Source organism: Mya arenaria, chromosome 12 (genome assembly GCF_026914265.1).
Source record: "Mya arenaria isolate MELC-2E11 chromosome 12, ASM2691426v1".
Lineage (NCBI taxonomy): Eukaryota > Metazoa > Mollusca > Bivalvia > Myida > Myidae > Mya > Mya arenaria.
The window spans coordinates 48,767,414-48,839,502 of NC_069133.1; the positions used below are offsets into that span (position 1 = coordinate 48,767,414).

General features: G+C 37.2%; 2 protein-coding genes and 1 long non-coding RNA gene across 5 annotated transcripts; 2 read left to right on the top strand and 1 right to left on the bottom strand.

Annotated features, from left to right (window-relative positions):
• Nucleotides 1-15,755: 15,755 nt before the first annotated feature.
• LOC128211300 (GDP-fucose protein O-fucosyltransferase 1-like) lies at nucleotides 15,756-34,186 on the bottom strand. 3 transcript variants are annotated; one of them, XR_008257260.1, is made up of 10 exons: nucleotides 34,052-34,186; nucleotides 28,226-28,365; nucleotides 27,157-27,272; nucleotides 26,395-26,518; nucleotides 24,564-24,741; nucleotides 24,111-24,306; nucleotides 23,155-23,311; nucleotides 19,472-19,542; nucleotides 16,656-19,109; nucleotides 15,756-16,142 (listed from the first exon to the last, which is right to left on the bottom strand). XR_008257260.1 is itself a non-coding variant. In XM_052915956.1 (9 exons), the coding sequence occupies exons 2-9, from the start codon at nucleotides 28,329-28,331 to the stop codon at nucleotides 18,927-18,929; spliced, it is 1,131 nt and encodes a 376-aa protein (XP_052771916.1). In that variant the 5' UTR covers nucleotides 28,332-28,365; nucleotides 34,052-34,186; the 3' UTR covers nucleotides 16,498-18,926. The 3 variants fall into 3 exon arrangements, 2 of the variants coding, with proteins under 2 accessions (XP_052771916.1, XP_052771918.1); XM_052915956.1 differs by lacking the exon at nucleotides 15,756-16,142 and having other exon boundaries at nucleotides 16,498-19,109; XM_052915958.1 differs by lacking the exons at nucleotides 15,756-16,142; nucleotides 34,052-34,186 and adding an exon at nucleotides 30,347-30,476 and having other exon boundaries at nucleotides 16,498-19,109.
• Nucleotides 33,738-50,048, top strand: LOC128211301 (uncharacterized). The gene is made up of 5 exons (XM_052915959.1): nucleotides 33,738-33,784; nucleotides 35,031-35,093; nucleotides 38,945-39,094; nucleotides 43,009-43,131; nucleotides 46,573-50,048. Exons 3-5 carry the CDS (start codon nucleotides 38,966-38,968, stop codon nucleotides 47,371-47,373), a joined length of 1,053 nt encoding a protein of 350 aa, XP_052771919.1. The 5' UTR covers nucleotides 33,738-33,784; nucleotides 35,031-35,093; nucleotides 38,945-38,965; the 3' UTR covers nucleotides 47,374-50,048.
• LOC128211302 (uncharacterized) lies at nucleotides 39,475-41,028 on the top strand. The gene is made up of 4 exons (XR_008257261.1): nucleotides 39,475-39,831; nucleotides 40,117-40,263; nucleotides 40,430-40,494; nucleotides 40,716-41,028. It is a non-coding gene; the product is annotated as an uncharacterized LOC128211302 (long non-coding RNA).
• Nucleotides 50,049-72,089: the final 22,041 nt, after the last annotated feature.

A 72,089-nucleotide genomic window follows, 5' to 3' on the forward strand; every position in this document is an offset into this window, starting at 1 on the left:
CATATTACAGGGAAAATTGGGCGCTGGAACATGGTTGATGTTAGAAAATTTAATTGTTTAATTATGGAGAGAAAATAAACAAAAATACATACCGTCTCACTGGACGCAGCATTTTTTAAGTGCTTGGTATCAAAACAATGTACCACGTGATTACCGCCTCTGTAGTTTTTAAAAAAGTTTTTTTTTCAAAATACCCTATGCATGGCTAAGTTAAAGCCTGGACACAAGCGCGAATGGCCACAGCCACCTGCCTGCCCAATGGCATATCCAAATTTATTAACTAGGTTTTCCACTTTTCCTTAGGAAAATTTAGTTAAAAATAATTCTCTATTAAAATACATTGTCATATCTCATGCCATGGAAATGGCTAGACAAGGTGACTTGAAAAATAACTCACAAAATGAATATAGGCATTTGCAATCAAATATAAACTACAGATATCACTCTTGCTTTGACTACACGATTGGCCTTGGTAGCCATCTAAGTTCTGGAAGATAATTTACAAAAAACCTACACCGTATTGTAAACCATTTCAGACGAAAAATGTCACAGAAAATTTCAGCCAGCGCCAGATTGATTTTAGGCTTTACAGTAAAGTGATTAACGCTTGTTGTCAGTATTTTATGTATTTATGTAAATGAAAGTCTTGCAAATGAAAATGGTTAGTTATTCAATTACGCTGTCTAGACAAAGTGGAACTAAATCCAATCTACAAACCAAATTTAAAGATAATGGGATTAACTAATCACATGCAAATAAATTGTATTATAAGTGCTTATAATGTATCAAACATCTTCCTATATAGCACCTACCATCAAGTTTTGGAAGTTAAAAAATGTAAAAAAAGTTACACCCTCAATAAACACGCAATAATGTCAAATCCTTGATCCTCTCTTATATGATACAGTTACGTTATCTTATTTATTCTTTATGTTGATTTGAATAGCTCTACTATGGTATGTGTTATTCATAATGGCTACACAGTATTTAAAACTCTTTTAAACTCACCACTCAAATACTGGACGCTTTCCGAATAGAAGTGTTAAAACATCCGATAGAAAAGTGATAATTTCTACCAGAAATATTCAGTTTATTAACAATGTTTTATATGATTTCAGAATATTAACCGGCAGCGTACCAGATCATTCCAATAACCAGTATGCACGTGTTAAACAATAATTAACAGATGCATTCTAGGTGCAGTACTGCCTTCAGGCTATTGATTATGTTGTTATAAAAGGCTAGTATGATTACTGATTAAATATTACCAATGCGTAGGGTATGGTGCCTCAATTTTACATGCAATCAAAACTTTTATAATGAAGATAAATTATTATGTTTGGAATGATATCAACTACACAGATTGAACTTTAGTATCAGCTACATAATAAAAAATGCAGGAACAAGAATTTAATCTTAATGTTCAAAATAACAATGGTATAAGTATACTGTTTTTAATATTTTTATCATTTCATGGCTTTAATCTCAATACCCACATAGATATACAGACTTACTTTGACCTCTAACTGTGTCTCAGATTTTGATGCTCTCGAGTAAAATAATTCAATCTGCTAAAAGTGTTTTTGAAATTCCAGGTCTCTTGTGTCAAATGTAAAAGATAATTATTGGGTAAGCAATTTGTCAGCATTTCATGAATAAATGAATACATCTCAATTTTATTATATTTAACAGATGAACAGACAATGAACTCTTCAACGGTGTCTCAAGTATTATTTTTTTAAATACTCTGGAGCAAAAGTATTCAATTTTCTAAGTGTTCTACTATTCAGGCTTTTAAAACTTCTTGTTCCCAATGTAAATAATTCAATTCTGCGTGGACAGGAACACTAAAAAGCTTCCTTGTCAAATTTTAATTCATTTGATCGATAACTGAATGACTTAAATCACACTTATTTTTTTACAAAACTGAATGGTAAAAAATGAGGGATGTTTTTCAAAATCTTTCAGAGAATTTGTTTCTTGAAGCCTTTATTCTTTATTATATTATATATTGGATTGGGTGTAGATTTAGAGCCTAATTTTGTCTTTTGGCTGACAAGAAGCGCATGAACTATTCTTTCCCTAAACCACGGATCTATAACCTATGGATTGGACATTTCCTATTGAGCGTTTTACCTAACACGTATTAATCTATATAGAGCGCAAGATACTTTGAGACCATATCCGTTGTTTATTTTGGAGTCGTCCGCCATCTTTTTTCAGATTATTGAATTGTGCAACAATCATCAGCTGCAATCTTCGTATCTACTGCTGTAACCTACAAGTTGATTTGTATTGTATTATACGTTTAGTTGTAAGTACTTGTAAGTAGTATCTGTTTATTCTCGTATATCTGTTTCTTCGAGTTTTCCCTGACAATTACTGGCGATCTGAAAAGAAAAAGATGTGAACAAAAGTCGATGTTTTTTTCCGGAAAGCCTGCGTCTGACTGCATTTTAAGTTTTTGACATCAATACAATGATTTGTTATGATATAAAAATGTATTAACCATAAACTTACGTTGTGATTTTAGACATATGGTAAAAAGAAAAGCTGCATGAGTGATTTTCAAAATAAGTTAACTTAGACATTTTACTAGATTTTAGACGAAGCAAAAATATAAATAATTTCCCAACGTTTACTTGATTTCCTTAAACGATTATAGGTCCGTGCCTAAACAAAACCGCCATCAACCTAAAACAAATAAATTCGTTTGCAAAAGCAGAATAGTTGCATGAGGTTGAGAATATTTTTCAGGTAAAATGCAGAAAAAAAACACTTTTATTAAGGTCCTTCTGAGGACCATCCAGACCCTATACCTGCCGAATATTCGCCGCAACAGGTATTAAATTGAATGTAATAGCCAGACAAAATTCATCAAAATTAAAATATTTTGTGCTGTGTGCTATTGAAACTTAATAATCAAAGAAATATTCGTATTGAATACTTATGTTGTAATTATTTACAATTTTACTTGAAAGTCGATTTTAGTATTTGTATAATTTTACTGCAGGATGACAACTATTTATTGGCTGTCATGTAGGTTTTATTCTAAATTTTAAATATAACAAGTGGAGTGTTACATTTTGTGGTGCAATGCGGCCTTGCGTCTTCTGTTTGCTTGAGTTGGGTGTTATGCACTACTTCCTGGACTAGTTTCTAAGCTAGAAGGTTATATATCATATATACTGACATTGATATGTTTTTATATTGTAATTCCTCTGCTCATCAGTTTATATGTCTTCTTTTGTCGGATTAATTGAAATAAATAGGGTTTAAAACAATAACAATCCACGAAACCCATATTAAAACCCATATAAAAGACAGATGCAAATGCAAAAAAGAAATTTCAATTTCGTTTTAAAAGTCTGGTTTGAATTTCGCTTCCGTTAAAATCCATTAAAAACTGTCATGAATTGTTTATTCCTGACGTACAACTCCATTCACTTATTTCATTGACCTCATGACCTTGACACACACACCTTAAGACTTATGACTGACCACTATATTTTTGGTGGATACTAGTTTTTTCTAACAAAAAACGAACAAAGTTTTGAGAAATACAAATACTGTATTTGAATAAGCATCTGGACAGTCAACTGAATTAAAAGAACGGGCACTGAAAAAATAATAATCTGATGGACCTTATAAACTCTATACGTATGGTTAAAACAAACATTCATAAGTTTACAACAAACAACAATCGTTACAGTCCCAAACTCAAAGACACTGATAACCGTTCATGTATATCATCTTTGATATAACCATCCTTTGCACTTTCACTAACCCACCGACCATGTCTTTTAAAGAGTCTGTCTTTAATAGCATTGTTTGCAGCAACAGTAGCACCACCCGATCTTAAAGAATGAAGGCAGTATTTACTCACATCGTTTACATGCGGCTTTAAAGCCTCTAGAAAAACTTCTCTAAGATTGGTGTAAGACATTTTCTTATTTGCACTTCTAGTTTTGTAACCGTCTTTCGTTAAACATATATTGCAAAACAAATAACCGTTATCTGACAATTTGCTCCAAAATATTAACTTTCTAACATTCTCGACTGGACACAACTTTGTATTTGTTTTGGCAATCATTACCCAAGCACCATCACGATATCTATCAGTCTTGCTCCCCTTCATAAATATAGCCATATATGAACATTGAAATACAATATCACACACATGAATGCTTAATAACTCAGAACTTCTCAAAAAACCTGCGAAAGCTACCAAAAAAGCGCAGATAATACGCTGGCTTTTAATGTTTTCTTGTGTATACAATCTGTCGTATATACCATTTAAAATATTAATAGCTATCGGTTCTTTCTTCTTTTTAGGCTTAGATAATATGCGTTTTGCAGACTCCAAAATGTTTACTACTAATTTAGAATTTGTAGGAGATTCTAAACCCATTATGTCCTGAAACCATTTTATTGCGTAAAAAGCAGCAATCACAGGACTAGGTGTGTTTGCGGTTTGAATTAAAGATGCTAAATCAATAGCAACTGCAAGACTCCTAGCAAGTAAAATGTCCCTACCCCCCAACCCGTTACACAACGCCCATTTATGAAAACTCATGAAAGCACCATGGTATTTTGTGTCCGTACTGTGTGCGCGTGAATGGCGTAGCAGGTCCGGGAGCAGGTTCACTCTATCCGCCAGGACATCAGGTAGGCTATTAATATCTTCCTCATGAACCTGGAAAAATAAATGTATAAAACAAAAATCAAAATAAGCATTTGTCTTGTTTCTTTAAATGGAACTTGCCTAGTTACAACGTAACATGAACAAAGACAATCGTACTCTTCTTATAAGCATTGTAATAATCTCACAAACAATCATCGGCATGCGCCTTATTTTTATGCATTGTGGCAATTTCTTAGTCATACAATCGACCAAGCAATAAAAAGCAATTCTGCTAAGTCATCCATGCGATACCGCAATGACAAATGTTATTGTTTCGGCGATACCGCCTCTCAGCAAAGCTGCTGTATTACAAAACTCGTTTATTTACCCAACCAGGGGAGGTTATTCACTGTTATACTACATATTTACAAAATCACAGTTAATTCCCCTTCCTGAAATCAAACTGTAGTGCCAGCATTCTAAATTTCAAATCAGTATTTCCGAACATCCCCTTTCCATTTTTGCATTTTACATAATAATGCTTCTCGATCGGTAAATTAAACCAATCGACAACTTCATCGATAAATACACCGTTTTTACACAAAAATGTCCAAAACAAAGACGATTTCCAACGCGGACACACTAAAATACCTCTCGCTTTATCGTTAGCCATTTTCATGATGACTCTGTGAATGACAGCAATTGGAGGCACAAACAATCCTATATGACCATTCCAGTTTTCTGCGAATGCATCTATACCTGAACAATTTGGATTCCAAAATCGGGAATAAAATTTCGGTAACTTTGCATTATTATATGATGCAAACCAATCTACCTGTAATTGACCAAATCTCTCAAAAATCATTTGCAAAACGACATCAGATATTCCCCAATCATCAAACTCTGATAACCTCAACAAATAATCAGCTTTTTCATTTTCCGACCTTGGAACCCACTCCAATTCAAGTGAAATAGAGTTAATCATACAACACTGGAAAATACTACACGCAACATCTTGCAATTCCCTTTTCATAGAACCATTGACAGCAATTGATCTGACACCTTGATTATCTGTATACCATTTAACCTTTTGGTGTCTTACGAAATGTACCAAAGACAACAGTACTCTGTACACTGCGACTAACTCTCTCCACGTAGACGATTTTATGCTCTCTTCCTGTGACCAAACACCTTGAGAAACACCATTTACAGTATTTACTTCATACCCTCCGTAACCAATGTCACTAGCATCTGAATATACCACCTTTGTACATGTTTTTGCCTGCTCAAACATTTTGTTATTTACTAAAACTAAATTTTGTTGCCAAAACAACAACTGTTGTTGGCTTTCATCACTCAGAAAAATGTACGAATTCCAATGACTAGCCTTCAAAATATCTGCACTCAAATACCTAGTCATAATTTGAGAAATATTACCAATAACTACTGTCATTGAAATCAACTGTCCTGTACTGGCAACTTTCCTCACAGAAACACGAAACTTTTTTGTTTGCAGAAACAATTAGCTCTTTGATAGCTGAATTTGCTTTGCTCAATCTACGTTTTGGTACAGAAATGGTACCTTCTAAAGTATCAAGATCACAGCCCAAAAATTCCATATTTTGAACTGGGGTCCAAATACATTTTTTCGCGTTAGGAATAAAACCAGATCTCAATAAATCAGACTTAATATGACTACTCAATCTCAACACACTTTCATATGTGCTCGAACAACCTAGGCCATCATCTAGAAACATGGTAACAAGCAAACCTTCACCACGCCATTTCTTAATCAATGGGCGGCATAACTTGGTCCATAAATAACAAGCTGACGATAATCCAAATGGCATTACTACGAATCTATAATATACAGGATGACCTCCCTTGTCATTCCATGAAAACCCTAAAAACTTTGTATGAGGCTCGTAAATCTCTACAAAATGATAAGCACTAGTAAGATCAAATTTTATCATGAAACATCCTTTCTGAATTAAAGCCAATGCAGTTTTAATATCTTCATATTTAACAGATTGCTTCCATAAATGTTTGTTAACCTCTCTTAGATCTAATATCAAACGTTTTTTACCAGAACTCTGAACTGAAACAGTTAAAGGATTAACCACATATGGGGGGTTACTACATTTCTCTATTAAGCATCTATCTAATAAATCTTCTATGGCCTCAGTAACAAATTCTGGCTCTAAAATAGCAGACTTATTGTTTTTACAGAAAATTTGTTCTGGCTCCGAATACAAAGGTATCATGTAACCGTTTTTAATAATGTCTAATATATAATCATTAGTACCTATGCTTTGCCAAAATTCTAAGTGATCTTTTAATCTGCACTTAACAATCATATGTTTCTGACCCTGTTCATACTCGTAAAAATCATGAGTAAAGCGTCTATAATCATACCCATCTTTTAATATCACATCAGAATTCTCGTTTTCTGGAACCGGAAGGCTGGTCGCCTTGGGCACCTGCCCGAACGTGGGGGCAGTTCCGCTGGAAGTGGGTGGTCTCTCCACAAGCGAAGCATGGGCCGGGCGCGGGTGGTCTGCCAAAGCCTGGGACTGCGTTGTAGCCGAAAACGGAAGTGGATCCTGGACCGTAACCGGAAGCGTTGCTGAAGGACCCGTATGGACGAAAACGACCTCGCCCACCTCCCGTAAGAAAGGGCGACTGCACAGGCTGACGAGTGTTAGCAAAATCACACCCCTTACCCCTTGAAGAGCGTTTCTTCTTAAGAGCTCTGCTCTCAGCTCGGTGAATCTTGGTCTCATCTTCACTGCCACTCGCTACCGGATTCGACTCGTACTGTCGTACCGTCTCCCATCCGCCCTCGGAACTATCAGCAATCCTAATTAATAACTTATTCCTCTTTTGCAATTTGTCCGAAAACTCGCTTAATTGTTCAATACAATATTCCCTCTTCCCATGTTCTAACGCCCAAGTTGCTTGTTTTACAGCATCCAACAATTCATTGTTAAAGTTAAACTGAACTTTGTTTCCTTCAAAACGCCACTTTATGTCTTGCTCAGTTTTTAACTTTTTCACTTCTGATGACACTGAATAACTGTTACCATGTACTTCTTGTTTCAAGCTGCTTAACTCCGCTAAAATAGTACTTAATTGCAACTGGATAGGGTTCGAATCTCCACAACTCGTATCCTCAGTACTTAGAATGGACTCCGAAGTAATAATTTACCACGTGGTCGCCCACAGTGTAATCAAAACCGGTTTTCAAAAATTAACAAAGAAAGTTAAGTCTTGTCCGTTTGACTGTCCGAAACTGAATGACCAATTCACTGACCAATACCTCGTTTTCCTCGTGCTAACTTACAACGCCACCTAGCGTTCAATTCATTTAACTAAGGAAATTAATTTACTTCTAATTCGTAAACTCAAACTAAGTAAATTACATTTCTCAATTAAGTTACGAGTGCAAAGCATGTCATGTATTAGTGGGGTAAGAGCTAAACATATTTTTATATTTGTACAGAGATAAATTTCTAAAACAGCCCATATTTAAACAAATTTTTGATTCAATAGACATAATCACGCATGTAATAGAATGGGGATTATGTTCATAAGATTGTTTTGCGGTATTTAACCTTCAGATCAATTCAAGACATTGTTGCGTCAAGACATCAGCTATGTTGAGATATGGGATTGTTGACCACCAATTCAGCTCGTTTTGACTCTTTAAAATTCCTTTATCCGGCTTAGAACATACCAGACATAGACAGACACTCTGATGTTGTTGTGTTTTATTTCTTTGTTATTTGTATCCTTAAATGAACCAAGCGGGCATTTAGTGTTAAGTCGTAAAGTGAAAAGGTACCTTAGTTGCATATGTCTGTGATCTATGGCCAATATGCAAGTCGAACACGCAGAAGAGAAAACAACACAAAAACGAATAAACTTGCTTGTTGATTGTTGTAATATAAAAACTTAATGATTTCTTAAGTAACGACCAACTTCATCGTTCACCTGTCCTTCTCATTCAACCAAAGACTAATGTCAACCCTAAGGCTTTATGTATTTTAATCCGGTGGTCATAGTTTAAACAGTCTTGGTTGATGACCTTTCGGTGATGGTAGACATTAAAAAACAAGCGAATAATGCATAACATTTATTATTCAGAAATTCTCAAACTCACAACCCAATCCATTAACTAGGCACAACAAACACATATATATAAGGAAGTTATTTTCTGATTTTGTTTACTTTATTCATTACTTGTCCACAACTTGATGATTGGTCCAATGAGGATTACTTATTTATTTTAGGCAGAATTGAGAAATGCTGGAACAAGTGTGAGTACTCCATTCGGAACTCATCGGCCATTTCTATCGAAAACAACCTTGGATGTATATGGACGGGTTACATACTCAGAAATCGGTATAATTAAGTCCGCTGTAAGAAGATCGCGTTGTAATTTAGCAGTTAAAATTAATGACATAACTCTAAGGAATACATGATACACTTTACTGGAAATCAATTCAAACTTAGATCAATAAATACAAGCTAAAACACTACGATTTAATTAATAATATAATAAAAAAAATACGAACTACTTCTACTGATGTACCAGCATACATCCGACTCAGGTTGTTTTCGATCAATATGGCCGATGAGTTCCGAATGGAGTACTCACACTTGTTCCAGCATTTCTCAATTCTACCTAAAATAAATAAGTAATCCTCATTGGAGTTCCGAATGAGTGAACTCGTGTTTCGCCGGCCGTTCCATAAACATTTTTAGTCATGTCTTCCCTTAAAGCTGAACGGTCACAGATGTGCGGTTTTTACAACTTTTTTATTTTTTGTCTTGGAAAAAGCAAATTTTTGCGTAAATATCTGTAAACCAATGAAGGTTGCTGACAAAAAATCAGATCGTAGATTTTCGTATTTCCGTTCGCAAAAATTAATGTGTTATGGCTTAAACCGTTATTAACGGTTTAAGAAAAATGCTTAAAATATTATCTTTTGAGCTTAAATATAAAAATATGCGATCCAATTTGTGTCAGCAGTCTTAAATATAACTGGTTTCAATGGATTTTCGCAAAAAAGGCTGGTTCCAAGACAAAAAATAAAAAAGTTGACAAAATGTTCAATCTGTGAGAGTGCAGCTTTAAGTCATTTTTCTAACCTATGCTTCTCTCTAATCGTAAGATTACATGACTTTATGATGCATAATTTTAGCGGACATTCATATTTTTACGGTCAAAACGCTTAAACTTTTCTTTTGATTTAACTATTAGTCAAGAAATTACTTAAGAAGTTTCATGAAAACCACCCTGGGTTGTACAAAGTAAATTACGTTTTATGTTTCTCGCCAATGTGTATTTTGGGTCCTCTAAACAGGGTCTTATTTTAACCTTGTCGCTGTAGTTTTCATTGGATTACTAAACTGGTTAATTTATACGAACATCGGAATGCATCTGTTTATACTGTATCCAAAGAATTTTAAACATACTTTGTAAAACTTATTTCAAATGTAACCTAGTTTGTATTCAACCGAATCCTTCGTAAGGATCTCAATGACAAAAGTAGAACAGCAAACCACACAAGAAGCTACAGTGTGTGTATACCACGGGATAAATTACGTCATATATGCTACGTCGGAAGGCAGTAGTTTGCTTAGAAATAGTGGATATATCTTTGTTTAAAGTCTTCATTCGGAGCAAAAAGTTGCCTTTCCGACGCATTTATGACGTTATTTTTCACATGGTATACACACACTGGCTAAGGAAGTGTAATTTCTTCAATAGAGATATCAGTTACGAATTTTATTATATGTCTTATACCTTAATTGATTGATACAAGTTATAAATCTATCCTTTTTTCTTATTTTAAACACACACATTTTATTAAAATAGAATTATTTTTTTTTATTGATATACCTAAAATTGAAAGTAGAAAAATAAAACATCTCTAACAATCCATTTTATTGTATGCTTTTAGTGCGCCACTCTTCTCATTGGTATTGGAATCACGGGTGCGAAACAGTTCCGGTAAACAAGCGGTCCTTTTTATTCCCGACAAAATAAAAGCCCTCGATAATACTGGTTTTATCTTAAATGTAAGCTTCTTGAGTGAAATTCAGCTGAAAATTGGTGAAAATGTTCTACTTTCTTTTGTAAACATGCAAGTGTTTGATGGGAGAATCGGTTTTATAACTCCATATACAGTATGTTTACAAAATAACCAAAAGACGTGTGAATATTAAACGTATTTATATGGCACTGCATTCCCCGATGTCTCAAATAAGCCCTCATAATTGTGATATTAGATAAAATAAAGAGTCATACTTACGTTTTATGATGATATCCGTTCTTTTGCTCTAGCTCGGAAGCGTCATTGGCTCTTTTTTATACACAGCTCCTAAAAGAGCTGGAGCCACTGTTTCGCGGCCGTGGGAATGTTGACTGCAAGAGCAAACACTTCACAAAGGCCAGTTAATTTTTTTTTTTAAATATGCACTTTGTACTGCATAATATAGTTAGTATATTATACAGTACAAAATGCATATTTAAAAAAAAATATTTTTTAATATTGTTTTACATATTCGGTATTATAATTTTTAGTGAGGAATTTTAAGATTTTTTTTTATTTTTTTAAAAAATGTTTGAGTTTGAAAACCCGGTGCCAGTGGATCAGACTTAACCAAAAAAAAAAAGATTCGATTTTTTGTAAAGATCAATTACATAAAAACACACACAAGATCGTAATCAATTGTTGTTATGCAAGCTCCGTTTTCGTTATATGCAAGATGCATTCAATATATACAAATGTTTGCTTGATTTTGATAATACTGACAAAAAATACATACTGCATGCATCACGTTAGCTGATTATGTCATATGTTTACGCAATCATCAAAACTATGGAAATCATCTTGGGTTTGACTTGAATACATTCCATACATGTTTGTATTATTATTATATTACTTTTTGCATGAAATGAACTATTTATACTACAAAAACTTATTTATTTATACTCATATTTATGGTATTGACTTGAAATCTCCCTTGCGGAGAATATGAGGATATATTGAAATACATGAAAGGATGCGCAATATGGTGGGTTTCTAGAATGTCTATGCTATCTTATTATTGGTTAAGATGTGATATTGCATAATGGGATTAAGAACAAAACAGTTAACTTAATTGTGTTGTTTAAAATACCTACTGCATACACATACATTTTTGAATGCAAAACTATACATTTAAATATATAAAACACAAATTTTGCTGCTTACTGTAATCAAAATATCAATCTCATTCGACATTTAATAAATTGTAAACTCCATTTCACTTTTTAGCCATTTAAAGTCATTGATTCCTGATCAGTGGTCTGCGTCCTTCATCATGACCCGGTGTGCGTTTGCTGAAATGCATTCGGAACTCCTCGGCCATTTTTTTTCAAAAACAACCTCAGATGTATTTGGACGGTTTACATACTCAAAAAGAGGTACGTTTAAGTCCGCTGCAAGTAGATCGCGTAGTAATTTTACTTAGCAGTTAAACTTTATGTCTTAACTCTTGGGAATCTTAATTATGTTTGCAATAATACACTTCACTGGCTATCAATTTAAACTTAGATCAATAAATACAACTCTAAAACACTAAATTTAATTAACGATATAATTAAAAAAAAATACGAACTACTTCAACTGATGTAACGGCATACATCCGAGGTTGTTTTTGAAAAAAAATGGCCGAGGAGTTCCGAACGGCTGAAATGTTTTCCCGGCTTAGAAAGCTCAAACACGAATCGATTTGCAGAATGTCCTATTTCCTAGTCCAGACAGTCCGGAAACAGCACACAGAGTTCGTTTCGAAGAATCCCAAACAAGATGGTTCACTCAGTGTGTGCCATTAAAACAGTCACTTGCCTTTGTAAAACGACAATTTTATCTGAAAAAAGCCAACTGCGGTAACATGTTGTCTGATCTTTTATAAAAGCATTCAAATGCAGGTCTTAGTTCGCTGTCCAGACAGTCCGGAAACAACACGCGACGTCGATTCGAAGAATGTAAAGCGAGATGGTTCAGTCAGTGTATGTCAGTATAACAGTCGCTGGCCTTTGTAAAACGAAAATTATATCTTTAAAAAAATCATTTGCGGTAACAATTCGACTGATCTAGGTAACCTTTTGTAAATGTGTTCAAATGCATTAAAAGCATGAAAGAAAAATAATCGATATGCTTTTTCCCGTGCTTTATAGAGATTTATTAGTGAACATATCAATTTGATATTTTTTCACTGTTTTGAAATTTTAGCACGTTCTCTCTTTCAAACCAAAAATAAACGCGCAAAGGGCTAGAACAATATCAACGACATCATTTCCCAATAGAAACCAAACTAATTGGTGCGTTTTTCTAATAAAATGTCTTTAAATTCCAATTGTACGCATATAATAAAACGAATAAAAGTTTGTTTCAGTTTGAGAAAGCAATATATTTAACCTCGTGAAATATAACTTTTTGCATGCTCACTCGGTGAAATATATGACACTGGAACAAACAATGCATCTTTTCGTAAGATTTAACGAATTTGGTTTTCTTTCAGGTGGTATCTGTATCTGTACTTTGAGTACTTGACGTAACTATAATTTGTTTCAGTTAATACTTCGTTTTCTTGCAGTTGATACAGGCTCCGATTCGCTATATTTCTAAGTTTGCAATTATAAATAAATGTTAGGCTAACGGTATATCTGTGAGAGGGCAGCTTTAAACCTTTATAGTAACATTCAAAGAGAGGTTTCTTCCGTCGAGCATATCTGCGGTCATCTGTTAAGTACATTTCGTAAAAAGGCTAGTGATTAAGTAGATCCTTAAGCTGAGATTGCATGCTTTAAAAGCTTTGAACTATTACAGAAAGGGACTTATTTCCTACTTGATTGATGAAGTAGTGAATTTGCTGACCCAGAGCAAAGACAGCCAAATTCGCTGTCATAATGATACCCATGATATCAGACAACTATACAATCATCAACACATGGTGTATTTATCTTTTCCTTACCATCTTTGAATCTGTACATTTTACTGTTTATATTAATAATAATATTTACATATAACTGTCAAACTGATGTCTGGAATCCCAATCAATCATGCTTGTAACAAGCCCTTGTGTATTGTTTTATTTATCTGTGTTGCATCAATGTGCCACCTTAACAAATTGAATTAAGTAGAAACATATCAGCGACTTCTAAACTTAAAAGAAGCCCATTATGTATCGAATCATGTCTCGACAGGCCGTATAAGTGATAACATAGACAGAATTGGACAATTAGAGGGAAGGTCGAGCACAATCGACTTATTTACATAGTAATATCGTTTACAAACGCACTTTCTTTATGATGTACATTAAATCATCAAGGGTTCCCCGAAAATGTATGTGGGCGTCCATCGCTTTTCAGGATTGTCTAGCAAAACAACTGGCCCGAATTTTTCGAATCTTCTTAAGCTAAACAGGTTTAAGTCGCATATTTAAATTACCTCAAATACATACTTAAATAGAATTTTGATAAATGAAAAAAATGTTTATTCTGATAATCAGGATGGTAATTCCTATCTCAAGTTTTAAAACTCTTAAAGAAGTTAGCATAACGCAATTTATTGAAAATCAAAAATAGTGAGCTTAGCTTAATCCTGTTATAAGGGACTTAAGTAGTTTCGAGAAGTCGGGGCCTGGTACATAATGCACCAGTCAGTTGTAACCATGGACCCCCAGGTCCGGAAAATAGCGGAGACTTCGACTTTCGGTCCAGCCAAGCCCGGGTAAAATCCCCTTCCTGCGGGGACGAACTACTGTTAAAATCCCCGCCAAATGCCCCTACACCCGGGATAAGACCAATTCCCCACTGTTTTGGCGCAAAAACAAAACCACCGCATTCACTCGGCACTGCGGGGCCACCTGGAAGGTAAAAACACGGCCAATGTTCACGGTATACCACCGGGCCTGGGGGCGCGGTTACAATGGACTGGTGCATAAGTTACTGTTATAGGTAACGAACTATCGATACGTTACGCTGATATTGCGATCTTTTATTGTAAACCGTCATCAAAACAAAGTCCACAGTCATTAGAATGGTTAAAGGTTTTGTATTTTACTCGCAGCTAAAAATATCACAAATCAATACGCAAATTATTTTAACTACGCACAAAATAGTTCCAGCGAAACAAAATATTTAAACTTTATTTTGTTTAACTTTAAGGTAGGGAAAAAGCATCTACCAAAACCGCTCGTGTAAGATAGGTTCATCCCAACCCTCGCGCAGGGTGTTCTGCGGGAACTCGGTAAACCTTGTTTCCGCCAAGCACCCTACGCTCGGGTTGGGATGAGCTTATCTCACATTCTCGGCTATGGAAGACACTTTTAATCTCCTTTCTGCTAAAAATCTCGTTTCAAATAATAATTTCTAATAATTTACTTAGTTTTTTAGTTGAATGCAGGTTCCCATTAAAATTTAAGCAAATAATTGCTTTTATAGGGATATAAACACAATTGTAAGAATGTGTTCATCTAAGAAAACGCATTAGGAGAGTAAATATAATGCTAATACCTTCCACATCAACATTTTTGACACACAATGTTTTGATGTTTGCAAGGCTTCCCTAACCATCTTAACCTCAATCCTGCAGAGTGCTTACAGTGTAAGATTAATATTGCAATGTGGTTTATGAAAGTGTTTGCTTATTGCCCGCCACATGCAGCCAGAACTTAAACCAATCTACGGAGGTCTTTCAAGGAGATCGGCTTAGACGGCCTAAAAGAATCTTGATGAGAAGAAGCTGTGATTTAATCCAGCTAAGGTCACATAAAGTTTGTATTTATGGAACTTGATCGGAAAACATACTAGATATGAACTAAATATTAAATCATGCTAAACCAGGCAAAACTATGCATGACCCATTCGTACTTTTCCACTTGGTCCATGTTACAATGTATATTTATGCTGAAAGAGGTCAGTTAAGTATCTAAAGGAAAATTAAATTTATTTGGAAAACATCTATTTTGAAACGTAAAACATATGGCTTACATCCCTTTAAACTATTCTATATGCAAAGTTTCCCAGTCCTATTATAATAAAGTACATATAAAACAAACAAATAGGTTTCTTACAAATAATTTTATTAATATTGACAGTGGTCCCAACAGTTGCATAATACAGTTGAATTAGTATTACAAGAAAACAGTGAAAAAAACTTACTAGCGAAATAAAGCAAATATACAGGCCAATCATACTGTTTCGGTAAAACCTGAAAAACACCAACTGTTGAATTGATAATTTACTCTGAATATAGGCCCAAGTTTAGTAAGAATATCCTTCTGTATAAACTAGCAATGATATTTGGTAACAACATGACATCATCAAATGTTTTTAGACCATTTTTTAAATAGATTTAATATTATTAACAGTTTCTTTGTTCCGCTAATATGTCAGTCAATTTGTTTATATGCTTCTTAGACCATGCAGAGGAAGATGTTTGAAAGTGCCACACAGCGCCTGTAAACAAAGTAGAAATCCGCGTATTAAATATATGGCCTGCTTCAAGCAGAACGTTTTGGAATGGAAAATGATAAATCAATTATTCAATGATATCCACACAACTCAAATAAAAATAACGAAAAGACTAACGATATAATATTGATATCATGTATATTTCCATTTGATTTTCTTTTACCTTTTCGCTTGTGATTTTTTTTCCAATGTAGTACACGTTTCAACATTACAAAAAAGCTTTTTCACTACCGAAAAAGGTATATTCCAGGTCGAACATAATCTCTATTTTTTTTCAATGAGTACACGAGTATTACATTTAAAAAAGTTTTCACAATCGAAAAACTTATATTCTAGGACCAACATAATCTTTATGTGTAAAACATATAATTTGCATGCAATAAAATGTTTGCAAAAGGAAGGAGATTAAACTCATCAGCAATAACAAGGCAAATAATTAAGTTTATTACGTATCAATTTTCTAATATTATCAATATGTGACAGTAAATATTGAGTTACCTTGCAAGAATGCTCAACAAAAGAGATTCATTTGGCATGGAGACTTCAACAAAGATATGAAATATGAAAGTTCATAAGAGGCTTCAACTGCATTGTTAGTGGCTTTCATTTGAAATACTTTATGTGATGAAATACAATGAACATTATGAGACATGGATTTCGCAATGTTTATATTCTGAACTTAATAAATATATAGCACAGGAGTTAAAAGAGTGACGCAGAGAGAACGCCATACGCTTGTCTGTTGATATTGTTGCTTGCTTTTCGAAAAGTTAGAATACCTGTATTAAGTGTAGGAGGTATGGGCCATGCAATACATGTGTAAATCATTTACATTAAAGCCCTGGCATGGGGTCCAGGGGGCCGGAGGCCCCCGGAAGCTCCCGAGATTTAAGAATTTTAAGGGAATAAAATGCCATTCCAGAGTATAAATTGACTATGAAATGAAATTGAAGCCTGACTTAAATTACTTTAATGTATGGCTAAATAATATTTTCTACACTATTAAAAAGAAAAAAAATTAATATAAGAAAATGATACCATTAATGAATTTTATGCCTAAACTGATTCGTTTGGTAGGAAATGTATCAACAGTCACAAAAATGTATAAGGTAGAATTTCTTCATTTATTTATTATAATTAAGATTTGGACCAAAAAAAACTTATAATATTTCAAACTGATGCTTTTGTTAACACTCTTTTAACAACCATTAATCAACCAAGTTTGATTTTTTTCCATTTATTCTGACTGTTGCTACCATTTTCATTTTTTCATTTCCCTTTAAGCACCGTCTGTTTGGCCAGTCCGTGTAATTTTGCAACCCTTTTTGCTTTTTCAGTTTTGAGAAGCTGCAGGGAAGATTCCCAAATAATTGGTTTTTACACATCATTTCCTCGCAGAGTGATTTCCCCATCTATCACCGTTTTTGTCAACCTCAGACAAACATTCCTACCTCCACTTTTTTACTGCCTTTTCTAAGTCCTTCGTATTATAACCCGCTAGCAAAAACTTAATTTTCAGAACTATTTTGTTTGATGAACAATCGTCTGCATCGAATGACAGTTGCTAATAATAACAATGTCGGCCATCTTTATGTGCAGTCCTTAAGTGATAAAAGACACGCTATTTCATTGGAGGGCAAAATCGAGTAAGCCAATCAAAAGTATCCTTTCACACGAATGACGTATAGGGTTTTCCTCGACCTCGTTTGTCGGAATTACGATTCGGCGATTCCCGATGAAAGAGGATCGCACACGGAGTCTGTTTGGCCGTAATCGAACAAAAAGATCGGCTATCTCCGTAAATGAAATAAAAACGCGCACTTGTTCAAGCGGGCATCTGCTGGATTGCAAAAATGGAGGTTGTGAAATCGGACTTATTGTTGACCTCTGCAAAATATGATCGAAATTCGGAAGAGGAGTTGGGTCATACCCCCTAACCCCCCTCTGAAAATCTCAACGGATTTACACGATTTGGAAAAACGACCCCTCTGGATCAGGAAAAACCGGAAAATCCGGCATATGCCGGAAAACTTTCACCCATGTAAATGGTACTGGCAACATGAGTACCAAGTTTACTTTGGATATCTTGAGCTATTTCTTTTAGTGATTTCAAATTAAGTTCTTTTTGCAGATTTTGGATAAAAAAGGGGGCATAATTCCTGATTAATTTAAGTAAGAGTTATGGGCCTTCCAATACATGTACATTTGTCACTGACAACACTTATACTAAGTTTCATTTGAGTATCTTCCAACAGTTTTTGAGTTATGACTAAGGTTAAAGTTTGTGGACGACGTCCATGACAACACCAAGGCAATCACAATACCTCGATTTTTTTCCTTTGAAGCTGAACTCTTACAGATTACCGTTTTGACAAATTTTTTTTTTTTTTTATCTTAGAATCAGTAAATTTATGTTAGCATTGATGTCTGGAAGCAAGAGATATGACTGCTGAAAAAAGCATTAGATCGCAGGTTGTTATTAACATTCCAAATTGATTTTTTATGCCTAAAAAACTCATCTGATAGTTTTTTAACAGTCTTATAGCACTAAGACTTGAATGTATGATGCAGATCCCAACAGCCGCCCTTAAAAAAGAAATTCACGTAAAAATTGGCTCATTCCAAAACAAAAAAGTTGCCAAAACAGTCAATCTGTGAGAGGCAGCTTTAAAAAACTAAGCTAACAAATGACTTATGGCAAACATTTTTGCATAGTATTAACCATGTGAATAGGAATGCATTTAAAAGGTAAAATTGCTCATTGTAATATCACAATTCGTCATGCTTCATTGGAGGGAAGTCCCAAAAGTTGGAGGGTTTGTTATGAACCCCTCTGGCCCTCGTGACAAATGCTGTAAATGTTGAGATGCAGTTCCCGATAAACTTGTCAGCAGCACACAACATGGCGAGGTCCAAATGTGGATTTGAAGCACTACTTTTAAAAAACTTCACCTGAAATCAAGAAAAGAATATCAGTCGAAACAACTTCAAATATATACTGTATATGATTCATTTTGGAAACATAATAACCTATTTCCTAAGCTGTATATGTATTTATTCATACATATTCAAACACATAAATATTAAACACGGGTTGATTTGCAAACAGCAACATTTTATACAAGTTCGATAAGGGAAAAGTTGCAGTTTCATTTCAGGACATTGACAGTGATGAATTGTTTCTGCATAGTTTGGATCCATTAAAGCAGTTAAGATGTCTGGGATGATCTATGTGTGCTCAGGAATACTGACAAGTTAAATAATGATGTTTAAGATAGAAATTCCATACTACTTCCGTACTGTATCCACATTACCTTTTTAAATTTCTTTGAGAGGTTCTTAATTAAGTCTTTGCTGTCTGTTGCAACATAAACAAACTGTATTCCTGAAACAAATAAAAACATGTCTTAGTTTACAGGTTTCCTTCTTTTGTTGTTAAATATTCACGAAACTCAGATGGTTTCACCATGATTTTATATGTTTCTTAATATTCATTTTTTAGCAATTGTATCATGTTTGGACAGTTTGAGTTTTTTTTCTTTGTCTTCACATTAACTCTCATATCTAAATGGTATACGGTAAAATGGGTTTAACCATTCTGTTGCTTCCTTTGGGATGAAATACATTGCTATTCATTGATACCACATCGCTCTCAACCCTCCTGATTATATACATAACATGCTGGAGTTAAAATAAAACTCATGGAATGTGCTATTTAATCAAATTGATACAGCTGCAATTTCACATGTGCAGAAAAAAGATGCTTAATTTTTACATTTCATGATAAGGAAACCATAATAAAAAGATTAATTGAACTTATTTCCTTGCAAAGATCTAACTAATGCAATAAGACTAATTAACTGACTTGTTTTTTAAGGGCATATAATAAGGGTTTTACATGATGTGAATTTTCATTTAAGTTAATAAGTAAAAACACTTTACTAAGAAATCAATCAAATGGATACAACATTATTACAGTATCATCTCTTTTCCATAGAAAGGTGCATTAAATAGGATATAAAGAAATCCATTAACGTTAATGAATACAACTAATAGACATCTTTATAACATCAAAAAGCGCTGAATATAATGGCATTACACTGGGTTTTAATTAATTTTGTATCTGTGGCGTGCCTTACTAAATACAACTTTTGAGAAACAGATTTGTTAGCAGGTCAGAAATATGGGGTAAAGTAAGGATTATCATACTGCAAGGGGCAGTAATTCTATGAAATCAGGAAAAATTTATGAAACAGATTTTTTTTATTATATATATCATATATACTTATGTTCTATTCTCTATTCATTTAGTCACTATCAGAAATGTATTTTAGTACAATTGTTTGATGTTTATTTTCCAGTTTGCAAAGGCCAAAGGAAAACTCACTGAAACAAAACTCAGCTGAGAGCTATGAAACACAAGTGACAACCATTGAATACCTGACATAAAACATAGACATGTAGACAGTTTAAATGGTTTGATTCGTTGTCTATTTTGCAGACGCAAAAGACTGCAGAAAAACTGTGTGTTTAACATTCATATGGTATACCTGACAGGATCATGTATCCATAATGAAAGCATGAGGATATAAATGGTATCTCAGGACTATTTTAATGTTATGACTGTTTTTATTTTAAGGGGATTTTGATTTTTAATGAAACAAGAGCTGTCACAGTATGTGACGAATGCCCCCGAATGTGACATTGACCTACGAACAAGGTCAGTACATGAAAAGTTGATCTTGCCTTTACGTGTCAAATACATATGGCAAGTTATTTTAAATTGCCTCTGAACATAAAAAAATACCACCCATACTTGACAACCTACACTGTTATGTCCTTATATTCAGCATTCCATTGTGAATAAACACTTAGTGTATCTTTCACCTTAGAGGTATGAACATGTAGCAAGTGATTTTAAAATCTGTCCATACAAGGGAAAGTAACAGCCCTGACACAACAACCTATACTCTATGTCCTTATATGCAGCACTCAATTGTGAATAAACACTATGTGTGACCTTGACCTTTGAGGTAGGGACACGGGTCTTGCACGCGACACGCCGTCTTGGTATGTGGAACACATGTGGCAAGTTATTTTAAAATCTGTCCATACAAGGGAAAGTTACAGCCCGGACACGTCAACCTATACTCTATGTCCTTATATGCAGCACTCCATTGTGAATAAACACTATGTGTGACCTTGACCTTTGAGGCAGGGACACAGGTCTTGCACGCGACACGTCGTCTTGGTATGTGGAACACATGCGGCAAGTTATTTTAAAATCTGTCCATACAAGAGAAAGTTACAGCCCGGACACGACAACCTATACTCTATGTCCTTATATGCAGCACTCCATTGTGAATAAACACTAACTGTGACCTTGACCTTTGAGGTAGGGACACGGGTCTTGCACGCGACACGCCATCTTGGTATGTGGAACACATGTGGCAAGTTATTTTAAAATCTGTCCATACAAGGGAAAGTTACAGCCCGGACACGACAACCTATACTCTATGTCCTTATATGCAGCACTCCATTGTAAATAAACACTAAGTGTGACCTTGACCTTTGAGGTAGGGACACGGGTTTTGCACACGACACCTCGTCTTGGTATGTGGAACACATTTGGTAAGTTATTTTAAAATCTGTCCATACAAGGGAAAGTTACAGCCCGGACACGACAACCTATACTCTATGTCCTTATATGCAGCACTCCATTGTGAATAAACACTAAGTGTGACCTTGGCCTTTGAGGTAGGGACACGGGTCTTGCACGCGACACGCCATCTTGGTATGTGGAACACATGTGGCAAGTTATTTGAAATTTTTCCATACAAGGGAAAGTTACAGCCCGGACACGTCAACCTATACTCTATGTCCTTATATGCAGCACTTCATTGTGAATAAACACTATGTGTGACCTTGACCTTTGAGGTAGGGACACGGGTCTTGCACGCGACACGCCATCTTGGTATGTGGAACACATGTGGCAAGTTATTTTAAAATCTGTCCATACAAGGGAAAGTTACAGCCCGGACACGTCAACCTATACTCTATGTCCTTATATGCAGCACTTCATTGTGAATAAACACTATGTGTGACCTTGACCTTTGAGGTAGGGACACGGGTCTTGCACGCGACACGTCGTCTTGGTATGTGGAACACATGTGGCAAGTTATTTTAAAATCTGTCCATACAAGGGAAAGTTACAGCCCGGACACGACAACCTATACTCTATGTCCTTATATGCAGCACTCCTTTGTGAATAAACACTATGTGTGACCTTGACTTTTGAGGTAGGGACACGGGTCTTGCACGCCACACCTCGCCTTGGTATGTGGAACACATGTGGCAAGTTATTTTAAAATCAGTCCATACAAGGAAGTTACAGAGCCGGACGGACGGACGGACGGTGCGATTTTAATATGCCCACCTTCGGGGGCATAAAAAAGACCCCTGTCCAAGTTCCATGACATTTGACATTTAGAAATTTGTGCGAGTTATTTCAAAATCCTTCAAGGGGGTTCATGAGTTATGGAGTAGACACAAAAATTGTCATATTAAAATCATATGACTTTTGACTGCAAAGTGTAAGCTTGACCTTGAACCCAGATAGTTGAAACATATGCTCTGCACATTGCCTCAATATGGTGAACAATTGTGGCAAGTCATTCAAAATCCTTCAAGGGGTTCAAGAGATATGTACAGACACTAATTGTAGTCATTTGACATTTGACTTTTAAGTGTGACCTTGACCTTAAACTTAGCTGGCTTTAACATGCCCAGGAGGCAGACATAATAATTGTCCGCATTACAAATAAATTTACTGTTTTTTTTAACATAAAGGCGCATAACCGGAGTTACTGATGCAACTTTCCCCATAAACAAATAGACAGAGACATTATGCCAACTAGCACTGTCACCAAGTTTTCAGGCAACACAGAGTAATAGTATTAGATTTGCAATACATGTATATAAATCACACAAGTCATACCTGATTTCTTCAAAGCCTTTGCTACATCCCTGGCTATGGTTTTCTCCGAGGGGTAGCACATTTCTGAGGAAGGTTTTCCGTGTTCCATTCTGTAACCCAGACATTGTGCAGCACCAAACATGAGTGGACTGTCCTTTATGTGCTTACAGGCATTCTCCTAGTAACAATAATTGTAGAGTTAATTTTCACGTAGCTCATGGACAGTTTATAAGAAGAAACAAAATATTTACAAAAACATGTAAAAGAAGAAGAGTTTTTAGATACATGTACTTTTAATAATTATTCACAGCTTTATTTTTTGTATGACTTCAAATGACTGAGAAATGTACTTGACATTAATGACAAAAAGATTTGCAGCATGTTAACTCAAAAATTAATTGAACAGTTAAAATGAAGACAATAATAAATGCAAGACTAATAGCAGATATTATATTTTAGGTATTACCTTATGATCAATATTTTATAGGAGTGCCAAAAAGGGAATGCCAACAAGCATCTGGATTTTTCCCCTCAAAACAAGGGGAATAACAAATATTACAGGCAGAGTTATGGTTCTTGATATACATGCGCAGATTGTCACTGGCAACATGAATACTACTTTTCATTGGAACATCTTGATCAGGTGTAGTTATGGCCAATGTTAAATATTTTCAATGACGACTTTGATGACAGACCATGACAATGAGGAGATCATAAAAATACTTTTTTCCTCCAAACAAATTAGCTATTAACAGATTTAAGACAAAAGATTTATTGTCCTCTACAAAAAGCTGCATTTTGTTAAGGACCAATATGCATGTGAAGTTGAGCAGAGCTGGACATAGTGATGCTTATTAGTACCAAAACCACTATCTAACCCATATATAAGTTCTTAAGACATCCATTAAATTAATATCATCCCCCTACACTATTTCAGTGATGTTTTTGTATGACCTCAAAACACCACCATGACTTACAAAATCAGACCCGAGCCTCAAGTGAATTCCAAGGAACTTTTCATCCCCAAAATGTTCAGCGATATACTCATCCCTCTTGGAAGCAATGTTGTCTGAAAACTCGAGGTACTGCTGTAGTCCAGCATTCTGCTGTTGTACAGGAAACTGTGCAGGGGCTCCTGTGAATGCTATCACAGGCCAGGCTTCAGGAGAGTACCTGTATCGCAGGTAAATAAAAGTAAATAATAGTAAAATTAGTCAAACATTTCAACAACCATTACAGATTGCAATAAATTATTACAATACATTTCATGTTTATTTCTGTTTATAAAAAATACCTTCAAGATACTAAAGCAAACTCTTATTATTATTATTAAACCTTTATAAAGTAGGGAAAAGTAATGTCTCTACTTTCAACCTAATTCAAAATGCGCATTTGTTACAAAATTTCAACCGCTTGCCAAAACAACTAACTTTTTCTTCCACCGTTCCATGTCATGCAGGTTGCTTGAATCATGATAAAGTGGTGAGTAAAACTCTGACAGATCAAAATCAATATTAAATGTGTCCCAGAATGGACCAAATGGATTCCCTTCCTTTGCATTGCAATCGTTTTGTTTCTCGCCATACGTCCTTGCTTGGAAGCAGAACACTGAAACAAGGATTGTGTGTGGTTTGAGCCGATATATATGTTACGGCACATAAGTTCATACTAATAAAGGGTATTTTTGGCTTCTGTCTGATGAAAAAAATGCAAAACCAAAATGAACAAGAGTGCGGCGCTGTGGGTGCCAAGAGTCCACTACCCGTGTTAAAGCCTTGTGAAAAGGATGAGCGTGTCTCAAGAGAATCTCCATGAAAACTTTAACAAATCAATAAATCAAAGTTGTTTAAGTCACCCCAGGCCATGTGATAGTGAACTAACGGCATTTACAGTAAACTTTATCTGTCAAAATGCAACAGTTTTAGCCATAAAACCTACCAGATCACCTATGTCTGCTTTTGACATATTGCCCTCTATCCACATACTGAGTAACATCTAGGTTTGATACTTTTTGTAGTTATCACAGGACCAAATTGGCTATATTTTAATGGGCAATAACTCTGCATTACCTTGTCTGATGAAAAAATAAACAAGCGTACATAATCTCCGTATTGCCCTCTTTCCACATACTAAGTTTCATTAACCTAGTTTTGATACTTTTGAGTTAACGTAGGACCAATGTTTTTGTGGCTGGAGGGACGATCTGACGTACCAACCTTTATTAGCTACTTTACCATTACTCCCATTATAAAAATATTCCCACTATTGCCCTACTAACCATACCTACATGTAACCCTAACCAACAAGCGCTATCTAACAAATTTATCTTCTATAAGGAATAAAGGAATTAGTACCCAATATATACCCGTTCATGTGTGCGGACAGACGGACAGAGGATAAACCTTAAGTCCCCTCCAGTGAAACCGATAGTCTAAGACTGCCATAATTATCCCCTGCCAGTTTAAGAACAGTTTAAGAACAGAATCAACTCCGCCTTACGCCAAAGTATAACATTGAAAATAATAATGGGCAATAACTATAAGTGAGCCATATCTGTATATAAAGTTTGAAGTCAATACCTCAAAAACTTGTCAAGAGTATTAACATTAACAAAGGGCAATAACTGCAATAAATAATACTGCAGCCAGAGTGATGGTTGAACTTGATCTATGAAAGTTTTAAGTCTGTTGACTCAAATACTTTTCAAGTTTTGCCCCAGATATAAAAAATAAATATGAAAAATAACAAAGGGCAATTATTAAAAAAATGCACCAAGATTTTAGTTCCCTATGCAGTGCACTTCTCCTCAATGAGCTCTATCTGCATATAAATTTTCAAGTCAATACCTTAAAGAATTTGCAAATTATGCTTTGGACCAAAGGCTTCCCAGACACACGCACACATTACTATATCGCCTTCACCTTTCGGTGGGGGATAATAACCAGTCAATACAATCTGTAGCATATTGAAAATTCAAGGCTGACCAAAGGCCTTTAGTCATTTACGCCAATTGTTTACAGATAGGATTAGCTACTAAAATTCATGAAATAATTGTCACAACCCGAAAACTGATGATATGGTATGTAATTTTATAGCTACCAGGCTAATTATCTACTTTAATATGACATTGAAAGACACATTATGCTTCTTCAAGGATTCTGTTTCCCCTAAAATTATACTTAAAAAATACCATTACCAAAACATGTTCCTTTTTAGTTTAACTGCTACAATAGAAATTTGGGTAAAATTGAGAGCTTAAACCTGCTCTATTTCCCTCAGGCCAGATAGTTGGGGCCAGTTTTTCCATGAACTCTTCCATCGTTAATACTCTGTGATACGCTCTCAGAGGTTCAACCTTGAAGTAAGTATCAAAGGGCACCTGTACCTACAATTATATCAAGTGGAATTAATTGCTGTAGATTCAAATAAATGTATCATATTTGAGGGATTTTCTACCTTACAAAACACAGCTTAAAACATGGCTGAAAATAATTAAGGAGTTGCTATTGCTTATTACTTGTAGTCATTACCATTATTATTATCTATATTATTATTATTTATATTATACTATTATTATTATTATTATTTATATGATACTATTATTATTATTATTATTATTATTATTATAAGGGTTTATTATTATCATTATTATCAATTTATTTATTATTAAATCAATATTATTATTATTTTATCACAATAATTATGTTTATGACTATGAGATAAGTGTTCAGAACTTTGCAAATGGCTGAATTAACTATGTTATTAAAGGCAGCGTTGTTAACTTTTAAGTTTGAAATATTTTTAATTATTTTATGATGTGCTCATATATTTTTTTAAACAAAGAAAGAACTCTCAAGTCTTGGTTGTTGTAGTAAATTTTATGGAGTTAACTATGATGATGTGAATGACGTTGTTAACCTTAACAAAGTTCTGAACACTCAGCAATATATGTAAATCGGCCATATATGTAAATCGGCTGATTTACATCGGCCATATATGTAAATCGGCCGTATATGTACTAACAGATTTCGGAGCAGGAAAGTGATACTCCACCCAAGGAGGCAACACCAGGGTTCTGTCAACTGCTTTAGCAAATGCCAAGCTGCCTAGGAAATGGTCTGCCTGGTTACCAAATCTTCCTAAAAAAAATAAAAATGTAAGAAGTGTTAGGTCATAGAAGTTTATAAAAATACTGCAAAGAGGACAATATTCTTGAATTACTAAATAGTTACCGGTAACACAAAGTTCTTTCCACTGCAAGACACAACATCTAGTTAGTTATAAGTAAAATAATTCATGTATGATAGACATAAACTCCATATATATCATATATTAGGTCATAATTTACATTTTAGAGGTTGAGAGCGGTTTAGTGGTATCCATTTAGGTGTCCCCTCTCACCCAACAAGTTATGGCTTCATTCTCCACCAGAAGTACTTTCTCATGAACCTCTCAAAAAGGAGAGCAGTACTGGTTTCTATCCAGGAAAGAGACTCCAGAGGGGTTCAAATGAGTATACATATTGTAAGAATTGTATTGAACTAAGCATTCTAGTCTACATTTTTCCCAATTAAACCCCAATGAATTAATGTGTATTTTAAATTCCAGGGGATTATTATCCTTTGATGTGAAACTGGTGATTGGATGCAGGGGATTCCATCCTCCCCCACCTGCCAGAATATTGCATTTAACCCATATTTATCTTTTTATACGGATTATTTCCAATGCATGCCCCAGGTGGGGCTCTAGGTGTGCCAAATGTCAAAGACTAAACTAAGGGAATCATAAATATATTGTAAAGTCTGTAAACAAATCCGAGACAAAAGCTTGCAAGTCAGATTTGGCTTACTTCAGTCATCTAAATTAGTCATTTTGATGAACAAGCTTGAATTCATATATACAACTGCTTGACATTAGAATTCTGAACAAGCACTGCTATATACCCAGAATTTGAGTAAGCCCGGAAAGCATTTTACCAGTACAGGGCTTGCGGGCTTGTGCTAATTTCGACCACTGTTACTAAGCTAACTTTCCTGGAAAAACTCACATATTGTTTTTACCTATTGTTAAGCAGGCTAAAAATTTGACATACCCATGCATGGACAGTAAAGTACATATCCCTTCTTATCAACCTCCAACGCTTCACCTCCGACGGAAATAATCCAAATACCAAACATGACAAGAGGCAGCACCAGCATGATTCCTTTTGGATGGCAAGTATGTGGAAACTATCTGAAAAAAAATATAATAATATTACATTTAAATTTTCATAGACTATTGACAGGACCCAACCTTTGGCCTCTTGATTGTCCATTTAATTATTGCAAATGTATTGCAGTAACTGTTGTATTTTATTCACTGAAGTTTTATTTTGATCTGAGGTGATTTGTAATTCATTTAGGGAAAATTAGTTCAAAAATAACATACAAGCTTTACAAGACACAATCTTCCATTTGAGTGAAATCAGATTTTATTATTTTACAAGTTGAAATGTAAGTTATAATATTTAACACATGCTATAGCCTATACCTTGTTTCTGGTTTGATATAACTATCACTTTTCTGTATAACACATGTGATTAAAGTGACATCACTCTACATGTTTGTAAACAATTTTGTTGGAAAAAAATGTGACAATTCTTCTTTAATTCCATGAAAAACTTTCTTAAAATAATATTTCAGAATTTAAACAGAAAATCAAGTTTAGACTAGTTAAAATCTGTGTAAAAATTCCTACCTGGTAGCCCAAATCACTAATGTGAAATGTATTTATAGGTTATTTAACGTTGTTTTGTACAATACGGATATATATGTGGGCGAGTACACAGCTTTGTACGAGTCCAGGTATATTCCATATTGTACAGAACAATGTTAAATGACTTTTTTATTCTATACCTATAGATAATATCCGAAATGTATTCTGTATAGTACAGAAATTCAAAATATTAAATAATAATAATAATAATATTTGAGATTTTTTTTATAGGTATAGAATATAAAGGTCGTTTAAAACATTCCGTGTTTATAAAACACAATAAATAATCCGATAAAAACTGAAGCTTTATCGTAACGCTTTATCTAGAGCGCCTGTTGATTTGGATTTTCATTCAGAACCTTTTCTCGGGTTTCGGTCTTTATCATAGGTTTAACATGGGGCCTGTGAATCGTACAATATAAAAAAATATGGGATTTTTGTACGCCCGTGCGTCCCAATAAGGGGAAATATATTGTACGGTCATGTGGTTCAAAAGAGTGTCTAAGATTGGACATATAAATTAGGTATGGAATAAAGAAAGTTATTTTAATGACAAAAGAATAAAATATTTTATATACTGGTTTCAATATTCCTCTTTTAAACATAATAAAGAAGAAACGATCACTTCAGGGTCAGGATTCCCAATTTGGTTGTTTATTTAAGGAAGCATCCAAAAACTACTTCTATCGACTAAAAATTTGGCCACTTTTGAACACTCCATTCAGAGCCTACAAAAATTTAATTTAATATAAATTTCACTTTAATTTGCATTATTTCATCAGAAAATATGAAGTTTATAATAAATAATTTATAATCAGATATCTTTATATTAGGAGAATATCTCGATAAAACCTCAAAATGTGTCAAAAAATACTTGCTAACTTGTATATATGACAGGTGGCAAAACGAGTGAATTTTGTTAAAACACCGATTCCGATGGAGATCATGAATTGCCTACCTAGGGGTTTTTGTAGTTTGGGCTTAAAATATCCATTTTGTTGATGGAAGTGTATTGAAGTTCTTTTTCTGATTTTTTTTTATATGTTCTGAGAAAAATGAAAGTTGTTTGGAGACAACTGGTTGAAAAATTATTTAGTTTCAGCTTTAAGGAAACACGTCCATAGTCGAGGGCTAAACATGTCAACCTTCAATTAGAATATAAAGGGCTAAACATGTCAACCTTCAATTAGAATATAACTACTTTTGGGGATTTTTTTCTTTGAATTTTTGGTTGATATTTAGGGTTTTGTGATATATGATCAAGTTTCAATTCAAGTCAATATCATTGCTACCTGTGAAAAGTGAAAAAAAAAGTTGCATCCGAAATAAATAATTCATCCGAAAAATAAACTAATATTAATAACAATGTTGTACTCGAATCCCAAAACTATTTAATCACAAGCAATTGCGTGCTGTATTCCTGTTAATGGAAAATTGAATGACTTAATCAATTACTCACTCCAAATGAAAGCAAAACGTGTTCAAACTGTGAAACTGTGAAAAATATATTGATAAAACTAAGCCAGGGTTTTTCTTTCCGGGAATAAAAAAATGTTATCACCGAAATTTTGGAGCGAGACAAATCGGCGCCTTACAAAACCGGCTTACTACTAAATCGGCCCCTAAGACATTTCGGCCGCTTAAAAAATATTGACTGGAGACTTTTCGGCATCTTACTGATTTCAGAGATGACCCCAGATAGGCAGCCATCACTGTCTCACTTGGACATTATTGATAGTGACTGTAAGCAAAGACCAACACACACTAACAGATCCCTTCAGAGAAAAGCATGCTCGACCCTAAAGGTGTCCACTGGTCTTTATACACACTAAATTCTCTATTCACACAAAGCCCGGACTTTGCATATTACCAACCAAGTAATCATACGTACTATGAACGTACTTCCGTCTATAACGGAATGTTATACTATGCACGCACATCCACCGCCTACAGCGGACCGTTACAAAAGCAAGAAACTATCTTGATATGGTTTAAGTGTGTTAAATCAACGGACAATGTGCTCCTAATTTGTGAAAAAATTGTGTTAAAGCTGAATTATTTTCGGGAAATTCATAATAAAGTGGTAAACAGTAGTCATCTTACATATATATAACAAAGAAGGGTTATTTTCGTGTGGTCTGACACCAATAAGAAGACATGATACAACAGCGGCAGGCTTGATTAACTGCAGAAACTGAATGGATTATCATGCACAGGGTCTCGAATATGACTTTGATTAAGCGAAAAATCAAGAGGTACAGTTTGTGTATACCACGTGATAAATTGCGTCATAAATACTACGTCGAAGGCAATATTTTGCATCGAATGAGGACTTTAAACAAAGATAACTTTCCTTTTTCTTCACCATTTTAAATGAAACATAGCGCAGTCTACGCCACTTACGGAGCCCCACATTAGGTCTTTTACCAGAGTTTGATTAAGAGAGTATAGTTTCTTAAAACACTTCGACAATCCTCATCACAATACGGCCGTCTGACGGAGCACTGTCATAACATTATTTTGGAAACAGGTTTGTTGATGTGTTTGATGAAACTAATCACCTTATCAATTTTCGACAATAATACGAATGCGTGCATGGCTCTTTAAGCATCATAGACTGCCCTTTGTTTAATTTAAAATGGTGAAGTAAAAGATAAGTTATCTTTGATTGAAGTCTTCATTTTAGCAAAATGTGGCTTTCCTACGTAGCATATATGACGTAATTTATCACGTGGTATACACACACTGAGATAGAAAAGTCAATATTAGCGGAATTATTCTTTATAGAAACAGTAGGATTAAATTCGCACCGGGAAAATCTAAAGGGAAAACATATTATCAAATGTGTATGAAATTCCTTCAAACCCTGTTGGTTCGTTAAAAACTTGTTCTACAGGAGGCGGGGCTAGTTTTCACTATATGACAGCATTGTGCATTATGGTATATTTTATCAAATTTCTTTAAGCCATGCTGGTTCGTAAAAAAACTTGGCTGAGAGGTGGCGGGTCTAGTTTTCACTATATGACTATTTAGAAAACTCTGAAAATATTCTGCTCAAATGACACTTGTCAGTTTTCGACAGCGGGCGGGACTATTTTTTCACTATAAATCTCTGATGACTAAATATAAAAACTTTGAAAATCTCCTCATGGGTTACCACAAGCCAGATTTCATTTGTTACAGAAATGTTCATAAGGTTGCCCTTTGCAGTCCAGAGTTTTTGCCCTCCAAACTTATCATTTTGATAAAGGTTACCAAGGGTCATTGTTTATTAACACCTCTGTGATAATGATCTAAAGCAAGCCACCGAGTTATAAATACCGACTGCCCAGCTGGTATTAAATTTCTAATACATGTTTCTGAGAACCGAGCTGTACATCGTATTTTCACTTGTTTTTGTCCAATGTCGTGCCAGCACAACATTCGATTTTGAATGTCCAATGTCCAATGTCGTGCTAGCACGACATTCATTTTTGAAATTCCAATGTCCAATGTCGTGCTGGCACGACATTCATTTTTGAATGTCCAATGTCCAATGTCGTGCTAGCACGACTTTTACTTTTGAATGTCCAATGTCCAATGTCGTGCCAGCACAACATTCGATTTTGAATGTCCAATGTCCAATGTCGTGCTATCACGACATTCATTTTTGAAATTCCAATGTCCAATGTCGTGCTAGCACGACTTTCACTTTTGAATGTCCAATGTCGTGCCAGCACAACATTCGATGTTGAATGTCCAATGTCCAATGTCGTGCTTCATTTTTGAAATTCCAATGTCCAATGTCGTGCTGGCACGACATTCATTTTTGAATGTCCAATGTCCAATGTCGTGCTAGCACGACTTTCATTTTTGAAATCCCAATGTCCAATGTCCAATGTCGTGCTGTTACGACATTCATTTTTGAATGTCCAATGTCCAATGTCGTGCCAGCACAACATTTGATTTTGAATGTCCAATGTCCAATGTCGTGCCAGCACAACATTCGATGTTGAATGTCCAATGTCCAATGTCGTGCGAACACAACATTCGATTTTGAATGTCCAATGTCCAATGTCGTGCCAGCACAACATTCGATTTTGAATGTCCAATGTCCAATGTCGTGCTAGCACGACATTTATTTTTGAAATCCCAATTTCCAATGTCCAATGTCGTGCTAGCACGACATTCATTTTTGAATGTCTAATGTCTAATGTCGTGCCAGCACGACTTTCAATTTTGAATGTCCAATGTCGTGCCAGCACAACATTCGATTTTGAATGTCCAATGTCCAATGTCGTATGTTTAGCTAACTTCACACAGCTAGTATAATTAGTACTGTTGTACGGTTACGTAAGCACTCTTAATATAATCACTGGTATTGCTCCAGCGCATCGGTTTTAAAAATCATTATGTGTGACAAAATGGAGGGTATGAGCTGTCAGTAATCAAGAACACTGAAAAACTAATTAAAGGTTATTACACTGATTATTTGCTATGACTTTTTATCATTGTCATGCCGAATTTTAGCATGCTACATTAACGAGGTTTGAAACATGCTCCTATTTATTTTGAATTAATTAACAATGCTAGTTACAAACTAGCTTTAATGGCAACATTAGGTAAATTGTAAGAACATTACAAAATTGATACATTCAATATTTGAATGTTGCTTAATTCCACCATTTCATCATTTAAATCCTACGTGAAAAATACACTGAAAGGAAATGAAACAAGGACAAATCTCGCATTGCCGCCCATTAAGGTTTAAATCAAAATAAATGAGTCATAGTCATATTCAATTACATGAAACGGTACAAAAAAAGTGAGCTATTTATCTCGCGATTTTCATTATTCACCAGTGTATCTGGGCGCCCTTCGTTGGAGAGGCGTATAGGAGCGTCTACGGAGAACGAAGGTAAACTTTTATACACGGTTTTTGAAATTGATTGAACAATAACTTCTCTTAGATTTTGTATGTGTATTCGGACAAAGTATCAATTTTATTGGATAATCGCAATAAATGAATTTAAATTGATCAATCAAATATCTTTTGAATAACTTTATCAAAATAGTCTGGCTTTAATAGTTAATGCAAAATAAAGAACGTTTCTCTCTTTAACCATTCGACACTGTTTAGAATGGAGAAAATACATAATGATACCAGGTACTAAAAACCACTAACCTTAAAAGCATTCAATCCGGAATATTATGAGTCCATTTCGGAACCGTAAGAAATAAGAAATCGGTGCTTAACCGTTCAGTAATAAGCGTGCGAATAAGTTACAACGCTATATAAACATGCTTTTAAGCTAAGATATAATGCTTTGAATAATAATACTTAACTTTATTGATTTTAACATGTTGAAATCATTGATAATTTATATATGTATATGTATAATGCACTCTCGCATTTATCAATTATTGCCATGCCGTGTGTTATGTTATTATCATAACGATGAACTTTATATGTTCAAGTGAACAATAAATGTTCTGTTCTGCTATTAACTTTTCGCCATAATTATTGAACGTTGTCCTTGAAACCTTGGTACAAAACAGTTACGTCAATCAGATTAAAGTTAATTTGAGCGCTCGAGTATAATTTCAATAACTCGGGTTGTGCGTGCAATAACTTTTATACCATTTAGACCAGAGTAGACAGTTCTAGTTTTGTCACCTTTTTGTAAATGTAATTTGAAACTAAAATTTTATAGTTTTTTAGAAGTGTAATTGAATCCGTTTTGATTATTCTATAAGCTTAACTGTATCATGTTTTGGTTCATGTAGATACCAAGCTGTGTACGAGTCCTAAATATTCCCTATTGTACTAAACAATGTTAAATGACCTTTTCAGTATTCTATACCTTTAAATATTATTCCAAATACTGTATATTCTGTATTTTACAGAAAAAGTTAAATAATTATAATAAGAATAAGAATACGAATAAAAATATTATTATCATTATTTTCTGTATAATACAGAATATATTTTGGATAATATTTATAGGTATAGAAGAAAAAGTTCATAAAAAACCTTCCGTGTTTACAAACGACACTATTGATCCGATAATAACAGAAGCTTTTTCGTTATGCTTTATCTAAAGCGCCTGTTGATTCGGATTTTCATTCGGAACCTTTTGTACGTGGTTCGGTCTTTATCATAGGTTTTACAGGGGAGCTGTGAATCGTACAATACGAGAGCGTATACGATTGGACGTATAGATAAGGTAAAGAACAATGTGCAATTTAGAATATTTATGTTGCATCTATATTTTTGGAATATAAGAGTATTTTCGAGGATAAGATAATATTCAGATATGCTGTATATAAAGTTGTAAAGTAAATTGAACTTGAATGTACTTAACGACAAATTTATAAGTACAAAATTTGAATAAACGTTTTGTTTTCAAAGTGTTTAAATAATAATTTGAATGATAAACTTATAATTCTACAATACAATTACCTTCGATAAAGTCGTATTGTATCAATTTGTAAAATTAATACTACTACTTGATTTCTTTGATTGAGGCGGAAGAGTATGATTACTAGTTTCCTTATCATGTATTAAATATACATCTACGATTGGTGATTGCTGTAGCAAGCAGGGCCCGACTTTCCCTTTCAACATAAGTGAACCATACTAATGTACGTTCAAACCGAAACTGATGCTCATTGATAACCTCATCTCTATTTGGGTCACGGACACTACGGACCATGGACATTACGGACCAGACATTACGGACCAGATTTAGGGACATTACGGACCAGATTTAGGGACATTACGCACCATCTTCAAAAACTTACGGACCATGATTTATAATGTTTTTAAACATTTTTTTTTTAATTTATTCACTCATTGGTCTTAAATTTGTTAATAAATACTTAAATATAATTGCTCAGTATGACAATTATCTTTAATGTAACTGAAAAATCCCATGAAATTCCAATGTTAAACATCAATGCATTTATAATAAAATATTATAATAATGTGAATAATAACGAACGAAATATGTGTTTATCTTATAATTGTAAATGTGAATATTAATGTTTTCATATGTGATCGATTGCTTTCTGAAATAAACTTTCGATCGTCATATTTGTTTGTTTTCCGTTTCATCTGTTTTAATTGAAAGGTTCAGTGAAAGTGCGCATTCACAATGGGTTTTCACACATTTATGATTGCCAATTAAAGGTTGTCAGTATAATGTTTGTTTCTTTTGTAATATACCGCCGATAATTACGGGTATAAATTATAACTAATAAACACTAATTAAGGCAACAGAAATTGCCAGTTTTAAACATCAGTTTGCAAGAATTGCAACAAACACTGATATGTTCTTATATAATACTGTTTTGGAAAATATTTCTGCTCGATTTATTTTGGGAAATAAACTGTTTTGGAAAATATTTCTTCTGTTGCTTTTAACTGATTTTACTGCCAATCTTTCAAATTTGGTCATTATTTTTCAAATAATTGTTATAAATACATAGGTCTTTAACACCTTTTGGAATTTCACAAGATTTTATATTGAACCATTGATCTATTCGAACTTCACGGGATTTTTCACAGTTATATGGAAGATATAACGTCACACTGTGCCCTCATATTCAAGTATTTATTAACAAAGTAAAAACTAATGAGTGAATAATTTAAAAAAAAATATATGTTTAAATCATGGTCCGTAAGATTCCGAACATGGTCCATAATGTCCCTAAATCTGGTCCGTAGTGTCCCTAAATCTGGTCCGTAATGTCTGGTCCGTAATGTCCATGGTCCGTAGTGTCCGTAATTCCTCTATTTTATCTCACATCTACGTAGTATTCAAGGGGTTTAAAAAGTGCACACGGTGGGCGTACAAAGAACGGCTTAACGTGCCGGAATTCGGAACTCCTCCGCAAATTTTAGCGAAAACAACCTCGGATGTATATGGCCCGTTTACATACTCAGTATGGTATGTTTAAGTCCGCTGCATGTAGATCGCATAGTAATTTAAATGACTTCAAACTCTTCAGAATCAGAATCTTAATTATGTTTGCAATAATACACATCACTGGCAATCTATTTAAACTTAAATCAATAAATACAATCTAAAACACTAAATTAAATTGATATATAATTAAAAAAAATAAGAACTATACTTCTACTGATATACCGGCATACATCCGATGTTGTTTTCGATAAAAATGACCGAGGAGTTCCGAATGATTATGCGGTAGTTGTTATTCGGTATGCATAGTTTAATAACGTTGTTGTAAGGTATTCACTATACACGTTAGCATGATAGTGCCTCTCTACTGACCATCTAACCCTTAAACACAAAACAGTTGTCAAATCTCTAAACTGGCAACGGGAGACATACTGAACTATAAGAATATATTGTTTTACTTGGTGTTTCTTAAAAAACGTACAGTTTTGATAGGCGCAACTTCTCGGCAAACTCCGTATTTAAAAAAAAAGAAAAAGACATCGATTATGGTGAATTTCGGGTTTTACCGATTAACCTTGTGATACACCCTCAAACACGGTAAACTCATCGATAAATCCTTATAAATGAGGATGCAAGATGCACCCACATTAAGGATTGATGTGGGTGCATCTTGCATCTTTATTTATGACCTTCGAATTACCGATCATACGATAATTGGCCTGAGTATCGGCGCTAATTGATATATTGTCCCATCATAAAATGCGTGACGTTGATGATGCATAGCACGAGATCGGCGCTTGGTGAATTCGCACACGGTTAAGGATCGCATTTTCGGTTATTTTGTTATATTTTTTGAAGTGAAAATCCACGAATTTAAGAATCCAAGAAATTGTCCTTTTTCGATAAAACACAAAAGTTCAAGCCCACGAACATAAATGATTTTACAGTAATGTATATCATAACTACCCAATGAACAGATTTTTTTAACAGTTGGGTTATAATCACCTGATTGGCATTTATTTTTTAAGGAATATATATGTTGTAAGAAAACCTACCTTTATTTATCGACGGAATTAGAATGACCTTTCAAACAAGAGCGGTCACAGACAGCTATATCCCCCGCCTCATGTTTGCATTTTTTGTAACGAAAGCCAATCAATGGTAAGGGTAGTTTCTCAGGAACATAACAAATGCGTAAAATAAACAAAGGGCAATAACTCTTTCAAAAAAGGTCAAATTGCAAAAGCCTGACAATATGCGCTGCGTCACGATATAGTCATCAATCTGTGAAAGTGTTGGTAGAAATTGCATGAAAAACGTAAGAGGAGTTGCGAAGAAACCAATTTTAAAAGTAAAATAAAAAAAGGGCAATAACTCTTTCAAATATGGTCGAATCGCGAAAGCCCGACAGTATGTGCTGCGTCACTATATAGTCATCAATCTGTGAAAGTTTAATAGAAAGTGCATGAAAAACGTAAGAGGAGTTGCGAAGAAACCAATTTTAAATGTAAAAAAGGGCAATAACTCTTCCAAAATGATCGAATCGGGAAAGCCCGACAATATGCACTGCTTCACTTTATGATTATTAATCTGTGAAAGTTTGGTAGAAATCGCATAAAAACGTAAGAGGAGTTGCGAAGAAACCAATTTTAAATGTAAAATAAAGAAAGGGCAATATCTCTTTCAAAAAATGGTCGAATCGCGAAAGCCCGACGCGCTGCTTCACTTTATGATCATCAATCTGTGAAAGTTTGGTAGAAATCGCATGAGAAATGTAAGAGGAGATGCAAAGAAATGAATGTGGGACGGACGCACGCACACACGCACGGAATCGCGCCTACCATTACTATATCCCCTCGCCTTTTCAAGGCGGGGGATGAAAAGAGAACAACTGCAAAGTCAATAAAAATTCGTAACCTATCAAGTATCAAGTATATATTACCATTGAATTCTATCATTATAACTAATTATACATTTTCGCTTGGAATCTATGCTCAGAAACTGGTATATAAAAACTTTTCATTGGCCAGAGCAAAACGGAAACATTTATGATCGAGACTGTGAAAAATAAATAACATCCGGTTTTATGTTGCAAATCCGGAGTTCTTGCAAACTTACTTCGTGTTTTTTTTTCTGCTGTGTTGTTTTAGGACGATATTTAAGAGGGCGAGATGTCGGGCCTCCGAGCGCCTTCCGTTCATCTACGGTACTTCGACTACGCGGCGGGCGACATTCTTACTCAGGATGTATACGTACCACAAACGGGCCTCGCCTGCAACACCTACTATTGCTGCCTACAGGTAGGACACCAATGCATGACGCTCTTTCCGCAGTATTTATTGGTTTAATTCGTAATAATGAGCGGACTAGATCATGTAATTTATTATGACTCGCCTTGTTTACCTTTTCGCTTAGTTCACTGGATCAGTGTGTATACCACGTGATTAATTGCGTCATACATGCTACGTCAGAAGCATTTATCACGCAATTTATCACGTGGTATATACACACACTGTGAATACGTTTTTTCTCATGGAAAACCAGTGTGGTGTAGTCAACCATGGTCAGCGCTAGGCTTTAACATTTTTTGTTGTTGTCTGATAAAACCTTTTTTGATACATATATTTTTAATCATTTCATTTGGTCCAGATTTGTTTAAACAAAGGGGCTGTACATCGATCCGACCTGTCAATCAAACTAATCATTATTGACCAATGAGAAAGCTGCAAATTATTCACCGAGTCCCGTCCGCCATCTTTACCCACAAACACAGCAGCGATAACTGTTTACAACCGGACATTTTATTGAAGTTTTAAGACTGATTTGTGAAAATGGTTAAACGATGCGGATGGGGAATATGTTATGCAGATTAAGGTATCCGGAGGGACTAAATGGAGGCCGATTTAAACGATTTCCGACCTATAATTTAATATAATCCGATATTGAGAAGTGCAAATGCTGGATTAAAGCCTGTGGACGGCCACAAGAGAAACTGAATGTCAACAGGATAAACAAGCACGAAGATGTCTGCTCGAAGGTTAGTAAATTAAAATTTGGTTTTATCGTAAAACGATCAAAATACAATCATTTCAATTATAATTCTGAATTCTGCAAATCATGCCAAATGTTTATTTTGTTTACTTTTCTTGTGTCCTAAATATTGACCTCCATATGGAGATCATGCTAGTTGACAGTTTCCATCAGGTTATGAATGTGTCAAGTTTAAACTACTGTTTTATTGTATAATATGTATAATATGTTACTGACTGGCATTGTGGAGTCTTGTCACACTAATTATATTTTACTATTATGCATATTTAAGCACTTTCATGGAGGAAATGGACCATCTTAAGAGTATCCTGACCCACCATCAGCTGATGGCTGGAGAATAACATCTTCAAGAAAACTCCCCACAAAGCGGTCACTTGGAAAGGAAACTTATGGCAGCATTTATACACAAAATGCAAGTGTGCATTTTATACAAGATATCACATGCCTGGGCGTTAGAGTTTTATTTATCTTTATGGAGTGCACGGAAGACTTGAATAACATGTACCATGTAGGATAAATTGCAAAACTGAGACTGTATTATTTTGTAGACTTAAATATATCAACATAACAACAATTTCTTTCAGAGAAAAGCTGGTCCAGGATCCTGCAGACACTGTACCAGGAGTAGAAACACAGACCGAATGTCCATGTAAGTGAAACCAACACTCTAACAATGCCTATGATCTTGTTGTCAGTTCTGTTTTACTTGGGTCTTCACAGGTTGTGTGGTATTTAACGGTGTGAACTCTTTCGGTAAATCAATAGGTGCTGCATTTCAAACAGAGGTATTCCCACACTCTTGAGAAATGGTAGGAGTCAGTTTTAAACATCTTGTCTTAAATGTAAAATTTATTATGCATTTATTTTCAGGGACGTCACCTTTGGATGTTTGCACTTTATACCGCTCAAAATGCTTCCCTAAAAGAACAGTTGTCACAAAAAGAAGTCCAAGTTGAAGAATAACAGTCTGCACTTTTATCAAAGTGTTGTGAAATTCAGATTTTAAAGCAACTGGTGGGAATTTAAACAAACTGTAAATGTCGATATAGTTCTGCTCAAAGAAGCAATAGTTAAAATTTGTTTAAATATTATACAGGAATCATATGATTTTATTTCTGCTTCTTTGATATAATTGAATAACTGTTAGTTTATTCATGTTTGGAATAAAGCATTGTAAAGTGAATTGTGTGTTTGTAGTTCATTTATTTAATTAGATTTAAAATTTGTAAACTTGGTCTGTGTATCTATCTGGCAAAGGACAGGTTTCCTTTTCCGACTGTGCTACTATGACTTGGTTCACTGGAACTGGCTTGATCTTTGATCCCTTTGGCACATTCCATTGTTGGGGAATACTTGTGTAACTTTGTTGATCAGGAACATGGGTGAAGTTGTGCAACTTGAGTTCCTGAAGTGACTTGATTAAGCCAACCACGTGTGAACAATGACAGCTCAATCTATAAAAAAAATGAAAGCAGAGATGGTTGACAAGTTATCAAAACAAAAGCATGATATCATGCTGTGAAATTGGCATGTGTTTATCCTACACTGACCCATGAAGTATCATTTGACTTTCCAGATGTTAAATGTCTAAAACGAGGCAGTAACTAGAAATATGAAAACCAATAAATTGAAATACAACATACAGTATCTTACTTCTTTCTCTACTCGACGACTTGAAAATATTTTAAAATTTGTTTTCGCATTCCGTATTACGGCATGAAATGTAAAAGACATGGCGATCCAAAATTGCTTATAATTCACAATGTATATTTAAGAATAAAATTACTAGTATAATAACATTTGTTAAATACAATTGGAAATTCACATACCCTGGTTTTCATGAGCAATACCTATATCGTATGGAATCCCTCTCCACATCGACACTTAACATATGATGCTTGTCGTTTTTTCTCATTGAAGGCCAGCATCTCGCGGTAACATGGCAGATATTTCCTCTTCCAAAACTTTAATGTCATGAATATAACCTTGTAGAAAGTAATTTAATCCCTTTTCTTACACCTTTCCCGATAATTTGGCTTGATCTGGTAAATATTTAACTGATATATTGTCCGAAATCTTCGCGAGAGAATCGGATTCTGATGCTATCGTAGCAGCGCGTGAGCCGCCATTTTGAATTTACGCTTGGGGCGCATAGTAACAATATCTAAGGGGGCGGAGCTTATCTTGGCATCTCGGATCGATGTGTTGAAAGCGGAGTGGGTAGGTGCATGATATACGAATTAAGCATAGCGATGGAACTTAGTTTGTATCAGCTCTTGCAAAGATGAACATAAATGTACCTGGAGTGTAGATAGTTAGGGTTGGTGGTTTCATAAAAAAGATCGGGGTGGCTAATTCTGCCAAGAATCTGTCCTCTGAAATGAAGTATAGTTATGGAACACAACTGCTGATGTAACAAATTCATGTTGAGACATACAGTACCTTGAAGTCGATCGCTAATTGTTTCAGGACAAATGCTATTGTTGGTTAAGGTGTTAGATTAAGTTATGCTATGTACAATCTCATTAAAATCAGATCCTCAATACACGCTTCACGCCGTTACGCTATGAGAACATTATAAGAGGTGTGCCTCGGAACTGCACTGCAGTCAGTGGTTTCAATGTAAATTTTGGGGATCCAGGACCGTCATTTGTAAACCGTTTCCTCCTATTTTAGTGGAATGCGGGACTGAAGGATTGCGGCTTCTGTGGGTTCCAGGACCATCGGATGTATACATTCTCCTTCTATTTCGGAGGAACGCTAGCTGAAGGACAACGGATACTCCGTGATCCAGGACCATCCTGTTTTCACAATTTTCCTTCTATTTCAGAGAAACGCGTTGCTGGGAGATGACGGCTACTGCACCTTATCCTTCTATTTCAGTGGAACGAGTGCTGGAGGATAAAGGCAACATTGGGATCAAGGGTCATCTGCTGTAAAAATTCTCGTAATATTTCAATGAAACGCGGGGTTTGAGGATGACGGATACTGTGAGATCCAGGACCATTCTATGTGCGCATTTTCTTTCTATGTCAATGGAGCGCGGGGCTGGAGGATGAAAGCTACTTCGTGATCCGGGACCAACGTTTACATGGATTATTGTATTTTACTGTACCGCAGGGCTGGAGAATGACGGCTTCTGTACCTTGCTTTTCTATTTCAGTGGAACGCAGGGATGAATGGTGGCGGATACTGTGGGATCCAGGATCATCCGCGCGGCCGTAACTTCATCTTTTCCTTATGGGACCCACCTCCGGGTGAGGGCGCGATCCGACCCATATACGAGGTATGAGCTGGAATTTGTAAGATTATTTAAATCCTGAGAAAATGCTAAAATAGCAACGAACCAAACACAGCCAAAAATAAAATCGTTCGACCTTGTTCTATGTTTGATAAGCACCGGACATTTTTTCAATTTTCGAGGTAAAATATAAGTATTATTTTAAGTACATGTAATTGAAATAAGCTACTTAGGCCTGTTAAACTTAAGAAGTTTCGAGAATTTGGGACAATATCTGAGCGTATTTTGCATGAATGAAAACAAAAAGAAACTTAACTATTTGTGTTATGTTGTATCGGTCATGTTGTTAAGAAATCTCTTACTCAGTAGTCAAAATCTTGTGGTAAACAAGAGCTGTCACAGTATGTGACGAATGCCCCCGAATGTGACATTGACCTACGAACAAGGTCAGTACATGAAAAGTTGATCTTGCCTTTACGTGTCAAATACATATGGCAAGTTATTTTAAATTGCCTCTGAACATAAAAAAAATACCACCCATACTTGACAACCTACACTGTTATGTCCTTATATTCAGAATTCCCTTGTGAATAAACACTTAGTGTATCTTTCACCTTAGAGGTAGGGACATGGGTCTTGCACACGACACGTTGTCTTCGTATGTGGAACACATGTAGCAAGTGATTTTGAAATCTGTCCATACAAGGGAAAGTTACAGCCCGGACATGACAACCTATACTCTATGTCCTTATATGCAGCACTCCATTGTGAATAAACACTTAAGTGTGACCTTGACCTTTGAGGCAGGGACACGGGTCTTGCACGCGACACGTCGTCTTGGTATGTGGAACACATGTGGCAAGTTATTTTAAAATCTGTCCATACAAGAGAAAGTTACAGCCCGGACACGACAACCTATACTCTATGTGCTTATATGCAGCACTCCATTGTGAATAAACACTAAGTGTGACCTTGACCTTTGAGGTAGGGACACGGGTCTTGCACGCGACACGTCGTCTTGGTATGTGGAACACATGTGGCAAGTTATTTTAAAATCTGTCCATACAAATGAAAGTTACAGCCCGGACACGACAACCTATACTCTATGTCGTTATATGCAGCACTCCATTGTAAATAAACTCTAAGTGTGACCACGACCTTTGAGGTAGGGACACGGGTTTTGCACGCGACACGTCGTCTTGGTATGTGGAACACATTTGGAAAGTTATTTTAAAATCTGTCCATACAAGAGGAAGTTACAGCCCGGACACAACAACCTATACTCTATGTCCTTATATGCAGCACTCCATTGTAAATAAACACTTAAGTGTGACCTTGACCTTTGAGGTAGGGACACGGGTCTTGCACGCGACACGTCGTCTTGGTATGTGGAACACATGTGGCAAGTTATTTTAAAATCTGTCCATACAAGAGAAAGTTACAGCCCGGACACGACAACCTATACTCTATGTCCTTATATGCAGCACTCCATTGTGAATAAACACTAAGTGTGACCTTGACCTTTGAGGTAGGGACAGGGGTCTTGCACGCGACACGTCGTCTTGGTATGTGGAACACATGTGGCAAGTTATTTTAAAATCTGTCCATACAAGGGAAAGTTACAGCCCGGACACGACAACCTGTACTCTATGTCCTTATATGCAGCACTCCATTGTGAATAAACACTAAGTGTGACCTTGACCTTTGAGGTAGGGACGCGGGTTTTGCACGCGACACGTCGTCTTGGTATGTGGTACACATGTGGCAAGTTATTTTAAAATCTGTCTATACAAGAGAAAGTTACAGCCCGGACACGACAACCTATACTCTATGTCCTTATATGCAGCACTCCATTGTGAATAAACACTAAGTGTGACCTTGACCTTTGAGGTAGGGACACGAGTCTTGCACGCCACACGTCGTCTTGGTATGTGGAACACATGTGGCAAGTTATTTTAAAATCTGTCCATACAAGGGAAAGTTACAGAGCCGGACGGACGGACGGACGGTGCGATTTTAATATGCCCACCTTCGGGGGCATAAAAAACGAACCTACAAGTAACGAAATAAACGTACCTTCTGTACTTTTGCGCATTGAAAAGAATCTGACAATTCCTGGGATATTTATGAATATAATAAGCATACAATGTTTATGTAAAGATTATAAATATCTTACATGGCCGAGAGTGTAAGATGCTTTTTCTCCGAACTCAATTAAACAAAATTAAGTAAAAATATATTTTTTGCTGGAACTCTTTTGTGCTTAGTGAAAATAATAGCGTATGGATATGCGTTAATTCGTGGTTGTCATGGATATGCGCGAAGTGATTCAGATTATGTTAAAATAGTCAAATTGGTCTTTAAATAGTTCTAAGGAGAGTGAAGCATTATTTCTTGAAAGGTGCGTGAAAACGGTTTTATTGTGACATTTGAAGCGAGATATAATTAATTAGCATTCTAAATATTTCCACAAGACAAGGTTTCCATGATGCGCTACAGACGACAGTCTTCAACAAGGGAGGTAATTACAATGTGGCGACCATTAAAAAGGAGTTCTATACGGGCATTTTATTTTCGCCCGTGGGAAAGATAAGAATTTCTAGCATGGTTAAATTATTGGATGTACTTATCTGAGGTGGGAGAAATGTTTTTCCTGACAGGGTCCCGTGATGATTTACGACCCGTTCACTTTTAACTGTTTTACTGGCAGAGTCCCGGGACGATCTGCAAGCCGTTTTACTGGCAGGGTACTTGGGCGGTCTGCGAGCCGTTAATTTATAAATGTTTTACTGGCAGGGTTCCGGGACCACCTCCGAGCCGTTCATTTATTAATATTTTACTGGCATGGTCCCTGGGTGATCTGTGAGTCATTCGCTAATAAATGTGTACCTGGCAGAGTTCTTGAAACACTTTTACATGCTTTATTGACAGGGTCCTGGGATGATCTGTGAGCCGTTCAAGTATAAATATTTTAATGACAGGGTCCCGGGACGATCTGCGAGCTGTTCACTTGTGAATGGTTTACTTGCATTGTCTTTGGACGACCTTCCAGCTGTTCACTTATAAATGTTTGACTGGAAGGGTCCTGAAACGATCTGCGAGTCATTTACTTATAAAATTTAATACTTAACTGGCATGGTCCTGCTACGATCTGAGAGCCGTTCACTTAAGATATTTAAATGGAATGGGTCCCGGGACGACCTCCAACGCGTTCACCTATAAACGTTTTACTGGCTGTGTTCTGGGACGATCAGCGAACCGTTCACTTAAAAATGTTGAATAGACAGGGTCCCGGGCCATATGTGAGTCGTTCACTTGTAACTGTTTTACTTGCAGAGTCCTTGGACGATCTGTGAGCAGTTCATTGATAAATGTTTTACTGGCAGAGTTCGGGGACGCCCTCCGTACCGTTCACTAATAAATGCTATTTAGGCAGAGTCCTTTGACGATCTGAGAGTCATTCACATATATTTGTTTTCTTGTCAGGGTCCTGGGACAGTCTGCGAGCCGTTCGGTGGAGAAGGGACGGGAATGAAATCGTGGAACTTCTCACTAGGCTGGGAACCAGATCACTGGTTTACGCTTGTCACGCGCCGCTGGGGTCACGACGACCACTCATACTTCGGCTTCTGGGTGTACAAACACAAAGCGCTGGAGTGGACACATTTTGTCACGCTAGACTACCCCATGCCTAATGTATGCTTTGACACGACGTCCTGCAGCTTCCTTGAGGATTGGCATGGAAACGGTAACGAAGTGAGAAGAGTCCATTTCCAGAACGGCTACAAACGCAATCTTAACGGCGGCTGGATGCCGTTCAATGAGGCCGGCTTCAGTATGGTCCGCGAAGCGTCTAGTCGCACATTTGAGAATAATTTCGACACTGGCGTTCTCGATGGCATGTTCTTTCTTCAGTCAGGCGGAAGTACAAAACCTTCAAAAACAGCCGTCGATAGCGGAACGATCTGTCGAAAGATTACAGCAAAACCGGATATGCGTCCAATATGCTGCTCCCTGACATCCGTCACAGATACGGAAATCACGTGGGAAATACCGGACGGAAGTATCCCTCAGTTTCAATACATCATTTATATTGACGGCGTCATTTACAAACAGGAAGTACACTCTGAACACAGACTGTGTAAGTTTAAAGCGCCACCGACAGATGAGGTCGAACTTATTGTTGAGGATATTTATGGGCACTGTGTGCGCTCTAAGTTTAGGGTTCGAGAGGAGAAACAGCGTACAAAGTTGAGGACAAGAATGGACGTGTACATGCCAAACTAATCTATGCTGGCTAGACATCCTGGTAAATAATACTAACCAATGTGCATTCTTATAGTCTAATACATGTATCTGATATAACGTATTGATTTAACTAGCCCGATGATTTTGATTGCCAGTCATTTGTGTACATATAATATCATGTTGCATTTTTCCTCCTGACCTTTCGGCAGAAACTTAATCGCATGTTCCCGAATCTTGGACTAATGTAACATTCATTGTTCGTTACCCTCGGTCTCATTTTAATCCCTTTTCCCGACCATCTGGCGTATGTTACTTCTTTTGTTCCTGACCCTCGGGCTCATTTTATGTTTTTTGCTTCTAACACTCGTTTACATGTTATATTATTTGCTTCAGACTCTCGAGAATATACAACATTCCTTGTACATGATTCTCAGGTCATGTAACATTCCTTCGTTCTCCATCCTCGGGATCCTGTTACATTTATTGTTTCCGACCGTCGGGATCCTTTCAAAATCCTTGTTTCCGACATTAGGGATTATTTAGCATATCATGTTCCTGGCCCTCGCAATTATATTGGCCCTCGCAAGTATATTGCATATCAAGTTCCTGGCCCTCGCAATTATATTGCATATCATGTTCCTGGCCCTCGCAAGTATATTGCATATCATGTTCCTGGCCCTCGCAATTATATTGCATATCATGTTCTTGGCCCTCGCAATTATATTGCAAATTATGTTCTTATATTGCATAACATGTTCTTGGCCCTGGCAAATATATTGCATATCATGTTCCTGGCCCTCGCAATTATATTGCAAATTATGTTCTTATATTGCATAACCTGTTCTTGGCCCTCGCAATTATATTGCATATCATGTTCCTGGCCCTCGCAATTATATTGCAAATTATGTTCTTATATTGCATAACATGTTCTTGGCCCTCGAAATTATATTGCATATCATGTTCTTGGCCCTCGCAATTATATTGCAAATTATGTTCTTATATTGCATATTATGTTCTTGGCCCTCGAAATTATATTGCATATCATGTTCTTGGCCCTCGCAATTATATTGCAAATTATGTTCTTATATTGCATAACATGTTCTTGGCCCTCGAAATTATATTGCATATCATGTTCTTGGCCCTCGCAATTATATTGCAAATTATGTTCTTATATTGCATAACCTGTTCTTGGCCCTCGCAATTATATTGCATATCATGTTCCTGGCCCTCGCAATTATATTGCAAATTATGTTCTTATATTGCATAACATGTTCTTGGCCCTCGAACTTATATTGCATATCATGTTCTTGGCCCTCGCAATTGTATTGCAAATTATGTTCTTATATTGCATAGCATGTTCTTGACCCTCGAAATTATATTGCATATCATGTTCTTGGCCCTCGCAATTATATTGCAAATCATGTTCTTATATTGCATAACATGTTCTTGGCCCTCGAAATTATATTGCATATCATGTTCCTGGCCCTCGCAATTATATTGCAAATTATGTTCTTATATTGCATATTATGTTCCTGGCCCTCGAAATTATATTGCATATCATGTTCTTGGCCCTCGCAATTATATTGCATATCATGTTCTTGGCCCTGGCAATTATATTGCATATAATGTTCCTGGCCCTCGCAATTATATTGCATATAATGTTCCTGGCCCTCGCAATTATATTGCATATCATGTTCCTGGCCCTCGCAATTATATTGCAAATTATGTTCTTATATTGCATAACATGTTCTTGGCCCTCGAAATTATATTGCATATCATGTTCCTGGCCCTCGCAATTATATTGCATATCATGTTCCTGGCCCTCGCAATTATATTGCATATAATGTTCCTGGCCCTCGCAATTATATTGCAAATTATGTTCTTATATTGCATATCATGTTCTTGGCCCTCGAAATTATATTGCATATCATGTTCCTGGCCCTCGCAATTATATTGCATATCATGTTCCTGGCCCTCGCAATTATATTGCATATAATGTTCCTGGCCATCGGACAAATGTCACATTCCTTGATGATAATTCCCTCGGGCTGATGTTACATTTATTTTTCCGACCCTTGTTATATTACTTGTTCAAGACCATCAGGTTTATGTACCATTTCTTCTTTATTGCCCCGGGCTTATGTTATATACATTGCACCTGACCCTCGGGTTTATGTTGCATATTATTGTTGCATATTATAGTCAGACTTTCGGGCTCCTATTGTATCTCATAGACTCTCAGGGTACATGCCTGAACTTTTGGAGCTTACATAACATTCATAGCTTCCCCTTTCCCACATTGCATTTATTTTTATCGATCCTCAGATACAGACAATGAACTTTTTATTTCATTATTTCGTATACTTTTCTTTGAGATAAAGCTTAAAAGTTCATTTACATTTTCATTAAGTATTATCTAATTCGTCACGTTTTACCTATGTGGCGTCTTCCGTGAAAATCGAGTCCTCTGGAGGTAGTCATATTATATCCAAATAAGAAATTTAACCAATTTATATAATTGTATAAACAACCTACAATTTGTACGACCGAATTAGATGCTCAGTATATTGGAAAGGACAAATTTTCGTCGACGATGTCGCCTATAAATGTATCAGTCTTCGCATACATATAAAAATAAAGATAATACTCTATAATAATTGTGCTTTAAAGGAAAAAAATTATGGAAAATGAATAAAGGATTTCATTAAGAAGAACGAATATTATTATAGCTATTATAGGTTTTGTAGAGTGAAAATTGTTACATATGATCACCGTGAAGATTATATTTTATTAGCGGGCCCTGGAACTATGAGCTACAACCTTGAGCTTGAATTAAACATTATAGATTTATATAGATTTGTGAAATAACTCCTGCCCAACTTTAAGTGTTTTTTTTGTTCTTCAGTTTTTTTGCATTGCCCTATCGACGAATTTGGAGTACAACACTTGAAATAATCATAAATCATCTATTTTACAAAAAAATAATCTTGTATTACTTGTCTGAATAAATTTCAACTGGTATAGCTTAAGTTAGGTTATGCTGGAAAATCCTATTTGACACCCTTATGCACGATGAGTCATGCGCTTTGATGGCATTCATCAATAATGCATTTAAAAGTGTTAAACTAAGTGGGTTCAAATAAGATTTATAGAATATTCTAAATAAACTTTATTTATTTCTTCAAAACCTGTGAAAAAAGTGAAAAAATTCGCGCATCATGACGACTCAAAATTACGCACGGTCTCTTTTTGTGTAGATCAAAGTGTTTGTTTTAACGCCAGGATGTGCACAGAAAAATGATCTGCATTAATAAATATGAGGCATATATTTCTACTCGGATCGGGAAATCCTACCCTCGAGAAAACTACGCAGCCGTTATCTCGACTATCGCAACACTTATATTACTAGTTGAAATGATATACAGTCGAATTCCGTTGGCTCGAACTCGCTTGGCTCCAATTCCTCGTTGACCGATCTCTTTACTCACTGAACGTAAGTTTTCCCGCTTGGCTCGAATTTTCCGAGGCTCGATGTTTTTTCGCCGGTCCAAAGAAGTTCGAGCCATCAGGGTTCGACTGTAAAAGAATATAGTCTTAATTTAAACATTAAGCGGTGAATGTATTTTTGTATTAATAGATATTTTGATAAATTTATCTGTCCCAGCTTTTTTAGGCGAAATATGCCTTTAGAGATTTACACGCATAAATCATGCAAACTACATGAAATGGCTCCAAGAAATACTGATCTCAAAGCAACGTGCAAATTTAGTGCGTGGTGGATAACGCTGCCAAACTCATTGTCCTGATGTGCTTTCTTGATTGAGAGCCATTTGTTTATATTATACCATTTTATATTACTTGATCCTGGCCTTCGGGGCTATATTGAATAATAATAATAATAATAATAATAATAATAATAATAATAATAATAATAATAATATCTTACCCATGGAGATGGCCGGCGGCAGCCATTCGTGTGTCACTTCTCAACTGCTTCGACCCGCGAGTCTGCCACAGATGGACTCTGTAGACTATATGCGGCTAAGCATGATTATCGTTCACTTTGTTATGAGCGGTGTCAAGAAGGCGTTCAGAGCATTGCCCGACTGTTTATCATCTATCATAGGCACGTTAACGTACTCGATTAAACTTTCTTAAAGAAGATGTCCTCTCTTGCACGTATCCATGCTTTGGAATCCCTGCGACGTCATCGTTCAAGGACACTACGTCATCGTCTTGTTTGAAGCTCAATCTTTGACAGGCGGTGGTACCACTGGATGACGGTAAATGATGTTAAACGCATTTTTTTTTCCAAATTGTGCCTTGAACTCATTTGTCATCCTCATAGTCGATGGGAACCGCTTTAGTGCTGTTTTGGAGATCCTTAACATCAGCCTGTTCAATATTTGCGAGCTGTAAGGCTCTAGGCAAGTTGTCGTTCTCGCAGTACGCTTGGAAACTGGCACCAACGAGCTTGACACGTGTGGTGTACCAGAGCACCGCTAGAAAACTTACAACACAAAATATAAGAACTTTACACTTAACATCACGGCGCTACATATTCAATAAATAAAATAATAATTGGAAAACAATCCCAACTATACTAGTAAAACAAATGGGCCGAAATTTCTATACCCCAAGGGTGAAGGTAAAACCGTGTTTATAACACATTTGTTCTATTAGACTATTAGAGGCTTTATACACCTGCCTCGTGAACTGTACGCAATAATCATTTTTCCTAAATTTTATCCAAACTTTATTTGGGAGGGAGTTTAATTAGGCATTGACTGAATGAAATGGGGGAGGGTTAATGAATATGCTTTAACGGTCATCTTCAGCGCCTGCACATTAAGTTGTTTACTGCTGAAAGGAGGACGCCGTCAGTAGAGAAAACGCCGGGAGTGTCGACATTGACATTGATAGTATGTTAACCGTGCGATTCCATCGACTATACCAAACTACGCCTGCGTCCTTTTCTCGGATGTATGTTTGGTTACTTGCTATTAAGATCATGTTAGGCGGATTTAGCCATACTAACCTGTTTAGTATCTCAACCAAAATACAAACCACACCGAACACCCCTGATCTTGAGAATCTTATCACGTACTCTGCTATATAAATTGAGTATATTGACACATGGAAAGCGCGTTATGGCATTATCACAAAAAGCAGAACGATTAGCTTGGGTTGTTCGCACAATGACTCCAATGTCGGGCGCAAAACGTCGCAAGCGATGCCGCAACGCCCCATCTGGCAAGGGTCCATAGTAACAAGAGTTTAGTGGAGCCCATCTCCCGTGCGTAGTTTCAAGCGCTCTGATGTAACCCCTTACACCCATATGTCTAAAAGGAGATAAACATACGAAAATTGATAGAGCAGCCTTTTAATGTATTGTATTTCTAGGCGTACTAAATTGAGTGATGAAAAATAATATTTGGTAGATATGTTATTCCTAAAAGTATTTCATTGCTGTACTATGCCCACTTGATTTAAAGGATGCATGTAATCAATGTACTTCCTAATATTGACCTCAATGCGTATGAATTTCTTGTATCATAATGTCTGTTGCTGGTTAGCCACGTATGGCAAGGTCCGTAGCACGGTCAAAAGCGGGAAATGTGGGACTTGGTTGCTCAATATAAGTTGGGCTGGCCAACACGCATTAGACTCATGTTCAAGACTAAGGTTACTAGTTGTATTTATATTCAGTGACCGGATGTCCGTTATTATGGCTAAAGACGGCCGTTTCTTTTGGCTCTAGAGACAAACACTCCTGCATCGCTAACACCGGAAATGGGAGGGGGGTGGGTGTGCTTCTTCGCGTGGTAGTTCAATGTTACGTCCTTTTTTATTCAATATTAATATGACATTGTTTAAACACCATTAATCATGAGATGACAGTATTGCGATAAGGAGATACACATGCCAAGCTACATTTATTGCCAAGTACATAATTGAAAATGTACTTAATCTGCATGGAGTGGTAAAACATTATGCTTGGTATATGTGTAACTGATATTATTCCACTTGATTCAAAGGATGTATGCAATAAATGAATGCCTAAATTATTTCAATGCACGATGTATATATAAACTTGTATATTGTATGTATCTGACGTCCAGCAACGAAGTTTCGGACACAAATTCTCCTGCATTGTTAACGCTGGGCATGGGAGTCCTTCTTCTCGAGGCGCTTTCAATGCTATCAGTGGGCCATGCTGCATGATTTTGTGCATGCGCAGGGCGACTAATACAGAATAACCGTCGGGGGCGATTGATCCGTCTGTCCCCTGAACTTAATATAACACAAGTTGAGCGACACATCAGCATGGGCTATACATCAACACGAGCTACACATCAACACGGGCTTAACATCAACACGGGATAAACATTAACACGGGCTACACATCAACACGGGCTACACATCATCATGGGCTACACATCAACACGGGCTACACATCAACACGGGCTACACATCATCATGGGCTTCACATCAACATGGGCTACACATCAACATGGGCTACACATAAACATGTGCTTCACATCAACATGGGCTACACATTAACACGGGCTACACATTAACATGGGCTTCACATCAACATGGGCTACACATTAACATGGGCTTCACATCAACATGGGCTACACATTAACATGGGCTTCACATCAACATGGGCTTCACATTAACATGGGCTACACATCAACATGGGCTTCACATCAACATGGGCTACACATCAACACGGGCTACACATCATCATGGGCTACACATCATCATGGGCTACACATCAACATGGGCTTCACATCAACATGGGCTACACATCAACACGGACTGCACATCAACATGGGCTTCACATTAACATGGGCTTCACATCAACATGGGCTACACATCAACATGGGCTTCACATCAACATGGGCTTCACATCAACATGGGCTTCACATTAACATGGGCTACACATCAACATGGGCTTCACATCAACATGGGCTACACATCAACACGGGCTACACATCATCATGGGCTACACATCATCATGGGCTACACATCATCATGGGCTACACATCAACATGGGCTACACATCAACACGGGCTACACATCAACATGGGCTACACATCAACATGGGCTACACATCATCATGGGCTTCACATCATCATGGGCTACACATAAACATGGGCTACACATCAATACGGGCTACACATCATCATGGGCTTCACATCAACATGGGCTACACATTAACACGGGCTACACATCAATACGGGCTACACATCATCATGGGCTTCACATCAACATGGGCTACACATCAACACGGGCTACACATCATCATGGGCTTCACATCATCATGGGCTACACATCAACATGGGCTACACATCAATACGGGCTACACATCATCATGGGCTTCACATCAACATGGGCTTCACATCAACACGGGCTACACATCAACACGGGCTACACATCATCATGGGCTAGACATCATCATGGGCTTCACATCATCATGGGCTACACATCATCATGGGCTTCACATCAACACGGGCTACACATCAACACGGGCTACACATCATCATGGGCTAGACATCATCATGGGCTTCACATCATCATGGGCTACACATCATCATGGGCTTCACATCATCATGGGCTACACATCATCATGGGCTTCACATCAACACGGGCTACACATCAACACGGGCTACACATCATCATGGGCTAGACATCATCATGGGCTACACATCAACATGGGCTTCACATCAACATGGGCTTCACATCAACATGGGCTACACATCAACACGGGCTACATATCATCATGGGCTTCACATCAACATGGGCTACACATTAACACGGGCTACACATCATCATGGGCTTCACATCATCATGGGCTACACATCAACATGGGCTACACATCAATACGGGCTACACATAAACATGGGCTTCACATCAACATGGGCTTCACATCAACATGGGCTACACATCAACACGGGCTACACATCAACACGGGCTACACATTAACACGGGCTGAACATCAACATGGGCTACACATCAACACGGGCTACACATCATCATGGGCTTCACATCATCATGGGCTACACATCAACATGGGCTACACATCAATACGGGCTACACATCATCACGGGCTACACATCAACATGGGCTACACATTAACACGGGCTGCACATCAACATGGGCTTCACATCAACACGGGCTACACATCATCATGGGCTTCACATCATCATGGGCTACACATAAACATGGGCTTCACATCAATACGGGCTACACATCATCATGGGCTTCACATCAACATGGGCTTCACATCAACACGGGCTACACATCAACACGGGCTACACATCATCATGGGCTAGACATCATCATGGGCTACACATCATCATGGGCTTCACATCAACATGGGCTTCACATCATCATGGGCTTCACATCAACATGGGCTTCACATCAACACGGGCTTCACATCATCACGGGCTACACATCAATACGGGCTACACATCATCACGGGCTTCACATCAACATGGGCTTCACATCAACACGGACTGCACATCAACACGGGCTACACATCATCATGGGCTACACATCAACATGGGCTTCACATCAACATGGGCTTCACATCAACACGGGCTACACATCATCATGGGCTTCACATCAACACGGGCTACACATCAACACGGGCTACACATCATCATGGGCTAGACATCATCATGGGCTAGACATCATCATGGGCTACACATCAACACGGGCTACACATCATCATGGGCTACACATCAACATGGGCTTCACATCAACACGGGCTACACATCAACACGGGCTACACATCATCATGGGCTAGACATCATCATGGGCTTCACATCAACATGGGCTACACATCAACACGGGCTACACATCAACACGGGCTACACATCATCATGGGCTAGAACACATCATGGGCTACACATCATCATGGGCTTCACATCAACACGGGCTACACATCATCATGGGCTTCACATCAACATGGGCTACACATCAATACGGGCTAAACAAATGCTACACATCAACACGGGCTAAACATCAATTGAGATAAACATTGACGAGGGCTACAAATGAACCTGGGCTACACATCAACACTGGCTACACATCAACACTGGCTACACATCAACACGGGCTACACATCAACACTGGCTAGTCATTGTTTCTTTCATTATCTTCAGCCGAACATAAATTATTATGTGTTAACCTTATACTACATAAAACAACAACTGTATAGGAGTAGTCTATACCGGGCGAGCATATTTATCGAGTGAAAAGAACGGGGGATTCCCTGTGGATTTATTTTAATTACACACATTAAAAGATACTGACTTCTTGCATTTATCACTTTCACGGATATAAATGTCTTTTGAAAAATCAGATCTCCACCGACCATGTTTTTAATTAATCTATCTGGTACACACATTTTTGATGCTGTGGTCGCACCTCCAGACCTGAACGAATGCAGACCATATTTAGACACTACATGTATCTAATCCTTAACTTTTAAGTTTTTTCCAAAACAAATCCTTGCTCTGGTGTATGACATGTGCTTTCCTTTTCTTAATTTATGCGCTCCCGCTTTCTCAGAATAATGTACATTTCTAAACAAAACAATCGTCTGAATTTTCAGAAAGTTCAGCCAAATCCAAATACATTCGTAAACATTTTACTGGACAAACATCATGATTTGTTTTTGCAATCACTACAACATCCCCCTTTTTATATTGATCGGTTTACGATTGTCTTAACAAAACTTCTATACAGTCCTCTTTAAGCACTTTACTAGAACATCTTAAAGAAACTACCTCGCTAAATCTAAGAAACCCTGAAAAACTGAAAACGGACATAGTTACAAAACTTTTGTTTAACAAACATTAGTCGTTTCCAAAAACTTTAACAATATTAACAATGTCGTGTTTGGTTCTTTTGATATGTGTTTTACCAACTGATCTCGAAATCCCTATTACATTCTTTACTAATGTAGAAAAGCATGGGTCTGCAAAAGAACTCATTTTATGACCGTAAGAAATGCTTATTGACACACACTAATTTCGATTCCGAACAAACACTGTTTTCCATATATGACAAATACAAAGCAACAGTGTAATCGGAGCTTGGAACAGCTTTAAAGTAATATTTATAACACCATTTACAAAACAGCTTAAAATAAGTTTCATAACTTTTGATAGTATTTGCAGATTTTGATTTTTTGACCCAACTTCTTAATATTTTTATTAACGCTGTCAATTAACTACAGAGGCCCCCGCTCCCATATTGGATGCGGCGGAATAGACTAAAACTTCGACTGGGGAATAAGGCGATAACAATCTAACATTAGACTTTTGTAACTTCAAGAGCCAAAATTCCAATTCTTTAATAGACGGACGTTTTTCGGGAATCTATAAGCAAATGTCCCAGACTCTATCAAAATGTACAAAAATATAGGCATTTACCTTACATTGTTCCCCAAAACAAGTTTCATAGGAATGATTTTACCCTCACATTTTGCTAAACACCTCGCTGTTACTGTTCCATAATTTTTCAAGACATACTCAATGTTTGCTAAGCAATCTAACACTGTTCTATCCGGACGGCTAATACAAAATAATGTACTATTCCAAAGAATGACTATTGATTCAATGTGTTGCACTTGAATCTAAACACACTTCATTATTAATGACAAACCCAGCCTTAATTAAACTATTTTGAACAAAAAAAGAATCTGTCAACGTATTTGCTAAGGATTTGTTTGTCCCACATGTATTAGTGCCCCACCCATCGTCTAGGAACATAACAATCTTAATTCCATTCATTCTAAAGTATTTAACTTTTTTTTTTCATTTTTCAATAAATATTTAACCATTCCTCTAAGAACTTTTCTAAATATGAAGGGGGCTGAACTGCAGCCGAAAGTTAAACACCGTAAAACAATGGTATTTCCCCTTTATAAAGAATCAAAAAAAAAAAGTTTGATGCGCAGCAAAAACGTCAATGTGGTGGTAACCTTGACTAAGATCAAACTAAAACCAGTATGAATCTTTCTCAAAGTAGTCCAACCCCGTGTGCCTAGGTAAAACGTTCTTTCCACATCTTTCTTAGATCCAAAATCAATCGTTTTTTGCCTTGCTTATTAATAGCAACGCTCAATAGATTTACTGTATGGGGAAAACGGAGTCTCAAAAATACAATTTTTTTGTAACAACTCATTTACAGCCGTATCAACAAAATCTATATTTTCCTAAGCGGACTTATTATTTTTCGAAATTGAAGGTTCTGGAACATCAACAATTGGTAATTTGTAGCCATTATTAAGAACATCGACAATATCAGATCATGATCATTTGCGCCTATTTGCGTCCAAAAATCAATGTGAAATCTTAATCTACCCTTAACATTTTTAGTGTCTCTAGAACAATCTGGTGTAAAACTCTGTTCCTCGTGCTCAAAGAAGTCTTTATCTAATAAACAGTCAAATGAGTACTTATCATTTATATTCTGGCTTGACTCCTGTCGTTGCTGCTGAGGTCCCTGACTTGTCACCATAGTAGTAATTGGCCCTCCGGTTGACGCCCTCGTTAGCACGGCAATCCCTCCAGAAGTGCCCTCGCTGGCCAAAGGAGAAGCAGATGTCGTTGCCGCTGCTGGTACGCTGTGTACGAAAGGACTGCTGAGCAGGTAATCCCCATGCCGCCGGACCACGTGGCTGCCGCTCACTTCGGGTGGTTGCGCTCGCATTGAAGAAGAACGCTCATAAGAATGATGACCGTCTGCGGAAGGCTTGAATGTTTTAATATTTTTAATAGCCCTTGATTCGGCTTGTCGGAGCCACTTTTCGTCCTCGCTATCTGAACCATGTTTTGGCTGTTCATATTGCTTAACTGTTGCCCAGCCCCCAGGGGAATTATCTGAGCTTCGTCAGGTAAATTATTTTGCATAACACGTTATAAGCCTTCCAGAATATCCGAATTAAATTCGAATTGAATTTGGTTAAATTCAGTTTTTAGTTCAACTGTTTTATTTTGTCTTTGCTACTTTTGGAAGTACACAAATCCTGTTTTAAAGTCTTTACGTTGACAGTCCAAATAAGTTTTAAATAAACTGCACGCTTCAATTGCTGGGTCCCCCGAGGATTTACCCTGAGCACGTGCATCTCCACTCTCTTCGCCGCTTGACATACTACCAGTTTTCTCTTATCTTCTGCCCGGTATAACCTGGAATGACGAACGCATGTGTATACACGGCTTTTATACTAGCCGTTTACTCATGTAAGCTCACTGACCAATAGGTATTTCTAATTGAGAGCTGATGGCGAGGTTAAAGTCGGATAACGGACCTCAAAGTAAGTTCGGCCAATCAAAATATTATTACGTGTTTCGCAAGCATCATAACATTCACATAAAAACAACAGTTTGTTACGGTTTTCGCTTGCTTTTAAATTACGACCAATGTCAAAATCTGTGAAGATTATGGGTACTGTGTTACTCATAAAATCATTATACAATTCGTTATTCTCTCGAATAAGGTCGGCGCGTCGCCTTTACGCCCGGGCGGCTGACCGTCTTCTTTATCATCGGAGTCTAATTCCGCCGCTATGCGGTCCCTACGAACATCTCTATTGTGAAGGACATGTCATGGCGCAGGACTTGGTACAAGCGCTGGGTCTGGTACAGGCGCAAGACGTGGTAAAGGCTCTGGGCCTGGTACACGCGCGAGACCTGGTACAGGCGCACGACGTGGTATAGGCGAGGACCTGGTACAGGCGGGGAACCTGGTACAGGTGCGGGACCTGGTTCAGGCACATGACGTGTTAAATGCGTAGGATCTGGTACAGGCATGGGCCTGGTACTGGGGCAAGACATGGTAAAGGAGAGCCTGGTACACGAACAGGCAGGACCTGATATTTGCGCAGGGCCTAGTATTTGCGCAGGGCCTGGTAAAGGCGCAGGGTCTGGTAACGGCGCAGGGCCTGGTATTTGCGCAGGCCCTGGTAACGGCGCAGGGCCTGGTATTTACGGCGCGGGACCTGAGCACAGGGACTGGTACAGGCGCACGACGTGGTACAGGTTCAACCAGTTCAATTTCTCGTCTGAAAATATGATATTTAGAATATAATAATTATATTGTGCATGATACGCTGCATGAATTTTGCTCGCGTTCAATTAGAGCAGCGCTCGACTTGGTTGTTCCCGGTATGAGCGCAAAATTAGTATCGCCTCTTCTTTAGAGAATCTTAAAAATGTTTTTTTTGCGTTGAAGAATAGTGCCTGTAAAGCAAAAGAATAAACAGATTTGCTTGGCCTTAACAGCATAATATGATTCATACAGGTAAGGTTCAATCGAAATGTAATTTCACGATCATGTTCAGCCAAAGTATTTTTATTAGATGTAAATATTGAAAATAAGGGTTTTGATTTAACAACAAGTTTTAGATAATAAAGTTAAACTAAATTGCATGAACAGAACTCATTACTTACCATTATTCTTTATTTTTCTTTTTATGAAAATATAACACATGTATTTTGTATTGGCTACAGTATTCAAGTACACAAAACTCTCGTGCGATTTGAATACTTATTCGTTATGGTGTATCTTAACGTTCTTAAAGGACCTGTTGACAGATTTGCCCAAACATTTTGTGTTTTACGTCAATGTTGGGAAAGAAAATTAAAAAACAACAACAACAACACATGACCGGAGCGGGCATTTAAACCCGGAACCTTCGAATCTAAATTTGAGAGGGGAGTCTTTAACTTATTCAATAGAAGGGCTTGTCAGATTGAATGGGGTCCGGATCATCGGCCCCACCTTTGGTTCCGCGAAGGGGGTGACTAATCACGGTGTATTTAGGGCGTGACTTACGCATAACCGAGCAGACACTTTCCAATACACTTTTTGAATATATGTTTACTTCTCATGCTCTGCACCAGTACAATTTGTGGTTTGTATATAGACAAATTTCAGAAAATCCCCATAAATCCTAAATATTTTCATCGTCATCCGACATCCAAAGTAGACCTTGCTATACATTAGAAATACCTAGTACCATATATGGCAATAGTCGGAACGACCTTGACCATGACCACTATATTTGGTTATAATCGTAAACACGTTTTATTCCGAGCCAAAATAAATATATACATCAACACGGACTACACATCAACATAGGCTACACTTCAACACTCGCAACACATCAACACGGGCTACACATCAACACGAGCTACATATCAACAGGAGCTACACATCAACACGAGCTACATATCAACAGGAGCTACACATCAACACGGACTGCACATCAACAAAGGCTGCACATCAACACGGGCTACACATCAACACGGGCTACACATCAACACTGACTACACACCAACACGGGCTACACATCAACACGGACTGCACATCAACACTGTCTACACATGATCACGGGCTACACATCAACACTGTCAACAAATGAACACGGGCTACACATCAACACTGTCTACACCTGAGCATGAGCTACACATGATCACGGGCTACACATGAATACGGACTAAACATAAACACGGGCTACACATCCTAAACACGGGATAAGTATCAACACGGGCTGCACATAAACACGGACTACACATAAACACGGATACCACATCATAAACATGGGCTACACATCAACACGGGCTACACATCATGAACACGGGCTGCACATAAACACGGGCTACACATCAACACGGGCTACTAATCAACACGGACTTCACCTGAACACAGGTTACACATTAACACGGGCTACACATCAACACAAGCTACACATCAACACAGGCTACACATCAACAGAGGCTACACATCACCACGAGCTTCACATCAACACGGGCTACACATCAACACTGGCTACACATCAACACGAGCTACACCCCAACACGGGCTACACATCAACACGGGCTACACATCAGCACAGGCTACATATCAACACAGGCTACACCTGAACACTATCTACACATCAACATGGGCTGCACATCAACACGGGCTACACATCAACCCGTTCGACACATGAATAAAGGCTACACACCAACATAGGCTACATGAATATAGGCTGCACGGGTTACACATCAACATGGACTACACATTATCATGGGCGACACATAAACACGGGTGACACATTATATAAGGCTACATTAACACAGGCTACACATCAACAAGGAAGACACATCAATACGGACTACACATTAACAAAGACTACACATCAACATCCGCTCCACATGAATAAAGTCTATTCATCAACACGTGCTACATAACAACACTGACTTCTTATCAACATAGGCTCCACATCAACACCGGCTACATATCAACACGAGCTACACATCAACACGGACTGCACATCAACAACGACTACTCATCAACATCCGCTACACATGGATATAGGCTACTCATCAACACGTGCTACATATCAACATAAGCTACACTTCAGCACTGGCTTAACATCAGCACCATATACACACCAACGCAGGGCTACACATCAATATGAGCTACACATAAACACGGGCTACACATCACCTCGGACTAAATATAAACATGGGATACACATCATCACAGGCTACAGCTACACATCACAGGTTACAGCTACTCATCACAGGCTACAGCTATACATCACAGGCTACAGCTATACATCACAGATAACAGCTACACATCACAGGCTACAGCTACACATTATCACAGTTACAGATACATATATTCACAGGCTACTTATCAACACTTAACACTAAATAGATTTCATTTCCGCAAATAAAATGGGTACGCATCTAAGGTACGCCCCATTCTAACGTGATATTCTGGACCCGCCCCTGTAACCATCAGCAGCCTTAAGCAGATTGTGGATATGTGTAGAAAAGCTTGAGTATATGCAATAACAGCAGATGAGTGTCAGGACTGTACGTTCAATGAACAGCTTTCGTTGCGCATGTACGCTATGCCACCAAACGATGCGGTCGGCATGCAATCCGGGAAGACTTTATTTGGTTTATAAAACGATGCGGTCGGCATGCAATCCGGGAAGACTTTATTTGGTTTATCACATTCAATTCTATCAGAAGGGGGAGAAGAAGAAGCAATTGCTGATTCGATCATGACCCAATGGGAGGAATTTTACGCCGTTATCGGAAATTTTTATTTACATAACTGCGGCCAATACACGTATGTGCGTTGCGTGGACCATAGCAATTACCTTCCCATATAGAATATATAAGGAATTGTAAAACTGAACGTAGATCTACAGGCACAAAGAATGTACAAGATAGCAGACTCACTCATGAACTACGCGTAGGGTTTATTGCTTGATTTTAATACAATCACACGAGTGCGAAACAGTGGCTCCAGCTCTTTTAGGAGCTGTGTATAAAAAAGAGCCAATGACACTTCCGAGCTAGAGCAAAAGAACGGATATCATCATAAAACGTAAGTTTGACTCGTTATTTATCTAATATCACAATTATGAGGGCTTATTTGAGAAATCGGGGAATGCAGTGCCATATAAATATGTTTAATATTCACACGTATTTCGGTTATTTTGTAAACATATTGTTTGTGGAGTTATACAATCGATTATCCGATCAAACAAATGCTTGTTTACAAACAGAAGTAGAAGATTTTCACCAATTTTCAGCTGAATTTTACTGAAGAAGCTTACATTTAAGATAAAACCAGTTTTATCGAGTGCTTTTATTTTGTCGGGAATGAAAAGAACCGCCTGTTTACCGGAATAAGCATGTTTATACTCTTTGTCTGGGTTGAGAAGGAGCCAAAAGCCAGGGAGCTGGAGCCAAAGCGTGGAGGCTGAGCCAATATTCTCGATTACTGTTGACGTCATATAGTTAGTCTAAAATTTATTCTTTGACGTTTATTTATTTTCATATTTTAATTAAAAGTCTGACACACTTATAAATTTGATTGCACTTCATTGAAATGACAATTTGTAATTTTCATACACCATACAATAAAATAGTTTTAAAGTGTTCTTACCCGGCTACACCGGAAATGCCTTACCGGTGTGCGAGCAGGGTTATCAAATCCTACACTAATGCATTCAGAGTAATCGTGGGGCCATATCTCATAACTCTGTAAAGTGAAGTGGGTAAATAAAAAGCATACACCACCGTCCACCCCAGAGCAATTGTGTGATTATCACTGATACGTTCTGCACTGCTATGTTAAAGCTGCACTCCCACAGTTTGAACGTTTTGACAACTTTTTATTTTTTTATCTTGGAACGAGCCAATTTATGCGAAAATACATGTACACCAATCATATAAGATGGCCGACAAAAAAATAAGATCGCAGATTTTTATTTTTAAGTTCAAAAATTCATGTTTTATGCTTGTTTCTTAAACCGTAAGTAACGGTTTTAGCCATAAAACATTAATTTTGGAACGGAAATATGAAAATCTGCGATCTGATCTTTTGTCAGCAGTCTTATATCACTCGCTTGCAGATATTTTCGCAAATATTTGCTCATTCAAAAAAAATAAAAAATAAAAAAATCCGTCTGTTAAGTGTTTTGTGTTTCAAAACTATCAACTTTATACGAAGATAATGGCTACGACTTGAAAATGGATCAAATGGCAAATATGTTTACCATGTTGTGCTTAGCCTTCGTTTCCTAAGGCTGGTAAATACAATTTATTTATTCAATTAACACTTAACACATGTATGTGCAAACAGTAAGACATTTCATTAATTTAAAACAAGCTGCAAGAAACTGAACGATAAGTTTTTTTTATAGCATTCGCTTCAATATGCAGTCAGAAGAGCCGTTCTGACCATTGTCGTCTACCAACGTTTTCATTTTCAATTATAACAAGACTGTTGTTTGTTTTGAGGTTGTGCTTGTTCAGGTTCTTCCACAGTGCATATGGCTTTGACCTAAATGTTTTGGGCCACCCTTATTGGCGAATCTCCTAGTAGAAAGTATATAGGCATCGTCCAACATGTTGAGGGCTACTCACACTGGCGTAGCTCCTTGTAGAAAGTATAGGCATCGACCAACATGTACAGGGTTACTCACACTGGCGTAGCTCCATGTAGAAAGAATAGGCATCGACCAACATGTACAGGGCTACTCACACTGGCGTAGCTCCTTGTAGAAAGTATAGGCATCTTCCAACATGTTGAGGGCAACTCACACTGGCGTAGCTCCTTGTAGAAAGTATAGGCATCTTCCAACATGTTGAGGGCTACTCACACTGGCGTAGCTCCTTGTAGAAAGTATAGGCATCAACCAACATGTTGAGGGCTACTCACACTGGCGTAGTTCCTTGTAGAAAGTATAGGCATCGTCCAACATGTACAGGGTTACTCACACTGGCGTAGCTCCATGTAGAAAGTATAGGCATCGTCCAACATGTTGAGGGCTACTCACACTGGCGTAGCTCCTTGTAGAAAGTATAGGCATCAACTAACATGTTGAGGGCTACTCACACTGGCGTAGCTCCTTGTAGAAAGTATAGGCATCAACCAACATGTTGAGGGCTACTCACACTGGCGTAGTTCCTTGTAGAAAGTATATAGGCATCAACCAACATGTTGAGGGCTACTCACACTGGCGTAGTTCCTTGTAGAAAGTATATAGGCATCGTCCAACATGTTGTGGGCTACTCACACTGGCCTAGCTCCTTGTAGAAAGTATAGATACCTCCTTGTAGAAAGTATAGGCATCGTCCAACATGTACAGGGCTACTCACACTGGCGTAGCTCCTTGTAGAAAGTATAGACATCGTCCAACATGTACAGGGCTACTCACACTGGCGTAGCTCCTTGTAGAAAGTACAGGCTTCGACCAACATGTTCGGGGCTACTCACACTTGCGTAGCTCCACGTAGACACTACAGGCATCGACCAACATGTACAGGGTTACATACACTTGCGTAGCTCCACGCATGAAGTAAAGGAATCGACCAACATGTACGGGGATATTCACACTGGCGAAGCTCCACGTAGAAAGTATAGGCATCGTCCAACATGTTTAGGGCTACTCACACTGGCGTAGCTCCACGAAGAAAGTATAGGCATCGTCCAACATGTACAGGGCTACTCACACTGGCGTAGCTCCATGTAGAAAGTATAGGCATCGTCCAACATGTTTAGGGCTACTCACACTGGCGTAGCTCCATGTAGAAAGTATAGGCATCTTCCAACATGTACAGGATTACTCACACTGGTGTAGCTCCATGTAGAAAGTATAGGCATCTTCCAACATGTACAGGGCTACTCACACTGGCGTAGCTCCATGTAGAAAGTATAGGCATCTTCCAACATGTACAGGATTACTCACACTGGCGTAGCTCCATGTAGAAAGTATAGGCATCTTCCAACATGTACAGGGCTACTCACACTGGCGTAGCTCCATGTAGAAAGTATAGGCATCTTCCAACATGTACAGGGCTACTCACACTGGCGTAGCTCCATGTAGAAAGTATAGGCATCTTCCAACATGTACAGGATTACTCACACTGGCGTAGCTCCATGTAGAAAGTATAGGCATCTTCCAACATGTACAGGGCTACTCACACTGGCGTAGCTCCTTGTAGAAAGTATAGGCATCGTCCAACATGTACAGGATTACTCACACTGGCGTAGCTCCATGTAGAAAGTATAGGCATCGACCAACATGTACAGGGTTACTCACACTGGCGTAGCTCCATGTAGAAAGAATAGGCATCGACCAACATGTACAGGGCTACTCACACTGGCGTAGCTCCATGTAGAAAGAATAGGCATCGACCAACATGTACAGGGTTACTCACACTGGCGCAGCTCCATGTAGAAAGTATAGGCATCGACCAACATGTACAGGGTTACTCACACTGGCGTAGCTCCATGTAGAAAGTATAGGCATCGATCAACATGTACGGGGCTACTCACATAGGCGCCGCATTATGTAGAAAGTATAGGCATCGATCAACATGTACAGGGCTACTCACAAAGGCGTAGCTCCACGTAGGAACTATAAGAACGGACCACCATGTTTAGGGCTACTCACGCTGGCGAAGCTCTACGTAGAAAGTATAGGTATCTACCATCATATTCATGGCTACTCACACTGGCATAAATCCACGTATGCACTATAGGTATCTACCATCATAGTCATGGCTACTCACACTGGAGAGCTCCACATATGAACTTAATTAATCTACCATCATGCCCATGACTGCCCACAATGGCGTAGCTCCACTTAGGGATTATAGGCATTGAAAAACAGGGTTAAGGCGACTCACACTGGCGTAGCTCCACATGAAAATATAGATATCTACCACCATGTCCATGGCTACTCACACTGGTGAGCTCCACGTAGTCACTATAGGCATCTACCATCATGTCTATGGCTACTTACACTGGTGAGCTCCACGTACACACTATAGGCATTTACCATCATGTCCATGGCTACTCACACTGGTGAGCTCCACGTAGACACTATAGGCATCTACCATCATGTCCATGGCTACTTACACTGGTGAGCTCCACGTACACACTATAGGCATTTACCATCATGTCCATGGCTACTTACACTGGTGAGCTCCACGTACACACTATAGGCATCTACCATCATGTCCATGGCTACTCACACTGGTGAGCTCCACGTACACACTATAGGCATTTACCATCATGTCCATGGCTACTCACACTGGTGAGCTCCACGTAGACACTATAGGCATCTACCATCATGTCCATGGTTACTTACACTGGTGATCTCCACGTAGACACTAAAGGCATCTACCATCATGTCCATGGTTACTCACACTGGTAAGCTCCACGTACACACTATAGGCATCTACCATCATGTCCATGGCTACTCACACTGGTGAGCTCCACGTACACACTATAGGCATCTACCATCATGTCCATGGCTACTCACACTGGTGATCTCCACGTAGACACTATAGGAATCTACCATCATGTCCATGGCTACTCAAACTAGTGAGCTCCACGTAGTCACAAAAGATATCTACCATAATAATCATGGCTACTCATACTGGTGAGCTCCACGTACATACTATAGATATCTACCATCATGTCAATGGCTACTTACACTGGTGAGCTCAACGTAGTCACTATAGGCATCTAACATTATATTCATGGCTACTCACACTGGTGAGCTCCACGTAGACACTATAGGCATCTACCATCATATTCATGGCTACTCACACTGGTGAGCTCCACGTAGACACTATAGGTATCTACTATCATATTCATGGCTACTCACACTGGTGAGCTCTGCGTATGTACTCAAGGTATCTGCCATCATGTTCATGACAACTACCACTGGCATAGCTCCACTTAGGAATTATACGCATTGAACATCTTTTTTAATGCTACTCACATTGGCGTTGATCTACATAAGTACTTTATAGTCAAGCCTGTTTTCAGTCTTATGATATTTATCTTACCAAAAAGTTACGCGAATATCAACTTGATAGCTTGATAATAATCGCGAAAATGAAGTGGTTTACAAGAAACAATTCGGGAACGTTTACAGGTTATCTTACAGCAGTTATAAGTCACCTAACTAACTAAATATCTTTGCTGGTTACAAAACTGAAGAGCACTTTCTTAAGCACTGTAGTTTATCAAATGACCAAATATATCTATTTTGGTGACTATGACTGAAGAACACGTTCGAAAGAAATGTTCATAATAACTGATAATTTACCTGTCGACTGGGGACTTTGACTTGGGATCACATTTAAAGGCAATGCACTTCATAAAATGGCCAAATATCTGTTAACTGGTGACTATGATTTGATTCCCGTTTAAACGCACGGTAAGTCAAGTCATACAAATTATATATCAAACTCTAAAATATCAGGATAGGTTTTGTACACTCCGCATGTTTTGGTAGCTTATATGTACAAATGTTTGCACAAATACAATGCAATAAGTTTATGATAAGTTTATGATAATAGTATTATGTAGCGATATTTATATAACTACAGAAACAAGCTAAGTAGCCAAAAATTTAAACATTAACCCCTAACAGGTCATTATGAATCTTACATGTATGGTAGGTGTCAATATAGCTAAAATTGCACATATACGCTTATTGTTAGGCTAAGGATGGGGCCAGATTAAAATCTTCATACTAGTTTCAACGAAAATAGCACACCGCCAGGAAACCCTTGGATACAGTGCTATTGGTCTCCTTGCTCATTTTGAAGGCACCCACAACAGTGTCAGATTATGGGCCAAATTTGCATTAGAAATCGAGTTCATGTTCCTATATCGCATGACCTTCCAAAATACTAGGGTATTCACATGTGCCATCACTATGGCCAGGTCTCGGTTAGACAGTGACATAGGACCTCAAGGCCCCTTGCTTGTTACCACGAGAATATTATTACATTACTGAAATTATGGTGAAACGGAGCTAAAATCACACCACCGCGGTGATATGGTGTAACGGTGTTAACGCACATGTTTAAATCCAAAATATTAATTTAGACAATGTACGAGGAAACAATATTAAATGTCTATTTTACTCTATTATAATGTTGCCTCCGCTAATGTCAACAAATATATCTTATATACTAACTGTAAATTTTAAATATTGCATTTTAACATCTTACACAATTATTCATTATTCTAACAAATGTATTACTATACACGGGTGTTTACCTAGCTCACCATACACAGCTGTTGAACAAGTTCATAAATTAATATCATTAAAAAATATTTTACAAAATTTCATATTTACATGCTCTTGCATCATTCCTACGAGCACCTATACTTAAATATTGGAACAAAAAGAGTTTCAAGTCGTTACAAAATGGTACTTGGCGTAAATATAAAAGGTTTAATATTCACTTACATAGTATTTAATAACATTTAGACCTTTTCTTGCTTAACTGCTCTGACTGAGGTAAAACCATCTAGTGTTATTAAATACAGTTATAATCCTTAAATCAAATCTATAACATTTAGAGGTTAATCTCACAAAGCCATTTCTCATTTACTTAACAGTTCCCTATTTTCTAATCACAAAAACTCAACTTAGGGTTTAAATACCCACCTTTTACAAACTTCATCAAAGCGGTCTAAAATCTGTTTGTAACTTGTCGAAATTTTTGCCACAATTAACTATAACGTCAGCAAATTACATTAATAGAGAAGATATATGATCTTCTATTGTAATACCTCAATAAGAAAAAAGCATCTATGGAAACGTCTTTGAATTTTCTTAAATAAAGAAAACAAGTTAGGCCTTGTTTTAAAGTGACCTTTGTATTCATGTTTTTAGAATACGCATTACTCTTCCACGAATGCTATCAAAGTACACAATTTGAGCCATAAGCCATTTCTATCAATACCATCAAAGGCCTTATTTAAATCAATAAATGCCCAGGTTACGCATATATTTTCGTTTAAATTTTAATAATTAATAACAAGAATAACGATAAAAACAATAGCAATAATTAACCTCGACCTTGGGGAACCCCTTAAGAAAACAAAATTGCGCATCACTTATTTCATCGGTATGTGCGACGCAATCAGAGACTCGTTTATTAATAATACAAGTAAATATTTGAAAAAAGAAACACAAACAGTTATCAATAGTTAAATCCCGAAATTATTATCATCAGGTGGGGTTGGACGTAACCTAAATAGCACATGATCGTGTGCATTGAAATGGCGAATTTACACGACTGGTCTATAATCTCTAAATGTATATTTCTTTCAATATCGTTTTACTTATATAGCTGTATTATCTTGACTGAAATGTTCCAGTTTTTTTTATAAAATGCTAATGAGCTTTATGAGTTTTTGTCTTTGACGCTTCTTAACAGCTTAAAAAAGAGTATAATAAATAAAAACATGTATTATTGAAATTTTATGATATTTTTTCTTTTGGTAATAATTTGACGACAATGACACATCGATGACGACAATGACACATCGATGACGACTTAGTAATTGCTGAAAAAGTCAAATATTACAAGTTTACAGGTCTATCAGATCGAGGCTTGCAAAATGTCGGACGTTTAAATTTTTCGCTCCGTTTTTTTTATTTTCTAAACAGTGATAAAACGTACAAAAAATAGTTGTTCTAACTGATTTGCATCTTGTGGTGATTAAAAGTAATTTGTGTATAAGTGAATTAGTTTTAAAATGGCAGATAAACAGAATAAGGACAATAAAAAAACAACAAAAGCTGGCGCCAAACGATCGGACAAAGCGCACGTAGTGGGAGGGGTAAGTGGGCAGATTTCGGACAGTAGTTATATCCCATCCCAGACTCAATCGCAGCATCAGACTATGCTGAACATGCAAACTATGCAAAATTGTAACCCTAGTGTGCAAGGAAATACTCAAACAGCAAGTAACTATTTTCAAAATTTCCCCCAAAACTGCTCATACCCATCGCAAACCCCCACGCTTGCCCCAGCCACCGCCTGCCAAACAACCATGAACAATCATACGTCATACGGAGCTGCAAGTAATCATCCAAGTAACTATGGACAATATAATACATACCATAACATGTACGGACCGCATGCACCATCCGCCCAAGGGAACCCTGATCCAAATGTCACGCAAAACGTAGGTCCACCGGGGTTCGCACCCCCCGCCTATCAGCAGCACTTCCAGAATGGCAACTCACAATCGGACCCAACCACACAAATGCTCATCGGATTGATGCAAAAGATGGATTCTAGATTACAGTTCATTGAGACAAATGTGTCCAAAATTGACTTAATCAAAATTGAAATGCCGGCTGTCAAGTCAGAAGTCACTAGCTTAAGACAAGA

Excerpts from the sequence above, each read along its gene's own strand:
- LOC128211300 (XM_052915956.1), bottom strand. The coding sequence starts at position 28,331 with ATGCTGGTGCTGCCTCTTGTCATGTTTGGTATTTGGATTATTTCCGTC. Across the intron at positions 23,312-24,110 it reads TGAGGCTCGGGTCTGATTTT|GAGAATGCCTGTAAGCACAT; the intron begins GTAAGTCATGGT and ends TATTGTTACTAG. Across the intron at positions 19,110-19,471 it reads TCTCAAAGAAATTTAAAAAG|GTGAAGTTTTTTAAAAGTAG; the intron begins GTAATGTGGATA and ends TCTTGATTTCAG.
- LOC128211301 (XM_052915959.1), top strand. The coding sequence starts at position 38,966 with ATGTCGGGCCTCCGAGCGCCTTCCGTTCATCTACGGTACTTCGACTAC. Across the intron at positions 39,095-43,008 it reads CCTACTATTGCTGCCTACAG|TGGAACGCAGGGATGAATGG; the intron begins GTAGGACACCAA and ends TTTCTATTTCAG. Across the intron at positions 43,132-46,572 it reads CGATCCGACCCATATACGAG|GGTCCTGGGACAGTCTGCGA; the intron begins GTATGAGCTGGA and ends TTTTCTTGTCAG.